Source organism: Tyto alba, unplaced genomic scaffold (genome assembly GCF_018691265.1).
Source record: "Tyto alba isolate M040663 unplaced genomic scaffold, T.alba_DEE_v4.0 Super-Scaffold_40, whole genome shotgun sequence".
Taxonomy (NCBI): domain Eukaryota; kingdom Metazoa; phylum Chordata; class Aves; order Strigiformes; family Tytonidae; genus Tyto; species Tyto alba.
Window position 1 is genome coordinate 15,478,678 of NW_024881316.1, and position 72,089 is coordinate 15,550,766.

Here is a 72,089-nt window from a genome sequence, read left to right on the forward strand (position 1 = left end):
GCCAACAAAAAAACTCCACCACTCACTCAACCCAGGAAAATCCTACAGAGAGATTTCCCTCTTATCTTCTTCCCCTTGGTAGTAGAAGCAAGCAATAGTATTTCTAGCTTTAAGGAGTTGAAAACATTTCACTAGTTTCAACTGTGACTCCCTGAGCTGCAGCTCCAGGATGTCCAGTACCCAGCCTCCAACTTCTGGGTGACTTTGTGAAGCTTTGGAGCGATACCAAAGAGGCTCAGGGATGGTTTTTTAAGGAACAGTGAAATCCTCCTGCATGCAAGCAGCAAGCTAAGAGAATAAAGGTGGGCTTTGAAGGAGGAAGTTCTGTAGATCTACCCCTTCATAAATCATGCTTTCAGCATCTTTTATTCATCATAACTGACAAAGTAAAAAGGAAAGAGAATCATATAATAATCTGTACTTCAGACTGAGAATCTCCAGCAAATTCACCTTGGTAAAATACCTCATTTATGCTGTGGTACAACATGGTACAACACATGAGCAGGCTGGCTGGAAGGTCTGGACTGTATGGCAGAGTAGGCAGTTTGAAACTCAGAACATCAAGTCACCTCTGTTTTGATGGTCTTGAGTACCCTTGTCTTATTTCCCTCACTGATGAACAGTTATGCAGGTCTGACTAAACATCATGGAAACTATTTTCCTGAGGTTTCCCCCAGTGTTCAGAATAGTTTGTTGTACAGCACGCTTTCTCTAATTGCTGGAAAGCAAAATTACTTTGAGCAACAAAAAAACACTAAATCAAATTTGAGAGGGTAATTAAAAGAGTTAGAATACTCAAGAGAAAACCTTCTTTTTTATTTTTGGTGGAGGTAGAAAAAGGGGAGGAGATTCTCCTATCTATTTTAATTATGAAATAATGTAAGAAATGAAACCTTAAAGAATGGTGCTGGGAAAAAAAAAAAAAAAAAAAAAAAAAAGAAAAGAAAAAAAGAAAAGCTAAGCAGATTAAAAAAGTAAAGACTTTTTGTTAGCAGAAATCAAAAGTACAAACCACAAAACTTCCACTATAGAAAATCTGGACTGATGGAGTGATGATACCTGGAGGAAGCAATGGTTTAATTGCTTCCTTTTGATAATGAAGGTAGGTCTTTCATATTTACCTATTCATACTGAGAAAATATTGTCCATCAAAAGCTGCAATTTCATATAGAACAAAACATGGCACAAACATAAGCGGTGTGTAAGGGATCAAGATTTTTTTTGTGAGGAAATGGTGAACGTGAAGATGTTCTGCTTTTCAAGGAGAACACAGGTCACTACCTACACAGAAGAAAGAGAAACAGGACTGGGATGCTAGAAAAAAGCTGGCAGCAGTGATTCTCCCATTTTATTACTTTCCTCTTCCACAGGAGCCTTTCTTTACATTCAATATATGATGTTAAAAGTCTGCTTAGAAGATGTGGCAAACTACTGATGATGTAAACATCTTCCAGTGGAGTCAAGAAACACCAAAGATGGTCACAAGCATTTATTGAACAAGAGGATAGATCAGAAAACAAAAGCATTGCTCTTCACACTCACCCCTCCACTCCCTCAAAATCAGAAGAATTATAGGACCTATGCCTAGGACAGAACACCTTTCTTTTGATGGTTGAGCTTTCTGGCTATTTAAGTAAGTTGCACCAGTAGGTAATGCTCCGCAATTTTACTATCCCTCTGTTCTGTGTGAAGAAAGTTCAGAGGGTAACAAAAGAAAATTCCCCACTCCCCGCCAAGTCTATGACAAGGTCCTTTATGATTCATTTCACTGTACTTCAGCACAGGTCACAGCTGTGAGGTCACAGGATGAGTCTGTACATGCAAAATCCAGGAAGGTTAATTTTACTGCATAAGAAACTCAAGGGCCAATGTGATTCATCATCACTATCAGTTCCTGTTTACACCAGAGCTTTAAAGAAACTTAGCAACAAACAAGATATGATGTAGGATGAGTTCCTGGTTCCTGACAGTGAAATAAAAGATTTTGGGCAAGTTAAAATACTTCAAAGGAGGAGGTTGAGCCTCTGAGAAATCACTTCCAAAGTGACTTATGTAGCTGTCCCCAGTCTGGCTGGAAAAGTGCCTTTGTCAGAAAAGTAGGACATGTTCAGAGAAATAAATTGATCTTAAGAATATGGCAATGACAACTGTGTTTGCTAACCAACAATTTCAAGCATATTTTGATGCCAAAATGGTTGAATGCTGCCTAAGTCAAGGGCTTCTGAGGATCAAAAATGCCCATGGCAAACAGTGTTCATTGTAAGTACTCAATGCCTGTGCAAATTAGGATACTTTTTCAGCAACTGAATACCTAAACATAGATTTAAGTGCACATGCTTAGAAAAGCACACCAGTATACATTTATGTAGAACCTAATTCTGCCACTCTTAGTGATGAGAGCTAGTAGCTGAATACATGAGTGATCTTATTTAATAAATTTTGCTTTCAGTATGAGCTATATTGAGGATCAGATCCAAAGATATTACAAAAGAAATACCAACAAATATTTATTAAAATAGAAGAGCATACAGAGAACCATCCAAAGCTGCTTGTGTATTTGTAAACTGACATGCAAGGCAAGTAAAAATAAATCTAATCCAAGCCCAAAGGCAAAACTGGCTTTTTTATTGATACAACAAAAGCAATGACTAACAAGCTGCTACTCTGGTCTTGCATTTCTAGGACATAAATTTCTGAAAGTTTGACATCACTGAATTGCTCACAAAATACTGAAAAACAGACTTGCCAAGCAAGAGTTTGCTGGAGTAGGTTTGGGTTTGTTTATGTGATTTTTTTTTTTGGTTGGTTGGTTTTGTTTTTCTTTTCTGTATTACTCATGAAATAAGCCTAAATCAATGACTCTGCTATCTTGTAATCCTAGATGTGTTACCAGGCAACCCTTATATGCAGCAGCACCTAGTTTGCCCCCTCTAAAAATAACCCAAACCTCCCAAATCCTTCCAGTCCACACACTAATGAAAGTGGCATCTTTCTACTGCTAAATGCTTGCTCAGGTATTTTCCTTAAAAATTTCAGAGTGACAGAAGGCTGGTTATCCTTTTCTAAACAGGCTGCTCTTCAGTTCACAATATGATCAGTTAACAGGCTCTAGCTGCATATACCTATATTTTCATTCACGTATATACTTCAAATGAAGCTATATTTGGAAACTAAAGTATATTATTTAGAGGTTAGTAACAATGTCAACAGATGTGGCATTAGTCAAAAATATATGAGATCTGGATGACTAATACAAAAAAAATTACCACAAGCCAAATATACTTTTGTATCTTCAATGCTATACATCTCTGAATCAGTAAATTAGAATCACAGAATCATAGAACGGTTTGGGTTTGGGAATCATAGAATGGTTTAGAAGGGACCTTAAAGATCATCCAGTTCCAACTCCCCTGCCACAGGCAGGGACACCTTCCCCCAGCCCAGGGTGCTCCCAGCCCCGTCCAACCTGGCCTTGAACCCTTCCAGGGAGGGGGCAGCCACAGCTGCTCTGGGAAACCTGTGCCAGTGCCTCACCACTGTCAGAGTAAAGCATTTCTTCTTTATATCTAATCTAAATACACCCTCTTTTAGTTTAAACTGTTATCACTTGTCCTATCACTACTGGCCCTGGTAAAAAGTCTGTCCCCATCTTTCTTATAAGCCCTCTCTAAAATTGAAAGGCTGCTATAAGCTGTCTCCAGAGCCTTCTCTTCTCAAGGTTGAACAACCCCAACTCTCTCAACCTTTCTTCACAGAAGAGGTGTTACAGACTTCTGACCATTATTGTGGCTGAAATTTGTATGTAGCTTTTCTGAGGTATCACCAAAAGATGCATATTTAGCATTTAGATAATGAAAAAATGACAAGAGTAATGTTTTCTGTGCATTTTCTTAAGGCAGACATCATGTACTGATGAACTCCTGAATTTGCTGGGATTGAGACCAAGAATAAGCTGTAGAAACTGCAAAAGTGTAAGTAATGATGCTAGAAGAAATAGTGACTAAATGCTAGTCAATATTTTCTTGCCAATGTAGGGGGGTCCTACATAAAAGGAGAACTTTCCAACAAAATCAAAGCCCTGCAGTTAATCACACATCACCCTAAATTTCTACAGATAAGCTCTAAAATGTAATGCAAAGGACACAAAATCCATTCTAACCAGGCTTGACTGCAAGCTGTTAGTCAGGTTGGAAGATGAGCTGTAAGAGACTTCTGTGTATACTATCCATCAAAACCTGACAGCCTGAAACCATGGTGCAATTAGCAGCTACCAGCAGAGTCTTTCTGATGGATTCCTATCTAGGGATAAATGCAGCACAAGCAGAGAAACTGCCACCTATGATGGGCAAAAAAATTCATGAGAGAGCACCATTGCCATACATGATGTCTTTTGCACCCAGAGTTGAGGTTTTTCTGTGGAAGAGTCTCTGGTTTCTGTGCCACTAGGAACTCTTTACCATCTTAGTTTAGGATTAACAACAAGAAGTTTTTAAATTAAGTATGAATATGGATCTTCACACACTTCTGCAAGCCTGAACAGGTTGATTGTCCTATCACACGACAGAATGGTCTTAATGTTTGATCAGTCATTTCTCTTGAGTCTCCCCCTAATTGATGCCTGATAGTGTCAATGACATTTTAGAAAGCCAGAGATACTCAAAGCAACAAACATCCAGCAGCAGTAGCTAAGGCATGATAATGCACTCCGGAGCAAGGAATAGCAATGCAATAAGCAGAGTACTTACACAAGCTTAACAAAAATCTCCTAGAGAGCTAGCAGAGGCAGGTAAATATGTCAGTGGAATGGCAAGAGGGAGATAAATAAATGACACTGTGCACTTGGAAGCCAATCTGCTTTACGGTACGTTTAAACTCCAATGTAGATTAACCAACAAAGAACAACTTTTGTTCTCTGATGAAATTACACAGAAAAAAACCAAGAAGAATCACTCAGCACTCAAACCTGCCATTTTCAAAGCTGTCAGCATAGTTCCATTTTTTTTCCTCATTAGCACATCTGTTAACTGGAAGGACTCCATGCGGGCATAGACATGAGCAAAATGGGACGTTCACAGGCTGGATTCACTTGACGGGTAAAAGAATGCTCTGAGAAGCAGAGATCTGCTGTGACTCTGGGGTACTCTGAAGGGTAGAAGGGAAAAAATAGTTTTGACTGGAACAACCTGGCATCTGAAAAACATTGCATCCACTGTGTAGACCAGAAAGTGAAAAAAATGAACAAGAAAAGATGTACTTCTGTAGAATAAAAACAACACCCACCCACCCCCCAAAACAAAACAAAACAAAAAAAAACATTTAAAATGAGTAATTTTTCAACATCAGTAACTATATTTCCTAAGATGTGATATGTAGTCATTTGACTCAGTGACAGATACTGATTCTGTTTAAATGACTAAATGATCCCATGAAGGACTTTCCTTCTCTGATTTTCTATGAATCAATGATAATATTAGAGATGACTAGCAAGGCCAGTTCTAAGCATTTTGAAATTGGTTAGACTTTCTAGCAGCTTAAAATGTCTTCAGTCAAGCCCTTTTGTCCTGAATTTTGAGATAAGAAGTCATTGAAATTATAGAATCATGAAAACAACATCAGGGAGATATGTTCCTGATGGGTTTTATTCATGGTAATACCTTCCCAAAATCTGAATTAATATATGCCAATTGTTATTAATGCAATCGCTTATAAACCAGAATTATTTAATTGGCTAAATGGAACACATTTCTAAGATCTAATTGAGACAATGGTAGAACAGTTCACAGTGACATTTTAATGTATGATGGAACACAGAAACTTAATTTTAAGTGTATTTGTGGCTGGAGTCATAGAATTATATGAACCTGAGGCATAAAATCTAATATGCAGTTATCAATTAAATTTGTCCATGGTAACACATAGACAAAGCATTTGCAATACTGTCACAGATTATGTTAGACCACACTAACAATTACCGTACTGTAATTTAAATAGTATAGCTGGGAGAAAATCTGGTCAATTGTTGCAATTTAAATAATCAAAGCACTTGGCAAGATCCTAAATCAGGATTCACAATGGCATTGAAGACAGTGTTGCATCAGGTTGAACTAAACTTTCGTAGCCTGTTACATATGTGTTTTACAGTAAACCCAGGAAGCACAATTTTATGTTAGTCCCACATAGATAAATACCAAACTATATTCCAGCTATATTCAAGATCAAGCACTGCCCTGTTTAGCAAAGGTATTACCCAGCCAGTTCTAGAAGCCAGTGCAAAATATATAGTTTCTTCTACCACTGTGTACCACAGTCTGGACTTCTTCCTGAGAGACAGGGAGTATAGATGATTTCTGTAATGGAAAAACTCCTGTATCTTTCACCAGGCAATCTGATATACTGCCTCTGAGAACATTAACTAATTTCCAGTTTGAAGAAACTAAAAGTGCATGGTATGTAATAGTGCATGTGTGTACCCATATATACACACACACAAAACTTTGATGAAAACATCTTTGATGACCTAATGTCTACCCAGTTATTGGATTGAAGATCATAATTAACTGGCTTAGCAAATCCACCATCTAATTGTAGCAGTTTCTCTAATTTGTAAATTTAGAAATGTGATGGTTTTGGCTGGGGTAGGGTTAATTTTCCTCATAGTAGCTAGTATGCGGCTTAGTTTTAGATTTGTGCTAAAAATTTTTGATAATACAGAGATGTTTTAGTTACTGCTGGGCAGTTCTTACACAGAATCGAGGCCTCTTCTTCTGATACCACCCCACCAGCAAGTGGGCTGGGGGTGTACAAGAAGTTGGGAAGGGACACAGCCAGGACAGCTGACCCCAGCTGACCCCCACACCATATGACGTCATGCTCACCATATAAAGCTGGGGAAGAAGGTGGAAGCAGAGGGATGTTCGGAGTGATGGCGTTTGTCTTCCCAAGTCACTGGTTACACATAACAGAGCCCAGCTGTCCTGGAGATGGCTGAGCCCCTGCCTGCCAATGGGAAGTGGTGAAGGGATTCCTTGTTTTGCTTTGCTTGTGTGCACAGCTTTTGCTTTACCTATTAAACTGTCTTTATCTCAACACATGAGTTTTCTCACTTGTACTCTCCCAATTCTCTCCCCCATCCCACCCGGAAGTAAGTAAGCTTAAGGGTGGGGCTTAATTGCCAGCTGGGGTTAAACCACAACATAATATTATTCAGACAAACTCAAATACTATATTGCATATATGACATGACAAAATTGTAATGTTTGGCTTACTGAAATGTAATACTACTTTGTCTCTGTCCAAGGTATTAAAAAAAGAAATGTACTTGAGAATCTGCATGTTTTTTTGAAAAGTCTCATCTCTCCTTGACACTACAGATCTATGGGTGGAATGTTATTTTCAGATATTGAAGGGAAGGAACAATCTGTTTTTATCAGGCTTTGCATTACTTTTTCTTCTGTGATATCTTTTATTTTTTTCTTGTTGGCTCCTTGGGACTTTTTTCTAATGCTAAAATTTTTCAGAGGGCTTTATATTTAACCATTATAAAATGCCTTTCCAGGTGGATGGCAACCTGGATTCTTTCTTTCCTTCTCATGTATTATCTCTAGTGCTGGTCAAATTCCATTTTTAGATAAATCTCAGCCATCCTCTCTTCTTATGCCTCCTCAGTAGCTGCATCTTACACAACTGACTCTTCTGTTCATTGTAAACAATGAAGAGAAGAATTTACCTCTCTACCATTTGAACTGACTCTGAATATTGCTCAAGGAACTGCTATGTATACAGATACTATAAACTCTATTTTCCTTCCTTCTGTCCTTCATTAATGTTGAAACACAGGGCAGATTCTTGTCTCTACAAAACTCTTCCAAAAGCATTAGATACAGTCTGAGTCTCAAGACTTCTGCACAAAACACTCTGATAAAAAGGTGTTAATTGTTTCCAGTCAACTTTCAGTGCTTACAGCAAATAGTGTAAATTGTATAAAGCATATAAACGGAATCCTGTAAATCACTGTGAATGCTATAGAATGTGGATAAATTCTAAATAAAAGCTATTATCCAGTAAACCTACTGATGTTCCTCACACAGAATCTCTACTTTGTTGCTGTGATACATGTTCAAATGCAAAAGTTTTAGCATTTATGACTCTGTATCTAGGACATGTACATAAACACATTCTTCTCTTGTCTTCTTCCAAATAAAATGTCTCAGTATTTATAACCCTATATAATACATAATGTGTGATCATTTTGCATCTTTTTGTCACTGTAAATCCAGTCTTTTTTATGAAGATTTTGCTTTCTAGTGAAATATATAGCTGAAGCTTGTTAAACTAAAGGCATGGTTTAACTATGCCCAGCTACTCTGCAAAGACAGGGCAGATGCTGAAGAGAGACCACACCAGCTCAGAAGCAAAAGCCACACAGAAGTGTCAATACAATGTGTGGTCCTTGCTAACAAGTCTACATAAATTTGGAAACTGAGCTGCTATCTCTACTAAATGTTCTTCTTTGTATTAGGATGTATTTTAGTGTGGACATACTCTAAGAAACTTGTTTGTCCTTAGCTAAAAGACAAAATAGCTCAATTAAGCAGAAGCCCCCATAAAGGATGAAAGAATAAAACTCCTCAGATCCATCACATGTTTTGTACTTTCAGCACATAAGCCATCAACTAGTCCCAACAGACTGATAGTCTGGCACTTGCTAGATGCCCTGTATTTCTCTGAAAGGAAAAATACGAAGACAGGATGCAAAAATGTGCACTTCTGAAATACTACACATACACTAGGTTACATTTTGCCCTGGAGCAATCCCACTGGTTTTGCTAGCAGGGAATTTGGTTCCCCAAATAATTCTCTCAGAGTCTTTCTAGAAGAGACAACACTAAACATACCTGTCTGCTTTCCAGAGATGAGGGAATCTCTGGCACTGACATATAAAGCAGCACTCATAAACAGAAAGCCACATCCTCCTTGCTCCCAGGCCCACACTCCTTCTGTGAGGGCACACAGATTGATGAAATTTAATTTATTAATAATAATTGTCCAAAAATAGATGTATGGCAAACTTCTTAGTCTATAAAAAACACAATGTGCCATGAGCAGGAGAAGAAGAAAGGAAACAAATAATAAAGAAAGCAAGGGCAAGGAACTGGGCATAAGGAGCGGCCAGGTTCAGTGTTTCTAAAAGATCAGACTGTAAATTGAGAAAAAAGAAACAATACAATTAGTGGATCAAATAATAAAAAGTAGCAGTAAATTAAAGAGATGACCAAAAATTTAAAGATTGCAGTGGTGTTAATCATATGCAGCTATGTGAGACTGTAGGAACCTGAGTGAGTGAAAACCAATAGTGAAGTGGAACAAACTAAGAAGTCCTGCAACACCCGTGGGAGGAACCTGGGGCTGGTAAAACATACAAAAGAACAGGTTTTGCTGTTGTTTTAATATCTTCTATTGCACAGGTGCTGGTTACAAATGAATACAGTTGGCTTGTCTGTATCAAATTGATTAGAAGTGCTTTGCTGATATTTTCCTCTCTAACCTCAGACTACTTAACCTTGTACTTAAAAATTATTAACTACTGCTTCATCCTGACTTTCTCCTCCTGGCAAGGTCCAGGTTAGATCAACTTGTGTGCCATGCTTGGCTTTGATGTTGCAGAGTTCAAAAAATTGTAATCAGAAATGGGATAAATACCACAATGCGATAAAAATGGGCATCCTAACAGGGGCAAAATTTCAGAGGCCAGAGATCTGGCACTGGCTTTGGCTTCTATTCTGAGACACAGTTGGATATACAGATGGGACCTATATGATCTCTGCAATGTTAATAGCAGCCATCAATCTTTTGCAGAGCTGTCACACCATTAAAAGCAGGGGGCATTCAACAAAGTAGCATATCAAGAGCCCTTAGAAATGCAGATGAGAAAGTTTGGAACAAACACAGCTATGAAATTGCTTTTCACTTTCAGACTTGAGTAGCTAAATACAATATTTCTAAACAGGCTCAGATTGCCTAACAAACATTTAATTTCAAACCAATGTTTCCAATTTCAAAACATTTCATTAACTGAATGTTGTCTCCATCAGGTTTGTATTTTCCTCATTCCACTGGCCTTATGAAACTACTTATGACTTTCATTAGTCTAAACTAGAATTAAGCCCTAACATCAAATCATGATTTGAGGCACATGGATGGGTCACACAGGGCCTCCTCACCTTGAAATGAAAGCTTTGCAGTGAATGGGTGTCAAATCTAGCTGTTTGCTGTCAGCATGATTTTCAGCTTACCTGCACAGCTAGTTGAGGAATCTGTGGTGACATTCCTGAAGATACCTTGGTGTTCTGCTTTTCTACCTGTATGGGCTAGTTTCTCTCTAGCTGTTCATACAGAAGCCTTGGACCTTGTAAGAATAAAAACCAAACAAAACCAAAACAAACCAAAACAAGCCCCAACAAACAAACAAACTTTTCACTTGCCCATTTCTCCTATTTTTTTCAATTAAATTTGAGCTTTCCGTTGATGTGGAGAAGATGACTATACAATACACCAGCTATAGGCACTAGTAAGGAATAAGACAGTTTTAAAAGGAGACACAGGTCAGGAAAACAGCAGTGAGAAAACTCCATGCAGCTGTTTTAATTCGGTTCATTTCACTTCAGCAAATTTGAGCAGAGGAAATGTTGAAGGTCATTTTTCCAAGGTCTTCAGGATGTTGCTTGTCCTTCACAACATAGATATGTAGCCTTACCCAAGCTGGCATCCACTCCCAAGCAGTACCAGTAAATGTGGATAGACCTTCAGGTCCTCTGAAGGTTCCCTTTAGCTATGGCAAAGCTGCCTTAATTCTTTCCTTCATCTCCTTTCAATGTTTTCACCCAGAGGCAATTCTGTTGGTGGACTTTCTGAGAAATACAGGCAGAGAATGGATACCCAGGAAACATTTCCTAAATAAGGCAATCACTCATGACAGATACTCCCATTTTTGCATTTGTATTCTCACAAAGCTGGGGGAGAAATATCTTGGAACAGGTCAGGGATGGAAACAGTCATAGAATCGTAAGAGATGCCCTTAGACAGACCAGTGGTCTGTCTATTCCTATTTCTGTTCCTGACAGTGGAAACAGGAAAAGTTGTCTAAGAAGAGCATGAGATCCTGACTCCTTTCTGGAGTCCATTCCTGTGTATGCCTGTGTAAATTCAAAATTGCGAGTAAAGCACTGTAGCACAGCCATGGGCACAGGGACGTGGTGGGGTTCCCATTGTCTCTGACCTCAGAGCTGTACCATAAATTCCCACCTGATACCATGACAGTGACACATTCTGCCCTAAACCCAGCCCCTTCTCAGTAAATGTTTCCTCTAAACGAGCATAAGCAATTCTACAGGGTTGGAAAATACGGCATAAAACGTCTGTCGCCTCGTTTCCAACCATACAGCCCGGGCGGGTGCTCTGAGAGATGCACACTGTGGGCAGGCACATGTGTGCCCCCCACACCATTTGGCAGCAGACATGACCCAAGGAGCTGGAGAGGACAACTAGGCATCCACAACTCACCCTTCACCTGTGTACAGCAAGACGTCTGTTTCTGCCTCCATCTGCAGTATTACACAGCATTTGTAAGCCATGGTTAATCAGCCATCAGTGTGGCAAATATAAATAAGGCTGTATAACAGCATAGCCATGTTCCAGTGGCTTCCCAGAGTGGCTGACTGGGAGAGCAGTGAGTGAAGAAGGAAACACATTTCTCCAGACAGACCTATGCAATGCACACTGTCCAAGCTCCTCTCTGCTGTCAAGTCACGTAGGCCACCACTCATGGATGTAGCCAACTAGCTACCCTGGCTGAGATGGAGAGTGCCCAAGGGATGTGAATTTGGTTCAGGCTGCAAAGGGCCATGCATCTCTACTACAACAGTTTTTTTTTTTTTTTTTTCCAGCCAGAAATAAGGCTATTGCTGCCTGCATCCAGAAACTCCTGACACATCTAAGAGGAATCACTGCGGAGGAGCTAGCTGTAGCTTTCCAGTACTTCAGGTTTGCTTTATGCTGACGGGCATCACTGAAGTCCCTCTCACAACCCGCTCAGCCTCCCCATTCCAGGGGACAGGAATACACAGACTGCCATAACCCAGGAGTTTCCTTCTCATCTCCTGCATGGCAGTCACCTCTCTGTTGGCATCGGTTACATTTGGCATACAATGGCTGGGTCTGTTCAGTCCCTTGAAAAGCAGTACCATGTTTCTCATCTCTTGATATGGTCGAACTGGTGTAAAGCAGCAAGGCTGCAGAAGGTGACTTTGGCTGCTGTTTCTTATAAACAACTTTATGCCATGCCCTTGTAAAGCTGACTCCAGCATGTTGACTTGTTAGATTGAAATTGGAACATTTCCTTCCCAAAGGACAACCACAGACCCCAGGATTAATACAGGATTTCTTATCCTTATCCTTCATCTGAAAAAAAGGATCAAAATTTCCTTTATCAGACAACTGCTTTTTAGCATGTCTCTATGCCATAACAAATGTGCAACCTTTAAGACTTATGATAGCTTTGTGTACAACTACCTCTGTTGGTTGAGAGACTGACCTGTGTTCTATTAATATTTATAGATTTAAATTTTTAATAAACAACAATTCTGCATTATTGAATAGGTGACTTCCTGCATTTTAATGGTTATGGAGTAGGAGTGGGCTCTTCGTAGTTAACATTGTGATAAATTTTTCATGATTAAATAAAAAGTTGTTACCTCTAACTTCCTCAAACAAAATCCCCTTGGACTACATGTTGGTGCAATAGTGAAGAATTCTCTCAAGAGATATATGATATTACATTTGTGGCAAGTTTGCTTAGGGGATTTAGATTTGTGGTACATAAGGATTTTCCACAGCTGAAAATATTTAATAAATTTCTTTTTAAAGTTGCTGAATTATTCAAACATCAATTTGGGATTACTTATTCAGTTTTGGATTCTTATTTGCAAAATTGATCTTCACATTTTAGAAGGTGTATATTGACAAAATAAGAGATTCAAAATGTTCACTTTCGTCAGCATCTTGGAATACAACTGGGACATAGATTCAGGCTTCCATTCATTTATTTTGAAATCAAGACATTTGATAGAGGTTTTACTAACAGCTGCATTGTAAAGAACTTGCATTTTGGAGGACAATGTGGGATTTGTAGACCTCTTAGATATTACATAAAAATATGAACCATTTTTTGTAGGATGAAGTCAGGCCATTTCTTAGGAAAAAGCTTGTGCATCTAGTGACTACTGTTACTTTCTTCTTCTCAGTCAACTGAATATTGTCAAGGTCTTGTTCATGTGTTTATGTAGTAATAGCACCTTTAGTGACAGTAGAACACATGAACAGTGATGAAGAGTTTCTTTGGAATAACAAACCTGGTACTGTTTCATCTTCAGGTGGGTCAGGATCTTCACGGTGTCACTCAGCTGGGCTGTTATTGTATTAAGAAGTACTTTTCTCTTCAAATAACAGAGTGAATCCAATGAATTCTCATTTAGGAAGAAAATGATACTCCATGTGAATACAGGAATCACGACCTAGCCTAGTATCACCTAGTATAATTTTCTCAGATTGGCTTTTAAAGTAAAATTTGTACTGCATAAGATTTCATGTCAAGGTCTTTGGACTCAAAAGTATGAATATGATTTGACTTAGGGTTATTTGGATGATTTTAATGGTGCAATCCTCAACTTGAAAAAGCTGTACACAATCCAAAACCCATTTTGAATATCTGCTTTCTTTTACACATATTTTTTATTTGTAACTTTCAAGTAAAAACAAATCCAGTTCATATTATATTATTGTTGGAATATAGTTATACTTCTGAACCAAGGATTCAGCTAATGGATTGGCCACCATAATTCTTTATTTGCAGGATATCATGGCTCTATTTATCCACAATGAATATAAATAAATACATAATTCTTGCAATCTGTGCAGAATAGTTGTTGTTGCTTTGACAGCATCCCACACTAATTGAAGAAAATTGGTCACATGTATGCTTATGAGGTATATTTCAATATTCAGAATGGTCAAGAATGGTCAATAATTCATAACTCCATATTCTGAATTTGGATCATGGTACCATCATAGAAGGTGCATGACAGAAGATTTCTCCAGTTTTAAGAAGAGGTGTTTACTGAGGAATTTGGAAATGGCAACCCAAACAGTTTCATTATCTATCCTGTGGTATATCTACATCCTAGTGACAGTCAGATGAATGAACTTGCACACAGTGTCTGAAACAGTTAATAAACATTTAATGTCACTCAATGAAAGGGATTGTATTATTTTAGATTCCTTCCTGATGCTATTCTCACGTTGACTTCACTGAAAGCAATGTTTGTCAGTAGACAACCGAGAAATTAAATGTGATCCTAAATTAGAACAACAAATACCACCAGCCCATTTACTGCTATACTTAAAGCAATTTTAATTATTAATAAAACATGTAGGATGCAATGCTTCCTTTTGAGCTCTGATTTCACAGCCCCCAAAATCCACCCCATTCTGTGAAGCTCAATTTAATTTCATTTTTTATCTTCACTTGCAAATAAATATTTTGTTTTCCCTTTGAGAGTGAGTCAATTTGATAACCTAATCAAAGATCAGAGCTTTCTGTATGTATGGAGTATAATAAGTGTATGTCATTTTCCTGAAAAAGTGTATCAAAACAAAATAACATTTCAAGACAGGCACTGCTATATTTAATATCTGGACACTATATAAAATACCAAGACACCCACTCTCATTAGACAGTGCTGTAAAACAAATACCAGGCAATAGCATTATTTTCTTGTATCTTCAAAAATGCAAGCTGGCAGGCTCTCCTGGGATGTGATTAACAGCTAGCTTGTCAGTTGGGGGTACTTACAAATGAAATTATTTCTTTAGCTATTAACCTTTGACGACATCAGTAATTCCCACATCTAGGACACAACAGGGTCTGGTAATGGACATGGAGGAAGAACACACACTGACTCACGCTGCAAGCAGCCACACTGAAACACAGACTTTTGGATGGGTTTAGCTTCCATGTCAAGAGCTAAGCAAAAGCCAAGTTTTCAGTAGCAGTCAGTAGCTTGAGGCTCCCGCAGTCATGCTATAGGGAGATTTTCAGAAATATTCAGGCACCAGCTCTTGTGAAAAATCTATTTATTGCTTTAGGTGCTAGAAACAGCTGCAGTCTTCTAATGAGCTGCCCCTTACAGACATTTCTCAGCCTCAGGGAACAGCGGCTCAAAGGCACTGCCTTACTCTGCCATTCCTCTGCCATTATTTTCACTTACCCCTTCCCTTACAAGCCTTTGCTGCCTGTGTTTTACTGCTGTCACAGCTCATTCCTATTTCAATGGTAAGTGTGGACTATTTTATTTTGTGTCTGCCCAGCAGAATGGCATTCCTTTCTTGCTCAAAACCTCTGGGCATGACTCCAATACAAGGACTGTCTGTTTGCAAATTACCCTAGCACTGGGAGACAATGATATATGACCTTTCACAATATTGGGCAAGGTATTGACAAAAGTCATTGATCCCATTTTTGAGTGACTATCTCACCCAGGAAGACAAGTGAAGTAAAAAATCTGACAGTGTCTGCAAAATCCTGTGCCTGTTCGGAGACATCAAAAGCTTTTTTAGTTTTTTTGTTGGCCGGGTTTAAGATCGGGCTTATCAGATAACATAAGATTGTTCATCTGTTTTTTTAAAAGAGACTTCTTTTTTTCTATATGAAAATAGTTTGTTTGTTTGCTTGTTTTGATTTTGGATAGAGAAGAGACAACTGGATATCATGCAACCCTTTACTTGTGTGAGCAGCCCTCAATGACAAGGCCACTTCTCCCCCAGGTACGAAACACATTGCAGATGAGACAACAGGATCTGTGGGTATGCTTTCTAAGGCTACACATTACGTGTATAGTTTTATGTTTTGGAAGAATCTTTTCTAGTTTTTAAATGGGAATGACCTCTAGGAATCAGCTATTATTTTGTGTTATTTTACTTGGACATCATTGGTGGCTTATTTTCTTATCGTTAACAGACAACTAAGACTGGCTCCCAAAGAGCAAGTGATAAAAGCATTTCACCTTGTAAGTCAGCTTTTAATACTTTCAGACTCACAATTGTAACATATGATGTTACCTGAAAATAAATGTTCCATGAAAATGTTTTAATTTCTTTTTGAGCTGTGCTGCATACATATACTGATAGTATTATAGCTGGTCAGGTGAGCTTATGTAACAACAACCTATTTCTGAAGGAACTATGTCATTGAGTGAAGGAACATGAAGGAACAATTACTATCTGTATGTCATTGGCAGAAATTTGCCTACTAATAATGGATTTAGCATGCATGCATGCTAAAGTGGGGTAATTAAGATGTTGTCCTTGGCAGCAGAATTCATGTTAAAATGGAAAAATAACTCATTATTTCATTGTTAGATCTGCAAAGCCAAACAGATCTCTGGTATCACCTGGGCAGGGAGATATGCATCAGAACATGTTGCTGGGAGGATGCAGCAAAGGGTTTGAATAGGTATTTTCAGACAGAGAACACAGCAGTTAAGGAGATGGCTGAGAAATTTAAGTATCAGTTCTGCAAAAAATGTGACATTGAGAAAAAGTTTTCATACCGAAGCCGGACAAACCAACCAACGCCGATTCTGTGCAAGAGGTTTCCCATGCAGGAGATGCTCAGTTGCCCAATACACTCCACATCCCAAAGGATAATTCTGTTTTCCGTCTCATCCATAGTGCTTAGCGCCACTTGCTATACTGCTTATGAGACATGCTGTACAGCATTTCTCCATTAACAAATCAAAAGATACCACATTTCACTTTTATTTTTTTTTTCCTTTAAAATTTAATTTACACATTTAGTATGGTATAAGAAATCATTCTTTGTTAAGGTCAGCAACTCCACAGTCAGCCTTCATAAAACATTTCCCTTATCCTTCATGGATAATGCTGTGCCTCACTGTTCCCCTCGCCGATACTTCAGACTGCAAACCATCACTCAGGTTACCTGAGGCAAACCAGTCCCATCTTTGTGTTCAGTCAGCATTTCCCTTTTAGTCTCCTCCTTCTATTCCCTGCTTATGATTATTCTTGATTAGTTGATAACAGTTGACAAATTAAAACATTCCAAGGGCTGAAGCATGTCTCACTGGAGTCCTACTTTCTTTATAATTCTCCACCTTTAGAACAAAACCAAGAATGTCTCCCACTGCAGTCCCATCATTTGAACATTCACATGTCTGGAAGAAAGTCACAGAGAAGCTCAGCCAGGTCCATATAAAAATGTTATAATCTTTATTTTCTCTCCTCTCCTCCTATTGCCCCCCTAACCCTTGACAAAATAGGCACAACAGATGTGAACAGCAAGTTAAACAAGTTTATCTGGTTTAGTAAATGAAGTCATGTTTTACTGATCACCTAGTTACCAAAGTGTTAAACAGGAGCTTGGGACTCCTCTGTCCCTGAAACCCCTGATTTATAGCCTTGTTGAAAAAAAAAAAAAAAAAAAAAAGAGAAACATGGCACAAGGTAGAGTTCAAGCCAAGCCTCACCAGTCAGGGCACCTCCCAAGTCTCAGAGCTCTGGATCCAGAGCAAATTCTGGGCTCACCCATCCCACCACCTGCTGTGCTTAAGCAGCTCCAGCCCATGCAACCTGTGGACTTTATAAAAACTGAGCACACTGGCAACCCATCCTCCTTGGGAGCAACTGCTGGCTTCCACTCACCTCTGCTTGAAGAAAAAGGAAAGAGATTGATTCCGTGTAGGCATCTCCACGGTCAATGAACTCATCCGGTCACCTCTCACATCACTGTCAGGGAAAAACACTGGCACCAAACACACAGAAATGAAAGCAAAAGCCTTTCCCTGATGGACCAATCAAGCCTGACAATAGTCTTGTGGTGGATGCCAGAGATATTCTGAATGTTTTGGCAGCAACACCAGCTTTTTCTAGGTGAGAATCTGCCTACACAGGATTTATGCAAACATTTCCTCACTTGGATTGTAACCACCCCTTCGCAGCTAAGCAGTTCAGCATTATCACCAATTCTTTACATAGTTCTGAGTTTAAAATACTACCACCGCCTAAAATAAGAGGAATTTCAATTACAGTGCTCTCTGAAATTAAAAAGGTGGAAGCCAGTTTGACAATTTAAGCTGATAGCTGAGATACTGCCTCACCAGCATTTTTGGCACCAGGCCTAAGGAGGAAGTAACAAGAGGAAGGGAAGGGACAAAGAGAAAAAAGGAATAAAGGAGGGTGAGAGTGATCCAGTCCACTTAATATAATGACATGCATTCCCTATAAAGGGAGCTTTGTAGTCAGTGGAAAGAGAGCTGTGCTTTTCAAACACTAGAGAGGGCATTCTCATCCACCAAACAGACAACTCTTCCTCTTCATTGACAGCACAGGGGACTCGGGTGTTTTCAGGGAGTGATGAAGCACTGAAACAAATTGCCTCTCTTCCTTGAAGAGTACAAAGAGATACTGGAAAATATCAGATACTTTTGCTCACTTGGAGTATGGTCCACCTGATGCTCTTCTGAGAACAGGCACCTACTGAAGCAGAGCATACGATTGAGGGATCACAAAACTTGATTGGGGGGGCAGGGAAAGAAATTGGGTCCCCAACCAAAGTTGCAAGAAAGCTCTGGAGGGAACACTGATTTACACCTGCTCAGAACAGGCACTTCAGAGCCAGTATTAATAACAGACTGAATTATTCAGAACAACCAGTCTATTAGGGTGGTTGGCAGGTCAGAAATTGTGGGTCATGACAGTTAGAAATAGGACTGTGAGACCAGAATGATGTTGCTCTGAAAAAAAAAAAAAAACAAAAAAAAACAAAAAACAAACAAACAAAAAAAAAAAAACCAACCATAAACCAAACACAAAACCACAGATCAGAGTTGTGGAGTCCCAGGTTGCAGTCCCAAGCTTCCAGCTGAAGCAACAACATTGCTAGCCACACTGGGAACAGGTACCCAGTTGTACAACTGATACAGCTGCTCAGAGAGAGAACATGATGAAAATTATAAAAACAATTAAGAAATGTAACAAGGGATAGTACCTGCTGTGCCAGAAATTACTACCTTGGCTGGCAGCCAATTACAAAGGGTGGGTCATAAGTCTACCTGCAGGCAAGGTAAAAATCAGGTAGGAAATAGGTATTTCTGCATCCACACCTGTGTGTGAAAATTGATTCGCCATCCAGGTGGGTATACAAACAAGATGCCTAAACAAAGGATTCCTGAGCCCTCTGCAAGAACAGGATCAAGCATACAGGAGAACAACAGTAGCATCAGCAAACCTCCCCTTGTGGGTGCAGGTATAAATTGCTGAATTAGGCACTGGAGAGAACTGTCTTGAAAAACTCCAAACTCATCATCTCAAACTGAAGCAGAAGCTGTGCTCTCAGACTGAAAGTGTTCTGTTGCAGGGAGGGGTGTGCAGGGGTATCAAGAATGCAGAAAGTTACTAAGGTGTGAAACTTGTAGGCATTGCTGGGCTGCCTAAGCATCATGTGAATGTAGCTGAAGCAAGAACATTACAAAAGCTGAGGTACATGGAAGTATATGAAAGTCAGCAAACTTCAAATCAGTATTTAGCTCAGTTACACCAAATCTAGCAGCACATTATGGAAAATCTAGAATGTCAGACAGCTTTAGTGTTCACAAGGAGGTTTGCCTAATCATACTGGATATGTCAAGGTCTCCCCTCAGTGCAAACAGCCCTGTAGAATCAAATGGGAAAGAAGCAAAATATTCCCAGGCAAGACCATATTTGTAAATGCATCAAGCAACGTTTGTCTGAAGCCAAGGGAAACATTTTGCCACAGAACGCAAAATGGCCAATATAAAGAACTATTAATAACTGCAAAACATGTCATTTAGAAAGCTAAATAAGCATCATTTATGGATTATACTGTCAAGACCAACATGTTAAAGGCCAAGACAGCAAAAGGGAATCATTTGCAACTGATCCGCAGGATGATGGGAAGGGACAGAGCCCAGGAGTGGTTCCAGATTTATTATCCTCTGTTGACATAGACTTCTAATTTCCAGTATACAAGAATTAGAGACAGAACAGAAGGCACTGAAGCTCCTTTGGCCAAACTGTAAAGATTGCAAATCAACAGCTGTGGTCTGGTCTTCCAGTTCTTTGAACAAATGGACATAGCTAACTCAGCGAGTTGTCCTGGTATTCAGGGCTTTCTCTTTGATCAAGAGATAATTTTTCCCTTCTGGAATTGAAATGGCCCAAAAGAAACTGGCCTGTGGAAGAAACTCTAAATGTCACATATTCAGACAAGGTATGTGTTACCATAGAGAGAATATCTTTCAAACCATCAGTTTTCTCCAGTAATGCCCGTTTCCCTCTGTGATATCAGACATGCTGCAGTTCCTGTGCAAGTGGTGTAATTGCACTTGATTGATATAAACACGGTGGATAAATGCTTGATTCTCCTGGAACGGCCATGGCAGTCTCTCTCTGTTCTCCCTCACATTTCCTGGGGATTAGAATCCTGAGAAAAGTCTGTTTACCTAGTAGGGGCTGGTCAAAAGAAATCTGTATGCATGTTACATACCATGCACATCAGCCTCGTGAAAAAAAAAAAATCTTCAAAATGTAAACTCAGTGAAGGCAAGTTGTCAACAGAAATGTGCCACACCACTGCAGGCCTTGGTGCCTCTGTGGACTGGAGTAATAGGCAGTTTGCAGTGACTTCCCCTGCTGCCTTTGTCATTACTGTTTCATCTGGTAATTTCTCTCCAACATTTTTTAAGAATTAATTTCCCTGAGCACCTTCCCTTGTTTTTACAAATGTGGATCTTTAGATTCAGTTTAAGCAAGCTGTCTGTGCACCGTGCAGAAGACAGTTGATAAGTTCTGTATCGTTGCTGTAATTTGAATCACTGTAGACTAGTGATTTAATATTTTAATGTAATTCTCTACACACCAGCAAATGCACATTTAGAAATAAAAATTGTTTCAAAGTGCCACCAACTGTTGTTTTTGCAAACTGCAATTCAAAGAATACATTTTTTTTAATGCTTCTACTGCATGTTATAACATTTTCTGGTGTAGCACTCAATTTACAAGAACAAGCCTGCATTATCCTTTTCCCAAGCTACACAAGCATCACATCCCATTATATTATCTCCCCTATGGCTTGGTTTCAAAGGCAACACAATACAGTGTACCAGGCACACCTTTTCTGTTGTTTGTAAAATGATTTCTTTCAGATTTGTGTGTTTTAATGACAATCCGATTTCTACAACTTTCAAGAAACCTCCAAAATTATCTAAGAGAGCCAAGCTCTAAAAGTTTGCTTTGTTTTTTAAATATGTCTCCTATTAATGATATGTGAGTTCCAAGAATTAAGCATGTGCTGAAAACACCATGCTCCAGTGCTCTGCTTTTACCTCCTCCAGACTTTAATTTTCATGCTTCTCAAACTTTGCTTTCCTCAGTTCCCTCACCCCTTGCATTTTGATTTCTCCCGAATCAAGCTGGACTCCCCCCAAGAAGAAACTCTTCTATGATCCACCAACAGTGATCAAAGAAACAGAATCATAAAGTTTACCAGACAGGCTTAGTGGTACTGATCTGTTGGTACCACAAACAGTGTAAATTATCACAGAAGTTTGTCAGTCTGAATTGTGCGTTAGTAATACAGCATGACAGTCTTCCAGGAGACTGAATGGTTACAACGACTGGTGAGCTGATCTCCATAAATAGCAGCTCTAAATCAATTCTGTTTGCTTGCTGTGATCATATGAAATGCATCAACTGTTAAATAAATCAATGTGACCCTAAAGATTCCTTGGCTTAACGTCTTATTATTTTGTGGCTATAGGATGATTAGGCATTTAAATAATTTTCTGTGATAGCATCTGCATTATTTGAGTATGCCAGATTGTGAACACAAACCTTTATATTTCTCCAGTGCTTTATTTGCCAGCAATAACAATAATTAAAATAACAACAGCCCTCACTTGGTTTTGTTGATACCATTTAGTTTTTTCCAGAGAGAACAAAGCAGGCATTTTACTGGTTTGAAATGAAATGTGTTCTGCAAGGTCTGAGTTATTCAGCTATCGACTGGTGGGAGCATTCATTTCGGAGAACAGTAAGTTACTCCAACTTTCTCAGTCCAAATTGATCCAACAGAACGAGACCCTGTTTGAAGTCTGAATTCCTCCACAATTTTTCTTTCAAAACTGCAGCTCTGAACCCCCTGTAGATGTAGTGGGTAATCAGTGCTGATTGATTTCTGAGTATGTGGATGGAAGAACAGGGAAAGAAACGACGCAGTGACAGGAGGGGATGCAAAGTTCAATAACATCGTAGGTATGTGCCAATGAGATCTTTCATAAAAGCAGTAGAGTGACTGCAAAAAAGCGTGTGAGGAAGAAGCTGAAAGGTGAAACAAAAAGATTGCAGCTCAGAGGAAACTGTTGGTGCGATGGCTGGGGGAGGGAGCAGTCTTCAGCAACACCACACATGGTTAAATGGAGGAGATGGAGGGGCAGAGGGTGAAGGTTTGCAGAAGTTCCTAATCACATGGAGAAAAATCTGCTCAGTTTTCTGTTCTGAGAGACAAGGATCCCAAGGCAGCACATACTGGCAAGACACTAAACATCTGAGCTGTATGCCAGTTCCTTTTTCTTAAAAAAAGTTTCAAAAGAAACAAATGAATAGTTTGGTTAACAAAAGCACTGACTTATAATGCTCACAATTTTCCTTATAATAGGAATTCTGATTTTTAAGCTTATCTCCAAGATTTTAAGTATTTTCTGTTTCAAATAGAAATATCCAGATCCTCAAAGTTGCCACTGCCTTATTAGTAGCCAGCTTTATCACTGAACTTTCTGGTATAAGAAAAGCAAAACAAAACACAGTAAGAAATGCCTTTTCTTCCATTTACTCTTTTACAAGTAACCACGCTGTTGTTGGCTAGATAAGCCTCAAGTGCTGTGCAATATGTCTTCTACTTTTGACTGGTTTTACAGGCATAGTTCTGACTACATTACATCACCACATAAAAGTAATACATTAAATAAAAATAAGGCTGGATTTTGCAGCTGGCATTGAAAAAGCAATGGAGAACAGAATGACAATTGGCAAACAATACAAAATCTTGAGAATTTGCAGGGTAAATATCAGGTTTCTATGGCCCACACTAGTGAGGTTCTTCAGTTTTTCACTTTAGATCTAGGAAAACCCAATTATGGTTCATTAAATTACTCTTCTGGTGTCAACTTATGTGACAACAAATAAAGAGTATATCCTTTTCCTTAATGAGGAGTAAATCTGAATTTCATAGAGCTGCAGCCAAAACCTACTGTCCATATTTAACATTGGTTTATAATAAACATATCTTTTCAATTTTCCTTGTTTCCTAATCAGCTGCTTCAGCATCCTCTCCCCACAGTGCTTTCAAGATGGATATGTCTCACCATTTCATTAACACAGTGTTGAATAGCAGCGCTTCTTTTTGTAACAAATTAGCATGACTGTAGTGTACAGTATGGCTTTGATTCTCATTTACATTAGGATTCTCTATACCATTCTGACAAAAGAGATTTTTATAGGGAAAATGTAATGTATGCTGCAAATATTTAGTTGCAGAGGCAGCTATGCTAAGGCAGCCTCCCTGTTTTTTGCTGCAGCAGAGACACATGTAGCACCAAATCCTTCATCCTGCCATGGCACAGGCTGTAATGATTTTAACAGCACTCATCAGCACAGACCAAGCTCTCCTCATACATCGATGGCTGAATGTTGACCCCCAAATTCCTCTTATCAGAGAGAGAGATTGCGAGTCTTTTATTCTCACTAGTGAGGGACCAGACCAGGGTGAATAGGTTTGGGATTTCACTGAGACTCCCATACCACAAAAACACATTTTGCACCATGAAGTCACTTCACCCATCAGAGAGCAGGTTATCAGAGAGAAGCTGAACTCAAATGTGTTACTACAGGCTAATTTCCATGCTTACCAAAGACTTGAATTTCTGACTTGTCTGCAACAAATGAAGTAATTCCCTATTCTTTACTTCATCGCTCTGATTGTTACAAACCCACTTCTGCTGAAGTGGTGAGGTGTCCTTTAAAGCCAATATTAATCCCAAACTACAAACCTCTTCATTTAACATTCCTCATGGCTATCTGGGGAGACAATAATTATCCTTCTGCTTTTCAGAAAAATGTCTCTGCAATTGAACCTCTTATCAAATTCTTAGACTAGTAGGAGCTGTCCTGTCATACAAATACTCTGTTAGCATGGAAAAAAAAAAGTTAGAAAAGAAGCCACTGAGTGCTCCTGCTAAATGAACATTCTCACAAAGATCATAGGATCCACAGGGTTTGCTTAGCACAAAAGTAATCTTTATCGAGCCGTACTGGATAACTAATAAGAATAACAATAATAGTAACAGAATTGCAACACTTTGCTTTCATATGTGCTACGGCAAAACTTTGCCTTGATCAATTATCTAATCAGATTTGCTTCAATCCATTAATTTTGCTTTCTAGAACATCATATCCCCCACTCTAACCACACTTGGACCAGAGAAATACTGCTGTTTCCTGTTCTCTGCTGCGCTCTGCCACATTCCTGGCAATCCATCATATCTCTTACTTCATTAGACCAATCCGTATTTTCTCTAATACCCATGATTTTGCAGCAGTTCATTCTGAAAGCCAAACAGCACGCTGCTAGAATCAGGTCACCCTTACTTTGCTAACACATGGTGCCGGCCGGTGGCATGACAAGGCAGGATCCAAATCCTGCTGGGATTTTAACCCAAATGGTGATTCCCCCCACTCCCACCCATATACAACACTTAAAGTGGCAAGTCTATATCAAGGCTGACAAAATCTCCATCTCCTGGATAGCTCAAGCTACCTTTCCAAAATGCAGTCAGTACTATTTATTAATCCCTTGTGGCTATGTCCAGAGGTCCTGCTGCATTAATGCAAAGGAACATAGAAATGTTGGCTGGACACAGATCCTCTGGAAGACATCCAGCTTGACTTCCTCTGGGGAGCAGACCTGTGCCAGCACTGGGTCAGGTAGGTCAGCCTGTGGCTTTGCCTCGCCAACGCAGCAGAGGTAGATGCATCTTCTCCTTGAAATTGCCCCTTGCTTTGCTTCCACTGATTAGTTTATAAAAAGGTAGAGTGCATCTGCAATTTACTAGTGAACAGCTATGCTATGTATATTTTAAAATGTGCAGCTTTGATTTTATACTAGTTCTGCTTTGTTTTTCTCCTAGAAGTAAGACAGCTTAAGAGCTTCACTAGTCCCAAGGTAAGCTAAAAAGTTATCCAAATGTGTTGTAAGAAATTTTCTGACTGTAGTTTCCCATTACCTCTTATACTAACCACCATGGTCATGAACAATAGATTCGTCCCTTCCTTTTTGTGATTGCCTTCCACATTTATTTATATATATCACACATACACATGTATCTATATAGATGTATACATATTATATATAGAATTCTATTATATATGTATCAATAAATATTAAATCTATGAATAATGATATATATGTATATCATATATATCTGATATCTATCTATATCTTTCAGTCGTCTTACACTAAATTTAAGTATTGTAAAGGAAACAGAAGAATGGTATAGGATGAACTAATGAGACTGAGAAGTCAAATATCACAAAAAGTAGGAATGGGGATACAAAAAGTTGAAGACAGCAAGCCTATTTTACCTGTGGAAAGAGGTTGAGAAGGAAGCTTGATTACAGGCTATTTGACTGCAGGCTATAGAGGACTATATTAGCAGAAGTCATTTGATATAAAGTACTCTTTAATTGAACAGACAAAAGACCAACTGTTGGATAATGAAGGCATCCAAGTTCATGTTAAAAAGAAGAATGAAATTTTTATCAGAGGAAGCAATTTACCAGTGGAGTAGATTAAAATGGGATGTGAGAGAACGAGTTGGGATGGGTCAGCATTTGAATGTGTGACCTGCTGAAGACCTCTCTCTTGTGTCCCTGAGGATTTGTCTGCTTTTCCTCCAGGTATCACAGCTGGATATATATATATATAAAATAAAATATATTGCCTGTCTCCCTCCTCTGTGGCCTGACTCTCACTTCAGTCACAAACTTTTGAGTCATAGTAGGGTTGAAATGGTGAAATTGTATGGCCTGTGGTAATGGCAGAAACCCCTAATACTCCCTGGGTCTTTAAAAATCTGTTACTTGATTATAGGTTGCAAGAAGCCTTAGACAGGTGGATGTATTTCCTCAACTTTTATGTTGTTTCTGTATATAGACAGCTCTTATTTCATAAAACAGGATGTAGATACACTCAGTCTGTCATTCTGTTCTATCATCCAAATACGTTAGCATTATATTGCTTTTCCCAGGACTCTTTGCCACTGTGATTGTTCACTTCTCAACAAACTACATTTAACGCTTACTTTATTAACATTGTCTGCATCGATCTCTGAATATTTTATAATCAAGAGAAGGATTCCCTCCTTGAAGAATTGTGTTTACTCAGCTTTTGATTTCTGCTATATAGTTATGACAACATTTAACTATGGTGACCTTTTTATTATCAGTGTGAGGGAACTTATGTCTCTAGCAGCCCCTCTACTCTCTCATCTTTGATCACGGATAAATAGAGAAGGATGATATCACAGGAGTACCTAACCATTTTCTTTCTCCTGTATACGTGTTATGGATAAATGTTATATGTGTTGGTCAAGGACTTTGACTTTACACAAACCTCTCCAAGCATAATTTCCACTAGCCTAGTTGTGTATGAGCTCCAGTATTAGTTTCTTCTTTTTCGCATTGGTTATATCGGTTCCTAACAATCTCATCCCACGTTGTGCCAAGTTCAGTTTGATTCCAGCCTAAAAAAATTGTTTGTCGAGATATTGCCATTATCTCAAACTTTTTTCTGCTTGCAATATATGGATGCTGAAATGTTTAACTAGCTTCAAATATTCAAAAAATGCTAGCCAGTATATAAGCAGTGTAGGTGGAATTAAACTGCAAATGTACATAGTTATATTACTTAAATGATAGTGGAGTTTGGTCCTTATTTTGTCAAAATCGGGTTTTGGTCCCTGAGATCATTTGTTGTTCATTTTCTATACTTCCACTTTTCTGGCTTTCAGAGTAACTCACACAAACTTTTGCTACAGAGATACATCTGCAAATCACTTCCGTCTGAATTTTGTATAATTTAGTGAAGCTACTGCTTGTATAATCTACTATTGTCAAGATGCAAAGCCTTAAATGATCTAAAGCAGTTGAATAAATATCCTCAAATTCCTCTATCACTTTCCTTCATCTGGTTGTGCCAACCAAGTGCTCTTTAAATTACAGAGAGTAAAATTCTGCCCTTTGGCTTCAAATATATCAAAATGTAGAAATTTCACCAAAAGAGCACTAGAATCATTTAATCCAGTCCTCCCTTTTCACATTAAACATGCTTATGAGTAGACATACAAATAATTAGTTTCTTCATTTCTCTGGTCTTTGGTAAAACTGATAGACAATTCAGTGGAAACTGCTGATATTACAGTGAAAGTCAGAGGGGTTGAAAACAGTTAACGGTTGGACCTGATGACCTTAAGAGTCTTTTCCAGCCTGAATGATTCTATGATCTATGAAAAGCAGCAGTCTGACCCTTTTAAATGAAAGTAGAATTGGGTCCAGAAAAAGGAGTGAAGTATTGAGAAGACAGCAGATGATTTTAAAGTATGCTTAAAATCTCCAAAACAAGCTTAAAGGACACTGTCCATGAAGGAAAGAAGGATATCTAAACATGCTCTGATAATTTTCATGTAACTAATCCAAGCAAGGGAGTGCACACAACCATAAGCTCCCAGGAATCTTTCCTCATATTGTTTCAGCCAGATAATACTAGGCTGTCAACACCTGACTGCCCCATGTTTCACTGCTCCTCAGAGGACGATGTCTTAGAGGACTTTGTGTATTTAATGGCAATCAAAATGTCAAAGACTAAACAATGCTACCAAAAGACTGGTTTTTGAAAAGGGAACTACTGAAATCTTACAGATCTCTTTGAGAACATGCAACTAAAAATTCTTTGTGCAGGAATTTACAAAGTGTCCCTGATGTAACAAAATGAGAGCACTGCTGAAATCTTACCAGATTCATATTGAGTCAAGTAGAAAAGCAACCTACATTATTGGGTTTGTCACCACTATTCTAAAGGCCATTGATAGGCCAGTACAGTGGAAGACAAGATAAAACTGACATTTCATGTTATGTGTAGTACTAAGCCGGTAAGAAAGTCTGCCTCACTGTGACAAGAAACACACCCTTAATGAAAGAGATTTCCTAGAAAAAATGCCAATATTTGATCTATAGCAAAAGGAGAGAAGAAAGTCGCTGAGAAAAGATCCTGTCTGCCATGACCAGGTGCCTAAAATTTTAAGTTTATGCACTTTAGGCAGAGGTTAGGTAGGATCTCTTAAGATAAAACCCCCAGTTCTTATAATCAAAATTTAAGAGAGAAATTCTCATCTAGGGAGACTTTGAAGACCTTGATCTCTTAGGACAGGTAAGAAGCAGATGCAGAAGGGAAAAGGTAATCATGCTCTCTGCTTCCCAAATCCCTAGTCTTTGGGAACATCTTTTCTAGCAGATTTGGGGTTTTTTTCCCCTTTTATCTCTACAGCTCAGATTTCAGAGCTGCAATAGAAGCGAACGACCAGGTGCACATTACATTTTAATAGTATGCTCTTTTACTTTCCTTTATTTCTGGCTAGGTGCATAAGGGAAATAAGGGACAGTTCTTATCTTTTAAAAATAGCAAAATATTCCAGTTTCCCTCAAACAGAAAATGAGGAATTTTTACATTTTTTAGGTTCTGGCTGATCTTATTTTGAACTCTGTTGCACTGATCATGTCAGTTTATGTGGATCAGTCACATGTTGCTAAGGGTATGACTTGTATCATTCTTGGATCACTGACAAAGTGATTTCTGAACCGTACTGATGAAAAACAACACAAGAGAAGATGTTGCTAATAGTTACTATTGATATAAAAGCAGTTTATAGCAAACCACTCAAATCCCAGGATCAGGACCCTCAAAGCTATTTTCAAGGCTTGGCAAGTACTTAGAGCAAATAGGTAGTTACTCTTTAAAAGAACTGCAGGCTAAGATTATCGGTAGCAGAGGCACACAGGTGGGAGAACATTGGCAGACAAAATACTAGCAGGAAGAATAGGTAGCGGTCATAGTTTAATCAACAGCCTGACTCTTGTCAAGTGTGTTTTGTGGGCATCACAGCAAAGGAGGATTTTTAGGTAAGATAATGAGGATATCTGTGCCTGTTACAGGAAGCTACCCTCAAGCCAGGGAAGGCATGAAAATGTCTGATTGAAATCAAATAAGACTCTGGGAGGGGCCAGCATCAGAGGCTAGTGGGAGGCAGTAATTGGCCTGCATATGTGATGAGAAGTGGATAAGCTACCAAAGGCTTTGAAAGTCATGTAAAGAAAATTTGCTTGTTATTGAAGTATTAGTGAAGGAATGAGATAGGGGAAGGGGTGCACAAAGAAGAGATGAGAAGAGGGTCATGGCCACAACAGCAGGCTATGGAAATGTGTGGTAGCATTTAGGTAGGTATAGTGCAGCTTCCAAGGCGAGAAAAAAGTAACTGATAGAAACCAGGCTGATAGCTTTAGCTACTAAAACTCCCTAGCTCCACTCTTCAGCAAAGGCAGATTGGGCAGTGAGAGAACTTCACCAGAGGTTTTTCCAGCATCTTACATGGGGCTTAGGGTTTTGGAGTATAGAAATCTCCCATGATTTAGTGCTCTCTTTTAAACATGAGTGAGGCCATGAGTCTTGAAGAGATATGCAAGGACAGTCTCCTTTCTCTGTCCCAGTGACAGGGCGGGAGAACAAAAGGTTGGGCTCCTGTGCAGAGGTGGGCCCAGTTGCAGGAGCAAGACATGGAAAAGGCAGCTTGGAAGTGAGGGGGAGAAAGTTCATGACTAGGATGAAAAGTCATGAACAGAGGAGATGTGGGGACAGATCTGGGTCAAGTCCAAAGGATGTTTGAGAGTGATGAGAAAGCCAAGGAAACCCAGAGAGACCTGCGGGATTTTTTTGTTTTTTTTTTGTTTTTTTTTTTGTTTGGCATTTCTTGTTTTTAATAATAGATGCATATTTTTCTTGTACTTGGTAAGAAGACTGCTTGGGTTTGGAAGCCTTGGCTTGCTCTTAAAGAGGTGAACTGTACATTCAACATGCCTTTGCAGATCTCCTGAAGTGTAGAGACAGAACTATGAAGAGAGTAAGCATTGGGGAAGGGGCATAACAAGATTCTCCTAATGAAGGAAAGGGAAACCCATGAAATTCACAACTGATATTTAAAAGCTACAAAATAAAATTATCTGATTCTGCTTACACAAACACAGACACAATCTTGCAAATGAGGCCAAGACCACGTCTCAATTTTTTAAAATACATTAACATTTTAAAGGCTACACCCAGAAGCAAGGTATTTTTAAGATCAGCTCAGAACCTCTATCTGGGCACATTCTACCTGAGACCTGAATCCTTTAAGACTGACTTCATCCTATAATGAAAAATAAAATGTACCTTTCTAAACAGAGATCACATCTATGTTTTACAGTGAAGTATTCCCTTCCTCATGAAACACACATATACACTAGACATGAAGAAATGGGGTTTTACAGAGTTCTATGAGACCTGTCAGTTAAAACAATCTTTGGATAATGAAAAGACTGGAAAATTATAACAGGCCACACCCTTTGATGGCATTGGCTACAGACTCCTTAAATCTTTGGGTCGATGCTGATCCGGGCTGCTGATCTGGCCCCGTAGTTTTACTTGGTTACTTTTCACAAAGTCTGGTGAGGTACAGTTCTGCTTCCAGCCAGTGGGACGTACCACTGGCTTGTATCTGGCAGAAGCTTAAAGTGACACAATTTTATTTACCTACCTCTTCTAAGCCTTTTGCTTCTCAGAGTCTTCGTTTTCTTCCTCAAAGAAATAGCTACACGTAGAGCAGTGGTGATGCTGACAGCCTTTGCTGGCTCAATTGTTCTTTGGTAGTGTGGATTTCACACTTTGCAGCATGTAGACCAACAGTTTCATAACAGCCTCACTTCAAGACCAGATTATGTTGGATTTAACTGTTTTACAGAAACTCTCACTTGTCACCAGAATGAGATCTTCAGCTGTGTACCACCTTGCAAAGTGCTGCAAAGTACCTACAAAGTAGCTGCAAGTATCCCGAAACCCTCAAAGGGCCTTCTGACCTTGCAAAGCTCTGGCATTTGGACAATGCCATAGCCACTCGAAACTGCTTTAGTTTTGCAGCCCTACTCTGCTGACAAAAGTAGGCCTACAAGACCCTTGTGGCCTTCAAAATTTCTTCCTTTCCTGAATTCCAGCATCTTGTAAGCATCTCTAAGCCTCTTGCTAAGCAGAACAGACAACTAAATTTTGCAATTAGGTCTCATACTGCAGAAGAAACTGTCAACTTGTAAACACTGACATCCTAAAAGGACTCAAATTAATGGATAATGCCTTTTATTAAATTAGCAGTCCAAATCTGCATGCCAGCAAAATCTCCTAGCTTCTGATTACCTCCGGGAACAAAAAAGACTAGAGCATGCTTATAAACAGTGGCAGCGGGTTTAGCATATGTTACCTCTTTCCCAGATAAGTATTAATTATCCATAGAGAGAACCAGATCTTTAGTAGGAAGAAATCTTTGTAGCAGCCTTAAATCAATGTTGACATGCTGATTTCACAAGGAAAAAAATTGTTTCTTAATTTTCAGCAATTTTACTTTACTGTGATTCACTGCATTGCACAAGTTTCCATCAGGCTTTCTGCATTAGTAGCTTGTTGCTTTAAAATGTGTGCAGGCCTTTTTTTTAAACACAGAATTTAGTGTTTCATTTCTGAAAACTTGCTATTTAGGACCCATTTGAAATCAACACTGGATCCTGAAAGGAAACCCTTACAGATTTTATCCTCTAAAGCAGAAAGAAAGACTTGAACATACTGAGGTGTACCAAAGCTTTAAACTTGATATAGGTCCATATCTGAAAGTGGAGGATTTATCTTCTGCCAGGTCTGAGCACAGAACACTAGACTTTTTTCATTTGAATCCCTACAGAGTCAGAATACAGGGTCCTTTTGCTTCATGCTGTAGAGGTGCTATTCCTTTTTTTTTTTTTTTTTTTTTTTTTCTTATGTGACAGGAAGGATTTAAAGGTTATGCCATCGACTTTCAGTTCTCGTAGACTGCTGTACCTTTATGTCATACTGTCATGGCTATTTTCTACAGTTCATTCCCCAATGGATCTCCATGTATTTCATCGTGGACAGATCCTGGGGGGTTAAAACCCCTTCAGGTGTACAACTGGAGACAGTCTGAACTGTAGGGATGATTGTTCAGCCAGACCCTCTGGCAGCAAAACAGGCACTTGCACTGATTTTGGTGTGAATTAGAGGCTCCAGCAGCCTCAGGTGGAAACCACAATAACAAGGAGGCAACAGCACTTTTCACACAAGCAGTCATTTCTTCTGCTTTGTAAGGAAGGAGAATAATGGGCAGCATGGAAGGAGAGGACATGGGGCAGTATCGAAGTGGTTTCCTGTGGAGCATCTCCAGGAACATCATTAAAGAGCAAACCCCTTGTAGATGAATTCAGAACAGTCACCAACCTCAACTGCTGCCTCCATGAACTGAAATGTGTCAGGATGGGTGCAGTGTCTGGAGATGAAATGGTAGAGACAGTGTAAGGGAGGACTGGATTTTCTTTTTGCTTGCACTTAGTTGCTTACTTAAAGAGTAATTGAATACTCTTTGGAGGGTATCTGAGTGCATTTTTCAGCAACTGTGCCTGACCAGCATGGAGAATAAGGAAATATCTTCATCTGGCTTTATTCTCATGGGTTGAGAAACTCGGTGTAAATGTGTGCCTATTGAACCTATGTGCTTGTTTCATTTTCTGGGTCCTTAGAGTCAAAATCAAAACCAGGCCCAGCTGTTCCTTATAATTAAATTTCAGTAACTCAAGCTGGGTGTTTTTATTTTGACTAGTGACTTAAAAGTGTTGGCATTTAAATGGCCTCAGCTATATTTCAAAGTTAACATTGAGAAACTTCACACATATATTAGCGTTATTTGTCTGTTGGCAAACTCAACAAAATACCACTGTGTTGATTTACATAGTGAAGGTTATCTTTGCTAACAGAAGGACTCAAAATTTCATTATTTAAAATATGAGGATGAATCTCATCACAGTGCAAGAGGCTACAGATGGCACTACACACAACTTGCCACCTGAGTCAAGGGCAGAGGTGAAGTTTATATTGCACGCTGAGCCCTGTGTTCAAATATACATATCCAAAAGCCAAAACCCACACAACATTATCTGTGGCCAGGACAGATCTGACTGTAGGATAAGAACTTCTTCCTTTCCGGTACTTAGGCTTGTTTCCATGTATCTGTCTTCTTTCTCTAATTTATTTGTAAGTCATTGATGACATTTATGCCATATGTGGGCAGTTTGTGATGCAATAAACCAGTAATAGGCTCAGTTTTCATTGCAGTTTCTATATTTGGGTATTTTAGTACATCAAAATCTGGATATAAGAAGTGTTAACAGTCTTACGCCAGCAGAAATTAATTTTATGCCTGCCTCTGCACAGAAGCCAAAAGCTTCAGGAAATAGGATCTCTTCCCATAAGCATCTTTTCAGATTCAGTTAGGAGAGATGAAGGTAAACAAGGAAATGCAAGCTTCAGGGTAACAGCACAGCAGTGAGATATGACCGTTCATGTGGTGATGCATATGATTCACAATATGTTTCTGACTGGCACTCCAAGACTCCAGTACTTATTGATGATCTAGGTAGAACCTGGTTCCTTCTTTCATCAAGCCTTGGCCTGTGGGAGCCCAGCCGTGGCACAGGGCTATGTGCAGCCTGGCTGAGCAGAGAGGAAGAGTAATTTTTTAAAACCCGAACACCTCTTGCTCTGTCACAAATCCTGGGAACCAGCATGCACAGCCTAAAGAGAGCAGCAGTTCCAGTGCCTGTGTGGGGACATGACTTCTGCATGCCCCACCAGCAGCGATAAACAGCACCAGGTCCACGACATGGAGCACTATTAGAAAGCTGGCTTTAGTGTCTTGCTGTGCCTATTCCTAACCCAAGACTGAAGCTCCAGAGCAAAGCATGGGGAATGTTACTCAACCTGCCCAGAAGGATGAGGTGATCCTTGTGGGAAGTCAAGTGAAGCCACCACAGCTAGACCTGGAATGCCCTCGGCGTATGTTTTCCTGACCACTGGCAGCAGTACTACACAGCTGAGTAAGAAACAAGCGAGCACAAACAGGAGGCAACAAACAAGGGAGGAGAAAAGCATCTTCTTGCCAAGACAAAGAGGGAAGCAATGAATGATGATTACTGATGAATAATAACCCAGAATTAATGGAGGAGGGCAACAGCAAAATCTGTGCACAGAACACAAACATTTTATAATAAGGGTAAACAGTGACATTAGTAGGGTGGCCAGAACTCATTGCCCATTCACATAATACTTGTCTGCACTACATGACATGGCTGATGGCGTGGCCAGGGCTAGAACATTGCTCTTGGAAGCTCTATAATTTTATTGGAAGACCTGTTCCACAAGAGGAAAGCTGTTCCAAGACTGAATGCAGGACTAGGTTTTCCTCTTGTTATTATTGGTGTTTTAAAATTAAATCAGTCTCAGATATGTAGCCCTATTTGGGAAGAATGTTGAGCTATGGAGGCTCAAGGGCAGCTGCCAACTTAAGCACAACTAAATTAAGCCAGAAATGTAGAGCAGAAGTGGAAGCAATAGCACACTGTATTAGAAACCAGGATTATAAAATCTCTGTCCATCAAAGAGACGAGAATAATGCAGATAGCTCCATATTACTATTTTTAATACAGTGAAGCCTAGAGGCTCCAACCAATTACCAGGCTCCGCTGAGCAGAAGGAGGCATCACAAAATAAAAACATGGAAACAGACCAAACCCTATCCCAAACTCTTTTGGGAAAACAGAAAGGCTTATTGACATTTTACCTTTCTATCTGTTTGGTGAATGTAGGCAAACGTTGACCACCACACTTTGACTAATCCAAGGCAATCCTGTCCCTACCTCATTTCTTGAGAGAACCTAACTAAAGCATGAATCTGGGACTGATTTTACAAAATCTCAAACACCATCACTGCTTTTTTTTGATCCCAGGGGACCTGTGGGTGATTAGTGCATCCCAACATCAGAGTACCTTGCACAGTACTGATATAGGCAGGGAAAGAGCTGTCCCTGCAGGACTCTGGCTTTCCCACACTGCTGTGCAGCCCCAGCCCTCCCTCGGTTCAGTGCTTCTCTTCCAAGAGTTTCCTCACGCCTCTGGGCCACGATGGATCCTCTCCAGCCTCCTCTTGCTGTCCTTCCTTGACCTGCATCCTCTCAGATGGGCCAGTCCCTCTTGCTCAAGGATAACCAAGAGGGCAGGGGGCTGAGGATTCTCACCCTGCCCATGAGCTCGATGCCCCAGGCAGAACGATGCAGTGCCTACCCCTGCATGGTGCTGAGCGTGGCCCAGGAAGGACAGGGGCACAGGGAGACACTTTGCCTTCCCGCCAAAGAGGAAACCAGGAAGAAAGAGATAACCGAGAGGAGAGGGCTGAGAGATTGCAGGGAGCTTAGGCAGGTAGGAGCATGTGCAGGTGTGCACAAACACGCCTGCGGACCTCCTCTTTACCGGGTTTGTAGTGGCATATTTGGGAGATTTACTCGAGGGATGGAGCACAGACGTTTCACCGAGCTTGGAATTACCCTGACCCAGCGAAAAGCAAGCTCGCACTTCCCCTTGTGTGCAGAACTTTCCTGCGGCTGCCGAGAACAAACGCCGGCAGGAGCTGCGAGACCTGGACAAATGTGTGCTCCCGGCGCCCCTCCTGCCCCCGCCGGCCGAGCGCCGAAGGATCCTGCAGAGCACGACGGGGCTGTTCAATCAGGGGTGTGCGTTTACAAGCACACCAGAAAAAAAAAAATAAAATAAAAAAAAAAATAAAATAACAACAACAACAACAAAAGAGTAAGGAAGCCTGAGCCCAGGAGGCGCTGGATTGCTAGAAGTTTGACTGCAAAGCCGGCGATGCGACCCGTCCCGGCTGCGCCCCCGTCCCGCCCCGTCCTGCTCGCCCCTGCCCTTCCCCGCGCGCTCGGAACCGGCACCGAGCGGCACCCGCCACGCCGGCGTGGGACGCCACCCCCGCGCGGCCAGCGGGCTCCCGTGGGGAGCCGGGCAGAGCCCAGCCCCGCGGCGTAGCGGGCACGGTGCAAGAAGGGAGGGGGCCAGGAGCAGGACCGGGGGGGGGGGGGACCCCGCATCCCCCAGCGCCGTGGCACGGCCCGTCGGGGGTGCGGGGAGGGGGGGGGGTGTGTGTGCGCGCGTGTGGGAGGGGGAGCTGCTCCCCCCTCCACGCTGCGGCGGGGCTGGGGCGCGGGGAGAGCCGGGGCTCCCCCCGGCGCCTGCGGGGGGGACAGGGGCGGGCGGTGGGGCGGTGCGCGGGGCCGGGCCCCCCTCCGTCGGGCGGTGTGGGGGGGGGGGGGTGCGGGAGGGAGGGCCGAGGGAAGGCGGCGGCTCCTCCTCCGCGGGCAGGCGGGCAGCCCGCCCGGGAGCGGCACCGGTTGCTCGGTGCCGGCGGAGCCGCGCCGCGCCGCCCGCTATATAAGGGGCGGCGGCTGCTCGCCGCTCCCACACCCCGGCCCCTGCCTGCGGCTGCCGGCGCTGGGCCGAGCCCGGGCCCCGACAGCATGGCCCGCGGCGGGGCGCGATGGGAGGTGGTCCCCCCCGCTGCCTCCCGCGGACCCTCCTCTTCCTCCTCCTCCTCCTCCTCCTGCTCCTCCCGCACCCGCGGCGGCGAACTTGCTGCGGCGGGCTGCGTGTGAAGGCAGGGCCCGGCGGGGCGGCACCGCTGCCCTCGCAGCCCCCGCGGCCGCGCCGTCGCGCCCGCAGCCCGGGGGTCCCGGCCGCCGCCCGCGGGCATGCAGCGCGGCCGCCGCGCCCGTCGCGACGCGGAGCGGAGCCGCGGGCGGCGGGGCTGCGCCTAAGGGGCGGCCGGGGCGGGAGCTCCATGCCCGGGGCTCGCCGGGCTCCGCGGGGAGGCGGCGGGGCAATGAGCTGGCGGGGCGAGCGGGCACGCCCGGCCCCCGTTTTGCCCGGCTCCCTCGCCGGCGGGGAGTGAGGCTCCGACGAGCCCGCTCGGTGCTCCCGGAAGGGCGGGCGGGAGGTGGTGCCGGCGCGGGGATGCTGCAGCCCTCCCCCGGCGCCGACGGGGCCCTGCCGGGGTAGCGGCCCCGCCGTGCCGCGCCGCGCCGAGCCCCGCCGTCCGCGGGGGCGGCGGCCCGGAGGGATGGAGCCGGCCGGCCCCTGCCAGGCGCCGCTGATCCCCGCCAACGACTCTTACCACGGCCGAAACTGCAGCGCCCAGGAAGGGAACTACCAAGACGCCACCCCCCTCTCCGGGAAGATCGTGCTCGCCGTCGTCCTGGCGCTCGTCACCCTGGCCACGGTGCTCTCCAACGCCTTTGTCATCGCCACGGTCTACCAGACGAGGAAACTCCACACGCCGGCCAACTATCTCATCGCCTCGCTGGCCGTCACCGACCTCCTCGTCTCCATCCTCGTCATGCCCATCAGCACCATGTACACTGTGACCGGCAAGTGGACGCTGGGCCAGATCGTCTGCGATATCTGGCTGTCCTCGGACATCACCTGTTGCACGGCGTCCATCCTACACCTCTGTGTCATCGCCCTGGACCGCTACTGGGCGATCACCGACGCCGTCGAATACTCCACGAAACGGACTCCCAAGCGAGCAGCGGGCATGATCGCTCTGGTGTGGGTCTTCTCCATCTGCATCTCCATGCCCCCTTTGTTTTGGCGGCAGGCGAAGGCCGAGGAAGTCTCTCACTGTGTGGTGAACACGGACCACGTCCTCTACACCGTGTACTCCACGGTGGGAGCCTTCTACTTCCCCACTCTCCTGCTGATAGCCCTCTACGGGAGGATCTACGTGGAAGCCAGATCGCGGATTTTGAAGCAGACGCCAAAGAAAGCAGGTAAAAGACTAACGCGAGCGCAGTTAATCACAGACTCCCCGGGGTCGTCCTCCTCCGTCACGTCCATAAACTCCAAGGCCCCCGAGGGATCCAGCGAAACGGGCTCTCCCGTGTACATGAACCAGGTGAAGGTGAAGGTCTCGGACGCCTTGCTGGAGAAAAAGAAGCTCACAGCCGCTAGAGAGCGGAAAGCTACAAAGACTTTAGGGATTATTTTAGGAGCCTTCATCGTCTGTTGGCTGCCCTTTTTCATCATCAGCCTGGTGTTGCCTATTTGCAAGGACGCTTGCTGGTTCCACATGGCCATCTTTGACTTTTTCACGTGGCTTGGATATCTCAACTCCCTCATCAACCCCATCATCTATACTATGTCTAACGAAGACTTCAAACAAGCTTTCCACAAACTCATACGTTTCCGATGCACAAGCTGAAAATTTTGAATGCGATGTGTTTCTCCGGGGCTGCCCCCATGCACGCCCGTGCCCGATGCCACAGGTAGGTGCGCTCCCCGCGCCCCCCCCCTTCCCCCCCTCCCCCCCCCTGCGGCGAGCAGCGACGCTCGGGGCGAGAAGGTTTGTTTGTTTTTTTTTTTTTTGGGGGGGGGGGGGGGCAGGAATCGGGAATGGGGGGAGGAGGTCTGACCCCACAAATAGCTTTTCCATCCGGTCTCGGGCTGAACCGGCCGCTTTCGAGCCCGCTCGGAGGGGGCGGGGGGGGGGGGGGGGGGTGCGAGCCCCGCGGGAGGGAGGCGGGAGCGCCGTGGAAGGCTCCGTGCGAGCCGAGCCGTGGGTCGGGACGGGACGGCACGGCACGGCACGGCACGGCAGGGCACTCCCCCGGCTGGTGTTCAGCCCCTTTGCAAGTGGCGGCGATGCTGCACGCTCCTGGCGTTTCACCGCGCGTGTGTGTGTGTGTGTGTGTGTGTGTGCGTGTCGTCCGTTCGTCCGTCCCTTCCCCGAGCTCGCAGGGAGTGACTCACGGCAATCCGCTTTTTATTCCACCTATTAAAGCAATCTGCCGCCATTTCGCGTGCTTAACGCCCGTGGTTACACCAATTAGCGCTAAACGGCACTCGCTCTCCAATCCGGCTGCCGAGCTCCCCGGGGAGCGGCGGGGCCGGGCAGGGCAGGTGTGTGTGTGTGTCCCCCGTCCCCCCCCCCCCCCCCCCCCGCCCCCGGCGACGTTCCGGGGTGCCACCTCCCGGCCCCCACCGCCAGCTGGAGGCACCGCTGGGCAGCCGGGGGTGCCACCCCCTTGGGCAGGCGGTGGGATGCAGCCCCCGGTGCCAGCGGCGGGTTGGTTTGGTTTTGGCTTTAAAAGAAGGAAGGTAGGGCAGGCCCCAGGGTGAGGCTGCCTGTAAAGTCCAGCCTACTCGCTGGCCTCCGTTCTGCTCCTGCTGGGAGCGGAGCCGGCACCCTAGGAGGAAAGCTGTCTTTAGCCGCTGTGAAAGACTTGACACCTTCGTGCTGTTTCTTCCCACGCGGAAAAGCTGTACTTCGCGGTGCCTCTGACACGAGTGGCGGCCAGCTGACAGCTCAACTCGGCGCCACGTTCTGCAGAATACGGACTTGCCTTTATTGTGACACTTTAATAATTCTGCCAATCTTTTGCTTTTTGTCTGCAGAATCAAGTTGCTATTGTAAAGACCCACTGCTTGAAACTTCCCCAAGCCCAGTTGCCAGACTCATGATGCTGCAAAAACGTCAATACATACTGCCACCAAACTGCTCAGCTCTGCATTTCAGTGTAATGACTCTGGCAGAGATGCTGTTCCAATAGTCAAGCAGATCAGTTGCAAAAAAAGAGGGCAGCCTCGAATCAAGGTCTATAATTCATCTGGACTGAAGAAAAAGTTTGAGAGTTAAACTCAATTTATTTTGCAGGCTTAACTTCTTAATTTGTTCTCCGGCCGGTTGTAGGGGTGTGCACAAGAGCACAGTTGTCTCTGTCTGTGTTGGTAGCATAGTTGTACTTCTGCACACCTGTAATTTCTTTCTTTCAGTGGAAAGAGTTGCTCCCTTCACTTATGAGGCCAGTAGGAGAAAAAAGCAGCGTTTAAAATAGGAGCATCGCAGCAAAGTCTGTAAATGACTCCTTCAGCTGAACATGTGTGAGAAGTGACAGTGTGCAAAAGTTATATTTGTATTTCAAAACAATAGCAAATGCAAATGCTGTAGTAACAAGAGTTGTAGACCTGTTCAACTGCACTGCATATCTATAGTCTGTTCTCATAGTTGCCTTTATAAAGTAAATACTTCTTGATTCTACTCCATAACTCAAGAGCAGAAATCAAGAAGTCCAATGACCTTTTCCATAAACCAGCTGGGAATAGAAGTAGCAGTTTGATGTTGTAACCATGTTTTCCATTTTGTGTCAGTTGCACACCCTTACCGCATGAACCACTGCGAAATTTAGAATTCTATAATTACATTATTTAGTGTTCTTTGTAAAGAAGTGAAGCAGTCTGCTCTTTCAGAAGAGCTATATCACCTGCAAAATAAATACCCATGAATCATTAATTAACTGATGCTAGTGAAATTACTCTTCTCCCTACTTCCCCCCTATTTTTTTTTTTTTTTCTAATCAGACCTTAAGACTGGTCTACGCATATTCAGCAAAGTTAAGAGTTTCAGGATATGGTCCACCTGCTGTGATAGAACTGCATTGATTGTTCCTCCTATGTGTAAATGAAAATGAGTATAAACAATAAAATGCTTTACTGTGTTCTCAAGAGTGGTAGCAATTGTGTGACTGAAAGGAGTATTTATTGGTTTACCTAGTTCCTCAGTATTGACTTTTTAGGTAACGCTGATTTGATGAGTCACTCAAGAAAGCGACTGATGAAGGCTGAAATTTCAAGCTTTGATCAGTGGTCAGATTTTTAACAGGCAGCTTTGCTTTCATCCTAACTGGTACTGTTAGGTATAATTCTTACTATTTTTCTCTAATCTCAGATTAAATTCTTAGGTGTTTTTTTACAAGTATTTTTCTTACTCCATTAAAAGCAAACAAAACTTATTTTAGCACTTGGTGGATATTGTAATTGGTGTTCCTTTAAATCTCTATGCATGTATTCTGGATGGGGGCTGTTATAAAGACTGGAAAAATTTTGCGTGATTTATCTACCTGTTATTCTTCAGAGAGTCATTCAAGTAATAAGGATTTATATACCTAATTGAATAGTAAAGAAAGAACCTGACCTTATGTGCCTCTGAAACTCCGTTAACTGCAAAGGGGAAAGTGTGGTCATGGGCAGGAAAGAAGTCTGCAAGATACAAATTAAAGTAATGGAAAAGAAACATTTTCAGTAATTTGAAGAAATCCAGAAGATTTGCCTCAAAATTGCATACCTCTGAAAAAGAGAACTACTATACTGTGCTTCTAGAAAGTACCGTCTTAAATTATTAGACAAATGTGATTAGAGGAATTTTTAAAACACTATCTTACTTGAAGTGCTTATAATCCCTTTAAACTTTTTTTTTTTCTTTTTGCATATATGGCATGAAAAAAAGCAAGGAATATGGCATTGAACAATGCTTAACCTATTCTTGTTTGTAATTTTTCAATCTTGTAGAATGAATTTTGTTTACCCCAGATTCTCAGTGAAATTACTCAGCTTCTTATAGGTCTAAAAAAAATGAAAAATGAGACTGTAAAATTAATATTTCCAGCATTTCCACAGAGTTGAGTCTTCTGTCAGTTTTAAAAAGTTATGTGACTTGGCAAGCACAAGGTTCAGGAGTTGGATTTTCCCAGTCCTCACACTGCTGGAGTATACCTTCAACTTCAGCAACTGGCAGCAAATACTCTGGGCTCCCTGTTGTGATGCAAGGATTTTGCTGAGAAGCTAATTAATCAAGAAATTGCTCTTCCAAGTTGATGCCGAGGCTCAGAACTTTCTGCACAAACAAACATTTCAGATAACCACGCTCAATGTTGAGAAGACAGTTGGTGTGAAAGCTGTGCTGAGTGACTTGGGGCCAGAGGAGAGGAAGGTGGCTGGAGCCCTGCTGAGATACCTGCTAGTTAAAGGGCTTGTGCTGCCTGAGCAGCAGCATCTAGTTCAGGAAACCTTTCCTGCGGGGAGATAGGTAGAGTGAGGACACGCATCTGTTTGCAGTGAAAGAGAAGAAATGTAGGGCAAACATCACTCAGTGCCAAAAACATAAATATGTAAAACGTGTTCCAAGATTCATGTAATGTGTTTCAGGGCAGGAAGGGTGGCCCGTGTGAGCTTCACTTCTTAGTGACTGGCAGGGTGTGTCCTGGTTGAACCTAGGTTTTAAAAGATTTTAGGGTTCATGGATGTGGCGATAAAGTTTTGATTCTTGGAGAGATCTGAGGATGTTGCCCGTCTGCCTCTCCACTCCCTTGCTGTGCCTGGTCACTGTGCTCTGCTTCTGGAAGGATGGAACATTTGAAATTTTCAGTAGGGGAGGCTGTCCTTTTTGTCTCCCCTGTGTCTGTACTCCCGTGGAAAGGGCTCAGAGGACCCTGCCTCTTTGTGTTTTGTTGCAGGAACCTCTTAATGACCCTGCCGGTAAACTCCAAAGGTGCTTAAGCCCGTGCTGTTTCAGTCTTTCATTACAGAATCAGCACGCCTTCCTCTTACCCATTTATTTGTTGCATTGGTTTCAAACATTGTCAAGTGATGTTGTTGAGACAAATCTCTGCAGGGCACTGAGGTCTGAAGTTAATTACACATTGCAAACCCTCATGCTTCCCACCTTTCACGGGAAGGGATAGGTGCATGATCCTGTTGCTGACTGCAAGTGCTGTGAGACATAGGACTGTTCAAAGGTAGCTGCAGTTGTGGGAGCAGCTGTTTGCAGCACCATAACTGCAATGTTTTCCTAGTATTTTTCTTAAGAAGCATTTCTCGCTCTTCCAATCAATAAAACACAGGTGCAGAACATAGAAATTGGGAGGGGAAATCCCTTGTGACGAACCTTCATACAGCTGTGCAGCTGCCCACAAAGTCCTACCTCTTCTGCATACATAAGAAAAAGAAAATGACTAATGTGCCATGGGTCCATGGGACAAAAGGGATTTCAACTAATTCTCTGGACATTTATACCATATTTACTGCTTGCCTGGCCTTCAGCCTCCAGCAGGGCCATGTAGGGTAGGGATGACAGTTAAGACTCCGTTTGGAGCCATTGATTTCCACCCTCCTCTGCCTCTGCCTCCAAAAAGCCAATCTGCCTTCCATTAGCAGGGTACTTTCTGATTCACAGTTGCTGCTCCCATGCTCTCTTGGTCAGAAAGGACTGGGTACTGTCAGAAGTAAGCACTTTTACCTGAAAATCCAGATCAGTCTAAAGCTATCCTGTCAGGGCCTAAAGTGAAAAAGCCAAGTAGTAGTAACACTGGAAAACAAGCATTTCCATTTGCAGCAGCGTATAAGGCTGAGCATCGTGGGTGAGGGCAGTTCTGTATTCAAATGATGAAATCTCATTCAAATTGGAATGTAGCGGAGATTGAAGAACAGGTTTCTTTCACCAAAGAGAGCCTATAGCAAAGAAAGGGCAAAGAAGTTGTACAAAATCTCAATACCCTGACCTGTGTTTAAGGAAAAAAACCCTATTACTACTCCTGGGTCTTAGGACCCCAGGAGGCAGGTGAGCAAACAGTTTCAGAGAGAACCACCACCGTGCCCAGAGACATGCAGGAAAATTACAGGTGCATGTTTATTACATAAAGTAGAAGCTAACTTCTTGTGTGTTGGGAACCTTTTGTCTTTAGGGGAACCACGCATTTGAGATATATCTGCAAAAACCTGTCTACATCAGGACAGAAAGGTTTGTGATTCGTATTAAGAGGTTTTTTTATGTATTCCAACAGTTAGTACATAAACCAAAACACAGACTTAGTTTAAGTGAACTCTCCTACAGCAGTGAGTCAGGCTGATAATAATAATGAGCATGAAACATTTAAGCCCAGAATGATGATATAGAAAATCAAGCAGAAAATGAAGCTTTTTAATCAATCACGTATTAAGCTTGAAAGATGTAATATAACAGGCAACTCAGTAGGTGAGGTGAAGAGGAGATCCACAGGATATCAAATTTACAATATAGAGATCAAAATCTCTTACTGAGTCATTGTCAAGAGCTGGAGAAAGAAAATCTTTGCTGTTCTTCTCAGAGATCAAACTCCTTGCAGTCATCTTTATAAAGGAACAAGACTTTTTTTATTGTCTTTATACAAATAATACTTTGAAGGCTACAAAACAGACAGAGTTCATGGCTGCAGGGCTTTCACTGGGTAATCATATGTTCTGTCTTTTATGCTGAATGGTCATAGAAAAATAGAAAAGACAGGAACAGGGGATGATTATGTAAAATAACCCCTTTTTGGCATTTCTTTCCTTATGTGGAACAAAGGCAAAAACTAGAGTAACAGGAAAAAACAAGATCAGGAAAAATTAGGCGTTAATGATGTCACATTAGATTTCAGGAACATGTTTAGGGTGAAAGGGGGCAAAAATTATAAATACATTTCCAGAATTCAGAGAAGTGGAAATTAAATTAGAAATTTCCTTCCATCTACGTACCTCAGGGGTCTCACTATCCTAATACTTGTTTCATAATACCATTTATAAAAATGTTGATATTTCCAGATATGTTCAAATTAACATTTATTAATACCTTCACACATGCTTTTATATTAAGGCACACACTTTTCAAGCTCATTCGCTCTTTTTCCTGTAGATTTAAAATTTCAATTACTTTGTGCTCTTTTCTACCTGGCAGCAGCATTTAGAACATGAATCTCCTTTGGACCTAGACCTCTAAAATCCAGTCCCAGAAATGATGAGAAACATTGTTTTCAAAAGGAATATTAGTATCAGTACATTTAGGAGAATTAGTGCAAAAGCAAGCTAAGTTCCTGTTTCCTGTCGACAGGAGGTAGCTGTCCTTCCGTGAACTGAGTTCCTAGAAAAATCTACTGTAGATTTGAAGACATAAGCTGGACTCATAAACCAGTGCAGACATACAAAACAGCCAGGTGTTTGGGCAGCAGAAGGAAAGCATCCGTACTAAGCTCTTACTGGAATGGGTCTCTCTGAGCCGTAAGTGACATACCAAAACTTTGTATTTAGCTGAATCCAGAAATATTCAATGGATCTGTCAGAGAGTGAAGGGCAAGGAGAGCTTTGGGAGTAGTTTATGGGTAAGAGATGGTGAAGGAGCCCATGTTCCTCTGGAGCCCCATGGGCTCTCTCTCCCATGGGGCTGGGTGGCCCTGGGTCAGGGCATCTCCGACACCGGAGCCACGTGGCCATGGATTGTTAGGAAGGACTGTTAGGGGAGCTGAATCCTGTAGCCTGGTAGAGGTGAGGCTGCACAGCTACGTGCCTCAGGTCCAACCAGTAGTGAGGCTGAGTGTGTATGCCCAGTGCAACATGTATATACACACACGCACGCAGGCACACCCATTAAGGATGCCACAACAGCTCCTACACACACACACACACACACACAGAGCCCTGGTTCCTAGGGCACTTCACCCACTCTCTGCCTACTCTGGCTTCGTCTCTGTGAGTGATTACACACTTGCTCATACTGCTCTCTCCAGACTGTGCAACACAAATACGCAGCCCCTCCTACCCATGATCCCACTGCAGTTACTGTCTATTAGACCTCCAGCCATACACATGCACACAAAATAGAGACCTTCACCCAGGAAAAGAGTTACAAACAGAGTTTAATAAGAAGGCATGACAGGCTGCACTGATCAAGGTATGGCCAGGCAACCATACCAACCAGCCCTTCTTTACACAGGACCAGCCCCTTTTAACCCTTTATCACTCCATCTTGTCATTTTTTCCTAGACTTGTTCCTCCCCAAATGACCTTAAGCTCTCCCTTTCCCCACCCTTGGTTCGTCCACTGAACAACCCATTGTAAGCTTGTGCTATCCCCAAACTCTATTCCCTTGCATTGTATAATGTGTCCCATATCCCTAGGTAGTAATGTCCCCCGAGTCCGAAAGGTATTCTTGTTGAGTCATCATGATGAGTTTCATGCCTGGACAGAGGTGCTAAGGCTCCCCTGGGACAACTCTGGGAAGGACCCAGACAGGCTGTACCTTCCTCTGAGTCCTTAATTGGTGTCCCCCAGAACCACCTGCTGTTGTGCCCCTGTGCTCTTCTGGACTTGTAGAGATGGGTCTTTGATGGTCCTTTGGCCACTCCGTGATACATCTGGGAGGAGCTGAGGGATGGTATTATTTGGCTTCGCCCACCTGCCATTGTCTCTGTGCTCCTTTGTAGGTGTGCAGTTGAGCTTTTTAACATATAAGCTAGCATTTCATCTCTTTCAGGAAAAAATGAGAAGGGAAATAGCTGCCAGCCACTGTTCCAGATGTCAAAAGATTAAATGTCTAATATAGGTTGAACTAATTAGAATGTCAGAAACTACCTACCAAAATATAGCAAAAACATAAAAAAAAAAAATCTGTTGTGAAGTCTTGTTGGGAACACTGAATGAATGTATAGACACCACAGGCGAAATGTGATTATTTAGATGGTCACTAAGCAATCTTCAACAGCTCACAAACAAGTATTTTAGAGCTATTCTTTATTTCTGGACCTTGAAGAATAATGGTCTTTGTGAGTCAGGTCAGAGCTAGAGCTTGCGTATCCCAAGTTTAGATCTTACATATCAGACAGATCTGAAGCGCCTTTGTGAAAGCTTTCTGCACTTCCATGAATTCCACTCTAAAGGAGATGATTGAAAGAGTCATCATGATAAGTTAATCAGTCTCTTTCATTTATATACTTGTGCTTTGGCTAAAATTTTAGCAGGAGCCACCATTAGTTCCTTATGAGATTACCACTAAGGCACTGGACAAGCATTGGTGCTCGGGCAATGCACTCACATACTTAAATATACTTCTGAGCAGTATATTTACATACACTAAATCAAGAAACCAATAACTTCCTTGTTTTCAAATAAGAGGTGATGTCTAAAGTCTGTGATTCAGGGCCTCACACGAACCTTGGGGAGAGGTGCTGTCCTCCTCTTGGACAACAGCTGAGTCCCACAGTTGTGTGTGAGCCATACGCTGTTCAGCATTTTCACTAGATAGGCTGGAAAGTCGGTCAGCAAAGGCAAGTGATGCTGAGAAGGGCAAATTAATGTAAATAATGTAAAAATACCACCTATGAATGTACAATGAAATCACAAAAAGACTTCTTTTAGACACACTGGGGGCACTGTTCTGTGAAGACAGTGGCAGTCAAATGAGCAGACAAAATATTGCATATAGGAAACAAGGCAGAAGACAGCATTGTTTCACCTAGTAGATTTCCTGTGTCCTGTAACCTAAGAAAGTAAAACTAGAAAATATCCAGAAAAACAAAGAGTATCATCAGGTGTGTCTGAAACCTTTTTTGGACACAAGCAACCCTGCACTCCAGCTACTAACATAGCTGAGATGGTGCTTGAGGCTTCCTCTTTGTACTATGCAAGGACAACTCAAAAGCAAGGCAAGGGAAAGCAGGCACATTCAGGGCACAACCATTATTATAGGAAACAACATATTTCTAAATGCAATTCTGGTCAGTCTGATTCCACTGTGCCTGAAAAATCCTCAGGAAGCATTTCTAATGCTTTTCATGTACTTTTCTCTGGTTGTACTGAGGAATGGTGATTCCCCAGCCCATCCTGCCCTGCTTCTGCATTAGGCAAGAAGAATTAAGACCCTTGGCTATTTGGTCAGATTCCTGGCCATGACTTATCTATTGGGTGTTAAGTTGCAGCTAAAAATGGACACTGAACGGTACAATAATGATTGCAATCAAAGGAAGTATCACTTTAGGTCTTTCAGATTGGGCATCTGCTTTGCTGAATGAGGTTTCTGGAGCTGGCAGACTGCTTTGAAAATCCAGGGCCCAGTTCCTGATGCTCTGGATTATTAAGTGGGTCTCTACACACAGTGAAGAACTGAATATTTGAAAATATAATCATCCTGTGATTTCCCAGAACTGGAGACTCCAGGGTATTGCAAGAAAAGAAGGCTCACACATGCTTCTCTACATTCTTCCTCATCTATATACAATTAGAGGGCATTAGCTTTCATTTATGAAGGAAGGTTTTTATCTTTTCTGTCTTTAATTAAATCACAGACCTTCTCACTAGTTCATAAATTGGCACTGCTATAACTCAGCTTCCACAGAAAGCGGTTCGATGTCAACACTCTGTAGGATACTCTTGCTCAACTAGTCTTTTAAACTGCAGTATTTATTTCAATTAAATACGAGTTAGTAGTACTGGGAGTTTTACATTTTGCTATAGGAACAGTGAATTGATTTCTGCCTGAATGACAGGTTTCAGTCACACTTCAGTTACAGTACACAAAATATTCTGAGAGCTTTGTCAGCAGATATAATTGAGTTCCTTTAATCAGGCTTAGGGTAAGATCCTAAGGGGATTCCACCAGGCTTTTTCCCAGCTTCATGGTTACCAGTTCATTTAATAGAAGGAGGTTCTTCACATTCTTTCAACTTCCTTTACATATGGGATTTTTGCTTGAGTAATGTATGTGGATTAAATCCTTGAATTGTCTAGAGACAATACACCTTCTTAAAGGGTAAGAATTCAGACCCGTTGTTAAAAAGACAGTAGAAAGAACAATGTAGTGTTTCCCATTGTATTTAATGAAGCAGTTATTCCTAAGCAGAGGAGAAGCACTGGTGCTTGTATGGCTGCAGATTAATTTTATAAGAAAAAAGTGGAGATTTTTAATGCTTTTAAAGTAATCTTATGTGTCTTCTTCAGATGTTTAAAAAGTTGAAGTTTTCAAACCCACCTTTTTCAAACCCCAGCTTTGTGCTCTTCCCTTTCCAAATGTCATATATATTCCTAAAAAAAATGACTTATGAAACTGAAAACTATAAGAAAAGAATATCAAAAAGGAGTGTTGATACTGGCAGGGAAAAGGATATCTTCTCTAAAAGATTGCCTGAATGTGGCGGTAGCTCTTTATCTGAGGGACCTGCATTTATTAACATGAGTGCTTCTAAGTCCCAAGGAAAATTTTCAAGGCTAAAAGACTCATTTAGCTCAAGACTTCACATTATCTGATCCAGTAGATTAGTTAAAAAGTACAGTTTTTCAGTACTGTTGTGGAATTCATGTTGGCAAGTATCGATTTCCTTTAATATCTGAGATTACTGCAATTTTACTTTCATGTAATGCATAAAAGGCTGCTGGAGGCCGCAGATGGGGTACCACTCCCCTTGACTGAGGGAGCACGTGCTCCATTAGTGACCAAGCATCACTATTTGGCAATGATTTTAACCCCCTGACTGGCAGTAGACGGTGATATTACAGCTGTAAATCAGTCAGCTCTGGTCTTCCAGGAGTAAACCCAGTCGTACACGTCAGTCAGCTGCGCTTGGGCTATGTGTTGCACGCCTCAGAGGGAATGACGGGCCTGCTCGGCCAGCCAGCTCACTTTGCTGAACGGGACTGCTGCAGTTCAGGATCTGGTCCACAGAGCCACGTAGCCCCACACAAGGCTGGGAATGTCCTATGAAATGCTGGCGGGGGCAGGAGTGGGACGAAGGGGGCTGTTCTCCTGCCCCCCACCATGGTAGTCCATCTTGGGTCATCAGGGTTGCTTGAAATGGCTCCCATTGCTGCTGGGGAAGAGGTACAACCAGCTCCTATCTCCTGAGAGAGAGGCACAGGGATTTGGGAAAGGACTTGGCAAGCAGCACAGGAATAAGGAAGGTAGAGAAAAATGCTTTTTCCTTCATTTAGTCAGCATCTGGCAGAGGGAGGGCAGGGTGTCTGCCTGAAGGACAGCTGATGTTTAGTACCAGCCATGTATTTTGAGTGTCTGGAGACTTATTTCATGATGTTTTGATCAAAAGAAACAATAGATAGATGAATACATTTTTATTGCTTGACCTCTGTGAGTGGTTTAACAGCTTGTTTTCGCATCCTTGCTGCATATAAGAAGATGTTTCATGAATTTCATTTTTCCTTGAAATGCTGAAATTCAGCACAAGGCAATCTCTCAACATAGCTGCCGAGACCTCCTGTCCCAGGGAAAATGATTTTTGTTCTGCTCCCCATGTTTTACTACTCTTCACCTTCACAAGGAGACCCACGGTTTCACTAGCCCCAGTGGTTGCCCAAGCTGTATTTTGCAGTGCTCTTCCCCTGCACCAAGTCCACATCACCCACCCACCTCAGCACCCGCCTCATGGGCACTGCCACATGCCTTGGATGCCCTGGGGTGCTGGAGCACTGTGCTGCCCAAGAGGATCTAGCAAGTGGATGTGGGAGCAGAAGAATGACTTTGTTGGTTTTGACCTGCTAAGTGTCCCTGAGTAACTCTGTGCCTTAGATCCCCTCTGTTAAGGAAGACAATTATACCAGTCTTCTTCCTTTGGAGAAATAAGTATTATTATCATCCTATGCTTTTCAGAACATGTTTGTGTCAGTCCTAGGAGAACTGATTTCCAAGGAAGTAGGAATTCATCAGAGTACTTACATGATTTGGCCCTTAGTGTTTCAGAAAGAAAAATGATATCAGTTGCAGTCTCCCATCCCATTCACAGTTGCAGAAAACTTGATGCAGGATGAAAGTCAGGATTTTTAATCCTTTTGGGTTTCAGATAATGTTGTTGTTTTCTGTCCTGTTGCAGACCAGACCTAAAGGTTCTGAACCCACTGTGGCCTTTTCAATTCCTGTCACATCCCTATTCTGTGTAACTCAGAGTGAATTCTCTGCCATGAGCTGCCTTTTCCATGTTTCAGTATAGAGTGCAAAGTGATGCTGAGAGCAGCTGGTGACTTACCTAGAGTCTGACAGAGAAACAGCAAAATACAAGTGATATCAGAATCCAAACCTGTGCAAAAATCTATATCTTTACTACACGGAGTGATGGGAAGTTCAGGCCCACTTCATTACCAGGCAGAGCAGTTCACTAGTCTTCTAGCTTGTAACTCCATAGCACTGCCACTGATCTTCAGGCATGAATGCCATATTCTATCTCAGGACTCCCAGGGTATGTGCATACTCTCCTCTACCTTGATGTAGGCTACAGAGCTTTCTTAACTACATTTTTTTCTCTGATACCAGCTTTCAAATAATTCCTAAAGAGTCCTAGGATGCTGATTTAGAGTAATGTCAAAGCTGGAGGGATAAAATGTGTTGCCATTAAGAAGTTACCTTTAAAACCCTTTAAGTCAAGTTAAAATAAACAGAAGTATTTTTATACACGTTAGCAATAGACAACAGAGTGGAAGAAGCTTTGCAAAAATGCATATGTGTGGAAGTGCAAGGAAATTGCTCCATACTTACAGTCACTTTGAATAACATTAATACCGTTCTTTACCCTGAATGTTTCAGCCAGGAGACTCACAACCATTCTTGCTCAGGGCTGGGATCCACTTGCCTTTTGTCAAACACCAGAAGTGTCAGGTCTCACTTTTTCTTTGTATTCCAGATGTGGATATGAACTTGGCAGTTAGGTCTAACAAGTGCCTGTCATTCTCAGCAGTTGCTTCATCCCCAAGTCAGACAGGAAAGAGTCCTGACTCCCTTGTTACTTCCTGACAAAACTGTTATTTGTTCCCTCTAGCTTTGGAAATGCTATTCTCCTTTGGGTATTGAGCTGATGTAATTCTTCGCTTGGTCTAGACAGTAAGTAAAGACAGCTCACTGGGATTTCTGTGCTTGACTAAACTGCTAGTGAATCATGAATCCGCTTGAGAGTACTCCTATTCAATAGGGTAGTCCAGAGAAGGAAGCCTTTTCATCCATTGATCCTTATTTTTCATCCATTGATCCTTATTTTTCATATGTATACATTAACCATCATACTGTACACAGCAATGCAAATACAACTCGATGTGGTAGAAGAAAATTCATGCAACCAGAAGCATGCAGCTGGATCTGCATTACTCAAATTGTTAACTATTTTTATTCAAGACTAATAGATCTAAAAAGAAATAGCACCTATCATATTTTCTGCATTCGTTTACATATGTGTTTTAAGAAGGTTGTTAAACAAGCAGGCTGAATGTGCTAATTGAGAGATATAGTGGCAACCTTCATCATGGAAGCTTTGAGAGGAGAGATGAGGAGAGAGTAAAGTAATTCCTTGCTCCTCAGTACTGTGTGGCATCACTCACAAGCAAAGAGGAGGAAAGTTCCCTTCCAGAGATGAGACATTCTGCTTTGAGATGAGTCAGAAGGGGGTTCTCAGCCTTTGTCCTGTACTCTTTCATGTCCAACTGGGTGTGAGAGTGGGGAAGTAAGGCCTGTGGCAGATGCAAGATCAGTCATGACAAAATCATTCCATCTTAACTCAATAGTGGCAGATAAGTTTCCAACTAAATCTAGGGGAAAATGAGGTATAACATAGCTGCTGTTGAATTCAGTCAGGGAGAACATATATTGTTAAGTGTAATCTTAATGATGCCATTGTAATTTTATCTGTTGTAACTTTATTCCATGACTGAAAACATATGTTTCTCAAGTAACTTCCTTTTAATCTGTAATCTGGTCTAGCAATAAATCTGGCTAATCATCTGACGTACAGCAAAGCATCCCCTACCCAGCTTGTTACAAATCTCAAAACTGTGTCACTGGACACCTTGAAAAATTGCTGAGTTATCCAGTACAGTAGTTTTTTCTTATCTAAAGAGCAGTAGGATAAATCCCCATAGATGCCTCATGGAAATTTATCATGAGATTAAGGAGAGGAAGAAATGTCTTTTTGGGACCAGGGATGACTAATGAAATTCTCTGGGTGGCAGTAAAAAGCTGGGAGTATGACTGGTGGGCTCCTTACTAGCTTTTAGCTGAGACCAGTTGGAGTTAACTGTGGGTTAACTTGGGGTTAACTGTGCACCTGGTTTCATCTTTGAGGAATACTGTCAGAGTCATAATGTCATCTTTGATCTCTATAAGTCTTCCTTCCCTCCAACACTTTATTTATTAGGACTGCAAAATCTTCTGATGTGTCCAGTCCTCTTCTGTACATTATCACAGAGATTAGCCCAGCTGGAGACTAAAATTCAAGCGGAGATTTTAAGGGCCATAGTAGTGTAAGGTCAAAGGTCCATCCATCAAGACGTTGTTGATCTGGTGTGCCAGGTTTTGCAGTCAGTAGTGACAATGGAGTGCTATGCCAGAATCATATTTAGATCCCTCTGACTGCACAACCCGCATGGTCACGTATCTGTTGTCAGCTGGGTTCACAGTGTGCATTTTTGGGAAGAGCCAAACTCATGATTCTGGAGCCATAGAAAGAAGCCAAAATGGGCTTTTCTTTCTCATTGATAGAAGAGCAGTGTTAATCCGTGCAGAGTATGAGGGTTGAAAGAAATAAAAAAGAAGATATTTTCTAACTTTTGGTAAAGAAAAAAGAATAAATGACAGTTTAAAGAGTCATTAAGGATGTTATCTGAAAATAATTACTTGGACAACAACATATTGCAACCAGACTACAGACACACATCAAAACGAAAAGAGGAAATATTCTATCAGTGAGTAAAACATCTTGTTTTGGAATTCACTGGTAGCACTCAGATTTTGGTAGCTGCTACATCCCCCTCAAAAACTCTGATAAAAGATCTATGGAATATAAAAAATCTGTAGTGAAGAATTCATGTTCTAGAAGAGCATGATACAGACAGAAAAGGATGACAACATTGGCCTGAATGTACCTCCGCCCATGAATCAAACTCCGAGGACGTGCAAGCAATATATAGCTGATACAACTTTGTTACTGTTTTTTAGTATCGATACTTACAGTTTACTTTTTTTTTCTGATCTCTCTTTGATTGCATTTAGCCCTGGCCAGTCATTTCTATCTTTGTACAATCCTTAAATGAAATCTTCTCTTAATTAAATTTTATTTAAAACTATACCTATTAATAAGGAACACTCTTTCAGTTGAGCTCTAGCTTTTCTTATTTTTTTTCCATCTATTGTAAGATTTCTTAATTTTTTGTCTCATGTTTGCATTCACCATTTGGTTTTGTAATTATCAGCTAGAGAAACAGCTACTTCGAGTCAATGGAAGGTTTGATTTGTATCACTGGAAAGACACCATGTGCTTAAACCAGGGAAAATACTGAAAACTGATAGCTGGTAGAGGGGAATGGAGTTCTGATGACTGGAATGAATTTGTTTCAGTGAAGACAAATAGTAAGAGAAGACTCAAAGTGTGAGAAAATCTGATGATTACTGGCTCTGGGTGAGGTCTGGACCTCTACACCTCAAGGAGTTGAATGTGGTGGCTATTATGTGTCATAAAATAGAAAATGTCAGTAAAACTGTGATCAAGAGAAGACTTGTCACTGTTAGGAAGTCCTGATTCTAGCAGAAAGGCTGCCCCTTCATCCACAGTGTTCTAGGATATAGATTTTAGTCCTAAATCAAGTTTTAAATATAAATCCATCATAGTCCTATTGAGGTCAATGGTGAACCTCCCATTCACTTGCGTGGTACAAAGCAAGCTCCTCAGGTAAGAACGTCTGACTCTGGGCAACAAGAAAATATGTACAAGATCTGAAAATGTCAGGAATATGTTGAGGTTTTTTTGAGATTAGATCAGCAATTTTATACTGTGACTGGCCTACTGAAGCATTCATATAATTTGTTAATAATCCTCATCACAGCCTTTGGTTTGGCCAGTCTGATAACACATGACTTATAGTTGAGGTGGAAAAGATGGCTCCACCCTTCAACCTGCAGAAAAATACAAGCAAGCAAGCTGGGTTTTGATGTTCAATTGCTAGCAATGTGGTTGCAGATACTAGTAGATAATTGAAATTGATATATTTAGGTGGGCTGTGGAGAGGGAAACCTGCTTATATGAATGTGGCCTTTAAATTTGAAACTACAGTAAATTAGAGAGGATAGATCAGTCACAAAGCCTTGAAAGCACTCTGAGCAGCTTATGTTTGTTACAGAATACAAGGAGAAGAATGGCATAGTCAAAACAATGAGCTAAGAAAACTAAGGTTGCAGCTGACAGGCTAGAAGCAATGCAAGATGGTGTTTGTCAAAGCCAGAGAAAAGTATATTGTGGGAAGCAAGTAATGAAATAGTGAGTGATGTGGTTATAAGTTTCAGCTGTGAAGAAGAGTTATGCAGAGAGAATTGCAAGGTAGACAAGGATAAGAAGGTCAAATATCAGATGATTCCCGATCATAAGTCTTTGTGGCATTTCCCACAGTGGTAAAGCTAAAGGTAATGGGAAAAAAAGACAGGATTTTGCTTTGGACGTGTTGCACTTAAAGTCTTAAGTCAGAGCACCGACAGGAAATGTCAGTGCGACAGACTATTAGTTTAGTTCAAGTTAAACAATAGACGTCAATGAATGGGTAATAAATCTGTTGGTCACTGACGTGGAGAGGATAGATGCTTTTTTATTTACCAGTATGGCATATTTACAGGTAAAAAGCATAGAGCGAATAAGACAGCAAAGTTTCTGCTGAGTGCTGGGTCGTGGAGAAGATGAATAAGCACCTTCAGAAATCTGCTACAGGGGCAATCGCAGAGGGAGGAGGTTAACTGGGAGAAGATCAAGCTACAGACACCAAGTGAGAATATTCTGCTGCTGCTGAGAAGACAATAATAGGAAGGGTTCAGTACTAGTTTTGCCATTTGACTGACAAAATGATTAGAGGCTGTCTTGAGAGTATTTTGAGGGGAGCACGAAAGGCACAAATTAAGTTGTAGGGAAGAGGAATCTCATCTAGATATTGTACACAGCACTGGAAGAGGGACCACTAGTGATGAAAATGTTGGAGTAAAGTGAGTTTTACTAAGATGAAAGAGACTAAAGCATGGAGGCAACAGCACTTTTATCTGTCTTGTCTTTTGCACATCTGCTTGTTTGGAAAAAGTTTCATTTCTTGTGCATGTATGTCTCTTAAATGGAGATCTTAGATACTGCTCTAATACACCTAATAGTAAGGCTACCAAAAATCTGTTTCAAACTTCAATAAGCTATCTACCTCATATCCATATGTGCTGTCATCCACACAAAGTAGCCTCAAAATTAAAAAAAAATTACAAAGATATTTCACTGTTTTTTCAAAAAAAAATATTTAGTCTTTCAAGTTCTGTTATATCATTTCACCAGTGACATCTTCTAGATGTGACCTGAATGGTGATGGACATACCGTAGCAGCACCATAGTAACAAAGGCATGGAACTTCAAATGATACCGGAGCTGTGAGGCAATAATACTGTAAATATTGGTATCTGCAATGACAGCCTTGTGCCCTGTTCTGCACGGTCAGAACTTTTTCCTATCTTTGCCACTCTCCGACCCTGTCAGAGCTAGATCAGCAGTGTCTGCTCTGCAAGGCCTCTCTGCTGCTGCTCCCTGCAAAGGCTGCGAACTGGCTGCTTCCCTTTGCTCCTTCCTCTCAGATACTGCACCTTCCTCTCCTCTGCAGAGAGCCAGAGGCACTGCAGAGGAGCAGTGTGCAGAACGGGAGCAGCTTATGCTGGGACAGGGAATTCTATGGGGATGGGAAAAGCAGATTAAATCCTTCTGCTCATGACCTTCAGCATAGGGTCAGAGGCCTGTGGGAATAGCAGTTCCTCCTCCTTCCCCAGTGAGGTCAGATTGGTAGGGGAGCTGTCTGAAACCATATTGATCACTTGTTCAGAAAGTTTAATAGTGTCAGGAAAGTGGCAATACCTCTTTATTCTTTTTGCACTGAAGTCATGAAAGAATTAAATGCTTTTCTGCCCTAACAGGAGTCCTAGCTCAGTGATTCTCAGCATTTCTTCTGTAGACACTACAAATTTTCTGGTTTGTGTATTCTGACTTTAAACCTATCAGCAAGGAGCTTGCCTTTCTTAAGTACGTTTTTGTGAAACCCTCAGAAGTAATCATCACAGCTACAGGGATCTACAGTTTGGAGGTTGAACAGCACTAGCCTATACAAAGAGGTGGTGTTCCTCTTGCAGCTCCTGCCTACAGAGGAGGTGAACATATCATTACACTTTCTCTTTGGGGATGACACGCATTGCCTGCCAACTACATCTACTGGGATGGGCAACACAGTCCTACAACATGATCATCTGGACCACAGCATCAAGGGACTCAAGAAAGGTGAAAAGGGCATCACATGGTGCCTATTCCTGTAAGGTCACTGTGGAGGACTGCAACATGGACTGCTGTTTTGTTTGACTGTTCATGGGGGTGAGAGTGGGATTCCTAACACACCCTCTTCACCACTATTTTTAAACACAATCTGGCACCGAGTCTGACACCCAAATGTGCTGTGAGTGCATAAGGAGGAGCAATGAAGTGAATTGGAAACTGGACAACTCCATATGCTACGTTAACTCTGACCTAACCTGAACCCAAGCTGAAAGAGCAGCTGGTATCCTAAATCAATCTGTTCTCCTTTTAGTAACCAATTTTCTGCACATCTCTATAGAATCACATCTATAGATATATAAATGGACCAATCATGTTTCTGATTTAAAGGAACAAGACCTTTTGTCTGCCTATGTCACTGGAACAAACCAAGTTTATAGCTTAAGTTGATAATATTTAAAGCATCATTAACAAAGACAGTAGATCTATAAATCAGATTTAGAGGGATTAAAATACTGTTTTTGAGGAACCCACCTTTCAGGACAAATATAAAGCATAGATTTTGAATTACTACATTGTCTGATCCTGTGTGTTCTTCTGGCCCTCAGGTCCTGTGTTTCTGGATCTAGACACAGGACTTTTCAGTGGGTTTTTTGGTTTGTTTGATTTTTTTTTTTTTTAACTGTGATTTTTCATTTAAATACTGGCTGATTGTGAAAAGGCTATATGACTTGTGTCAGAACACTCAGTGAGGCATTTCTCTCGGGGATCTTTTTGAAGCACTGTAGAAAGTACTGCCCTCAGGTAAAGTTGACTCCTCTAAAGTCAAGATGCCACAACGGATGATGTGAATGCCTATTTCAGCAGAAAGCCATCTGGGTCAGCTTAAATCACCAAGGAAGGTTATTCTTAAACCAATTCTGTAGGAGGACACCTGCCCAGGCCCCAGGAGTATGTGCTTAGGCTCATTTTTAATTTAAATTGTTTTGAAGGAGAGCTAATCAGAATCTGAAAATATTTGATAGTGATTAAATTTAGAATTCATGGATAATTAGCTGGGGGAAAAAAAAAAAAGCTATCTGCAGATGCCTAATTCAGCATGTATCAGTAGAGCTCCAAAGGCACATCCTTCCTATAGTCTTCAGAGCTGCCTTTCTGGGATTGTCCTGCAGTATTTTGGGAAGGTACTGCCTGAGAATACAGTACAGTAAGTAAAGACAAGACGGAACATCAGGGCTCTCCTTAGAGATATCCCTTACTCCTCTGACCTTGTGAAGCCACCTTTACAGAGCTATTCAAATTTTCAGAAATCCATTCCCAGCTAGAAGAGAGCAGTTCCTACTGGGAGTTTTGCTGTGCTCCAATAAATTTTTGTTGAGTTTCTGAATAGTGGGGAAGTTCCTAATTGCTTTTAACCATCTCTGTCCTCCTCCCTGCTTTGTTACCTTTTCTCTGCTTTTGACTCCTGAGATATTCTGAAGAGCCTCTCACCTCTTAGAGGAATCACTGGAGCTGATACAAAGATCTCCACAGACAGCACAATTTGCAGTGTATGCGTTTTATTGATCTTAATCCGAAGAACCAGGCTACATATTCCCAAACTCTACCTCCTGGTATCCTATCTCTTGGCTACTTATATAACTACAAATAAAGAAAATTCCTGTCACAGTTCCTATTTTTGCCCCACTACAAATGGTTGTATTTTTATTTAGATGGAATGCAATTCTGACCACGTTGTAGATGGCAAGCAACACCACAGTGGCTGAACTGCTGTTCTAATGGACTCTGTAACAATCTGTAGCAGGTATAGGTGTTGTGCAGCTAGCCAGTACCACTTAAAAGCTCCTGAGCCTTTATACTGCTTTGGTCTTCCCTCTGCAAACTGCTGCTTTGTCTCTCTGGTGGAAGGGATTGGTAGCATTAGCATCACCAGAAGAACAAAACAAATACAAAAGGCTTTTTAAACAGGATACATCCATATCCCGTATTGAGGTGACACTTAAGAAAGTGATGTATCAGTAAATTACTAAAATAATCATGATTGCCTTATCTGATACTGAAGAAAAAGGGTTTAATCCTTTTGTAAGGTGAAGGCAAAGTCTTTTTGGTTATATGGGCAGAGGAGGGACAGAGAGGCAGTAATGACTCTGTCTGAAGAACTAGTGATGCTGTTATTGGAAGACTGCTTGGATTTCACCAGCACAATGAAGAGCTGAAGAAAATTCAGACAAGAGCTGCATAACTGGTTTGAGATCTGCAAAAGTAGGCTTTCTAATGAGAAAATAGGGATGCTCGCTACATTTTCAGTCACAAGCTCAAGGCTCATTAGTTGAGTAGGCAGACGTTAATTTTGACATCCCAAAGCTGAACGAGTCGAGCCTTGTTTCTTCCACTGTGGAAGTTAGGTGGAGCCTGAGCAGCAACAGCAAGACACCTCTGTGGTTTGGGCATGCTGCTCGTCCTGCTCCTGGGGGACAAGAGGAGTGGGGCTGATGACTGCTGCTTCTGAAGGGGGCTTTTTCTCACCCTAGCAGTATTTGTTATCCCACAATTGATTCATTTTCTCAGGAGAGGCAAAAATCTGGTGGATTTACATGGTCCTAGACATGTAAATGCTAATGTCTGTGATGCTATTGCCTTTTGAATGACCTCTGTGCCACCCTTTGAGTCTAAGGGGACATCTGCACAGCTCTGAAGGGGACCACGGTGGTACCTAGGTCTCCCAACATAGGGCTGGAACATGGCAAGGACATACTCAGCAGAGCCTGCCTGCAGCGTACCCAGAGGAGTGAGTTAGTCCTATGGTGTATACTTACTTTTTCCTCCACTGGGACAAAGTTTTATCTCTTATGAAAGATTTCTCCTTTGAAATATTCTAGGGAGCCAGATAGATCTAATATTTCTCCCTGAAACTTATTCTTTTGCTTCATTATCTAAGAAAGCATCTGATCATTCTTCTCAATTAAAATAAGTGTTTTTACTTCAGCTCCTTGGACATGCAAATGTTTCTTGCTAAAGCAAAGTCCTTGAGTAGCTAATTAATAACTCCTTGCTTCTATGGGTGGTGAAAGCTCTCCCTATTTCTTCTCCTTTTTTGACTCTGACATGGTGAAATGTATCTTAAATTTACTTTATATACTCTAACACCTGTTATACAACAAACATGTCCAACAAATATCTAACCATGATAAACAGGGTCTTGACTGAAAGCAGACACAATGATGATTAATCACTTTAGGGTGATGGGACCCCAGCAAGCTTCTATTAAGCATGTGTAGCAGCGTTCCATTGCACAGTTATATCCAAGGAGGATAGAGAACGGTGATGGACTCAAGAGATTTTGATATTTCAGTGACTCTGTGAAGGCAGACAATTACCTATTGTTTTGGCACCATAAACAGTGGAAAATTCAGAAATAAGGTTATATCATTATATAAACCACAACTGGTCTCAGAAAACAGCATTATAGCATCTTACCAAGTTTTGTTAGCTGAAACAATTCCAGGCAAGTATAGAAGCAGCTACTTCTCTGTAAAAGCTTTAGTGCAAACTGTGTACTTTATGTCATGTCTTTTATTCTTATCTCATATGGAGGTGTTTTTCAGAATTAGCAGGCATGCAATTCAGTAAATGTGTTGCTGGAACTATCACACTGAATAATGCTTATTGTTAATAGACTTGTTGGGGGGTTTTTTGCACTGGGAGTTCAGTGATATTGTCAAGAGCTTTGTACCATCATCTATGTTCTGTTTCTGTCTGTGTGGTATTGTCATAGGGAAGTTCAGATTATTAAAGGAATATTAAGATTCTGTTTTATTTCTCCAGATTTTTTTCTAACATCAATGGACGAACTAGATCTTATCTTAACAAATTGTGTGCCCTAGTGCATCAGTATTCACCTGTGCTGTTTTTGGATAGCAAATTACCACCACCTCAGGTTTCTCTGGATATTTCCTGAGCTGAAGCTTCTTAGTTTGTTTCTTTATAGTCTCACCAACTTCTGCAAAGTAAACAACGCGACAGTAGAAATCTTAAAGAAAGTGAAATATTTGTCTTTGTTCTTCACAAAGCACTGAAGCGATTTCTGCATGAACTAGCAGAACCATGCAGCGAGCTACCTGTAGTCCCTGTTTGGTATCAGGGTCCACCCTGACTGCAGGCAGAGGGGACAGTGCCAGGGTAGCCCAGCAGCCATGGCCCATCGGCCCCTTTCACCTATCCTCAAGCTTTACAAAACCAGCTGGCAGCTGCCACCAGGGAAGGGCTGGTGGTGATTTCATGGGACCTGCTTCCTGCAGCAGCCGTTACTCTCCTGGGACAGCAAGTCTGGCTCCTCGATCCCTGCTTCTTGCAGCAAGGGTGGCCCCGTGCCCCAGCTTCAGAGGGACCAAGTTCTGGGTGCTGAGAAAGTAGAGAAGACACACAGAAAAAATCACCCCACCCCCCCCCACACACACACCCCCACACACAAACACACCAACTTAAACCTATTAATTCATGTCAACATACAAACAGCTTATAAAAGTATGATATAGAAGCCTAATTATTAAGCAAGATGCATATTTTTAAAGGCTGAATATTGTGGAGGTATAAAAGACCCATTGACAATTTTGTCTTTTTTCTGCTTTTAAAGAGCAGCTAAATTCTGTTGACCTTTGTATGTGATTGAATTAAAAAGTTTTAAAGCCCCAGAATTTGTTTTTTAAAGTCAATCAAAATTTTGGCATTTCAGTATATCTGCCATTTCAGTATCCTAAATTTCATCACCATAAAGATCAATACTACAGTCCATCTCTGTTTATGGTATTTTATTTCCTCCAGAAGCTGACTTGAGTGTCAAAGATGATCTCTAGATCTCTGTCAAGCAAGATTTCAATAAGAACCAGTGGAAAATATTTGTTGTGACTGATTATTAGATATCACTGATTTTGGTGTGACATCCTGACTTCATTTCTTTCAGACCTTTCACAGTAATAGGTATGGGAGCTCATGGGCCTAATAGCAAAAATAAATTTTTTAGCAGACAGGTTACCTGAGTTATCAAGCTTTTAGAAGACATAATTCTGAGAGATGGTTTTCTGAAATAAAATGCCATCTGCTTCTACTTAATTTTCCTTGTTTCCTTCTCTAAGAAACTGCCAAGAAAACATGCTTGTTCTGAAAGGTAGTTCCTTTGAGGCCTGTTATTTTCCTCCATCTCTCTAAAAAGACAAGATATGAATTTGTTAGTGAGTTACCAGACAATTCAATACATAGTGCATCCAAGAAGCCAAATAAATGCACTTTCATTTGATACATCTTGACATAGATGAAGGTTTGAATTTTGAAGTCAGATTTACCAGAAAGCTTCTGGGGCCACAGCCAGTAGCAGCTAATAGTTATATTCTCAAATGATCTTCCCTATTTTTCCAAGGGTGATGTATTCACATTTTATTACACTACAGTGTGCACTGCAGCCCCCTTATTAATGTGATAGGGAGTAAGACACATCCTGGACAAAAAGAATCAGAATAAAACAAGGCTTTCAAACTTTTCCACCTACACACCAGAACAAGATAATTTCACAGCATTTCAACAATGTCAGCTGGCAGCCAAAAGATACACACACCAAATTAGCATCAGGGCTTTAATAGCTCATAATATTTTAATGTTTTTAAATATATAAGATTATTATAAGGGTACTATAATATACCAACATTGTTTACAATTAATACGTAAGAAAGATAGTCTGTGCAATTTGCTCTTTCCATAATCAGTAGAATTCTCCAGACTCTACGTTACTCTGAAGGGAAGATTTGATTTTCAGAAGGCCTTTGCTATGTGTGCTTTTGGTTGAAAGAGAGCTGTGGTATCTGCCCAGAGAACAATAGCTGTAGGGCAATATTATTACACAAATACACAGGGCTCTGATTAGACAAATTGAGACTGGTTATTCATCTCAACTATCCTCTTGATTGGTGAAGTATTTAATAATAATAATAATAATAATAATAATAATAATAATAATAATAATAATAATAATAATAATAATAATAATAATAATAATACAAACAACAACAATAACAATAATAATAATAATATAACAATAACGACAACAACAGCAACAACAATAATAATAATTTTTAAATTAAAATGTGGACCTTTTCCCAAGGACTGAAGGGTTTGCCTTATAAAAATTTTATGGTAAAATTGAAATGAGGTCCATTATTTCAGAATTCAGAGCACAATGACAGTAAATTTCTATATTCCATAAAGTTTTTAAGGTACTTTGATATTCTAATTCAAGTTTACTACAATCAAAATTAAGGGGCAGACTATGTGTAAAATGCTAGATAATGTTCTCCTAAGTGTGAGTATTAATTTCATGTCCCTTACAACTGAGATGCATGAAGTACAGGCTTCAAATTATAGGAGAATATGCTTGGAAAGAAAGGTAGAGTAAGATACTCTGCACTTGCTGCAATAAACGTATTTTAGAGAAGGACTATACTCAGTGGGACATTATGAGGCACCCTGTGTAACAACAGACTTTGTAAGTCCTCCGTTGCAAAGAGTTCGTCCCATGTGAGGCATTCCTGTTGCATGAATCCCTCTCACAGTCAGAAGGAGCTGAAACTGGAGACCACACTGGGCATGCCGGGTGAGAAACCCAAGTGTTGCATGATGCCCTGTGGCTACAGAAATTGTCTGGGATTTAGGAACTGGATGCTCAGACTGAGGAAGTTCTGCCCAGTTCAAGGTTGTGAGCGCGTGACCCGCTGCAGCCAAGTGGAGATGCCCAGGGCTGCTGGTGGCTGGGCAGGTGGTGTCTCCAGACCTGGCTTGGTGGAGTCATTCCTTTTCTTAAGAACAACCAGCACCTACTTGTTGGGTCAAAGGACACTTGAAAGTCCTGCCACTCAGGTGGCATGTGAGAGCTCCAGATCCAAGCCCACAGTGCTAAATATTTGATACCCACCATCATATTTTGACACTAATTCAAGCCCTTGTTGCCAGGCTCAGCAGAAAGACTGACAGCTGAATGGATGTGGAAAAGGAAGAGTCCTCTCACGTCTACAGATGGTCTGACTGGTTCAAGGACAAAGAACTTTGATGGGGTTGGAAAGTTTATGCTGTCTCTGTCTCTACACTGGCTGTTTTGCAGATAAATAAAGAGTTCAGAATCCAGCTGCTGTCAACAGATTTTTCAAAGTACTAAATCTACAGTGCTACACTTGGAAAAGTACATTTATCACAGGGAAAACTGAGTTTCTGAAAAACATTTATTAAAAAAGACTGACTACAGCTTTCAGTAGGCTTGACAAGATTTCATATTTCACTTTTCATCTTTACCAAGTGCATTAATAGCTTTTAGGACTAAATGACATGAGTGCTAGATATCTCAGCAGTGCATTAGAGATGGAGAAAACAGAATTTTGTGGCTTTGTGTACATTCCCAATGATCAGGAGAAAAAGCACAGTGAATGGGACTGTTTAAAAAATCAAGAGATTTCCCTCAGATTCATAAAGAAATTTGTGATTAGACAGCTGAAATTAAAATTAAATTTGCGTTGCCCAGCTGAGATTTCTCACTATATTCTAAATATTTGAATAGCTGAGTGTTCCTGAATATATCTTCAAAACCAAAAACCCAAGAATTCAGTTTTTGGGTTGTATTAGTTAGTATGCATTTGTCACTACCACTTTCACCAGTTCACCATTTTTTCTGTTTAGGATTCTTACTTGCCTCATCAGACACCAGAAACATACCATGTGGGCAAATATCCAGTAGTGAGCTGCAAAAGTAAACAATCTGCGAATAACTCAAGCTCTGAAAAGTCATTTATTCTCACTAGTTTATGAACATTTACAAATATCAAAACTGAACTTGAATGACTAGATCCGAACCCCTCAAAAGCTCAGAACAATGACAACACATCAAAGCAGTGAAGCAAATGGCACAAAATACAATCTTTCCTAAATGTTTTCCAAATGCAATTACTATTCAAAACTGATCAGTGTTTTTATTGCTTTAAATTTACCTAAACCTAAGCAGCCACTCATGTCTTTCTGCTGTGGCTGTATGATACGATACAGTTGGTTGCCTAAGACAACTAAGAGAAAAAAAAACAGCTTCAAGTAAAATAACTTTTCCCAGCTGAGCCCCACATGAGTTCTGGCTGATATTTCTTTCACTCAAGTTAAGATAATAATTTTCATACACATTGTATTTTTCATTCCAATGCAAGAGACTTGTTTAATGAGTTACCCAAGGTGCAACATCTTTACTTTGAAGGAAATTAAGCCACTCGTTACCACAAGATGTGGGGGTGGTTTTGTGTGTGTATGTGCATGTGTGTGTTTACTTTATTGCCATCATCACACTATTTTATGTACTTATCCTACTACAGACTACTCTTCCAGGCCCTGCACCAACATAGCTATCGGTACAGGCCAGCAAGGGTGACTCACGTGCTATGGAGGCTGAGAACATGTGAATGTGCCTGTCTTTCCATATCATCCAGATTAGGGCCAAGGAGTAGGAATTCTGGGCTGAGTACTGGGACTGTGTACACAGATGAGGGACATCTGGGAGCCAGGCAGCAGAAATGATCTTCCAAGCTGAGTACAAGTATGTTGTTTCCAGGAGGCTGAGCAAGGTATGAGTGAGATGGCTTCTGGGTGTCGTGGTTCAGGCCTGGTTGGTAGCCAACCTCAATGCAGCAGCTGGTCACCCTCCCTTCCCCCTCCCCACCTGGGAATGGGGGAGGGGATCAGAGGGGTGAAGGGAGACTCGCAGGCTGAGATAGGAACAGTTTAATAATGGCAATAAAACGAGAACAATAACGATGATGGGGGGAAAACAAAAAGAAATATATAAACAGGCAATGTACAGCGTAATTGCTCACCACCCGCTGACCAACACCCAGCCCGTTCCTGGCCAGCGACCCCGAGGTACCAAGATCCCACAGTCGCAATCCCAGAAGCGAGAGCGCTCCTTCCCGACCACCCCTCCTCTGTACAGTGAGCATGACGTTCCATGATATGGAATATTTCACTGGCCAGTTAGGGTCAGGTGCTGTGGCCGTGCTCCCTCCCTGCTCCCTGTGCCCTGGCACACGGGCAGGACATGGGGAGTCGGAGAGTCCTTGAAATCTCAGCAGCAGCTGAAAACATCAGTGTGCTATCAGCATTCTTCTCATATCAAACCCAAAGCTAAATCCAAAACACAGCACTCATCTAGTCCCTGAAAAGGAATATTAACTCTATTTCAGCCCAAACTAAGACACTGGGGAAGGGGGTAGCTGCTTCCTGGAGCAGCATGCACCTGAGGTGAGTTATAACGATTACTTCAGCAGTCTGATTGACTGAACCAGAGCAGATTGCCTCCAGCATGGTCTTTAGGTGCTAACCAACAGCTATTTGGTTTCATGTTCTCCAGACCAAGCACACTGCCCCTGCACAGAGGTAAGACTTCTCATGATTTGGGAAGAAGGTCTCCTTTTGTCCGCTCTCTATGGCAATGAGGAAAATTTGCATCTGATTTTGATAGTGAGCTCTGCCTAAAGGATATGCATAAAGATTAGCATGTTTTCGTCAGTGTATTCAAAGTAGGTAAATTAGCGTGTTCTCTACTGTGGCAGATCTGGTCTCAAACAGGGTTAAAAGGAGTTTGGTGGACATTCCCCATAGGGCACACATTCAACTTTGTGGTGACATAATCCTCAATCTCAGCCCACCAGTCACACCTGGTGAGTTGTTCAGAGAGAGAACACAACAGCATTTACTGAACAGGACTAAATATTATTTATGCTGTAAGAGACTAATGTGACCAGTGAGGTTGTACTTGCAAATTCCAACCACCACTTCCCTGGTAATCAGGTATGATGTATTGTGTGCTTTGATCTCAATAACATTCTGAACGGCAGCTTTTGAGAGGGCAGACACTTCAGGGAAGCTTTGCCGATGTTTTTCCTTCCTTAATTCTTGCTGAGATAGATTAGGAATGCTCTCACATATGAACAACTCCCTAAAATGCAGGCCAAGCCAGTAGAAACTATTATTAAATTAAACCCATTCCTCTCTGTGGAGCCCTTCACTTCGACCAGTTGAGTGTATTTTATTTCTATTATATTAGAATCCAGTGTAAAGAGTTATGTTAGAGTGATTTCATTTTTTCAACAAACCTACTCACCATCTGCATTTGGCAAAACTCGTTGACATCAGTCTTTGTTGCTTAGCAATAAATACTTGTGCTGACTCCAGTCACAAAGAGTGTTCATTACTTTGTCATTCAGACATTTTACACAGCCTTTGTGGCCTCAGAAATTGTTTATTTACACTGGTCTTCTTGGAAGAGAGGGGGAAGAGCTGAAAAACAAATGTGAAGAATGAGAGGAAAGGCACACAGATCTTGAAAGGCATTGGACACAAATAACAAAGAAACTATAGTAGATCCACAAGCTTGATAAACAGAAGAAAAATACCTGAAAGAAATCAATGCAATACTATTACTATAAAATATTAAAGCAGTTATAGAGCTTGCCAGACATCAAAAATCTTGAAGACTATTAAAGTATACATCATGTAATGGCACCAGTGATCACATCCCATCAATATGTGCTAATCGATGTACTAATTAGCAAGAATATCTGATATAAGAATGTGCTTTGTTCTTATATTCTGTGTTTATATGTAATCAGAAGGTGGTCTAATTTGAACAAAATATCTGAAAAATTTACATTCCTATAGAGTTCTATGATAGTTGTCTTGTTACTCATAACTTCTGAATGATTTGAATTTGGGAATAACTTTTATAGTAAGAATTAGCTCATAATTTAATTGTGTTGAAACATTTGAGGAAGGTTTTTTTTTATAGAAAGTTAGAAAAAAATGCTTAAAGCTGCACAATTATAATCACTTTGCTCATTTAGCACTCACTATGGTGCACATTTGTTTAGATGTCTAATTGTAAGATATTAACCTCTGTCACTCAGACTAGAAAAAAATTGGACTTGGAGGATCCAAAAAGGCAAACTTAGAACTGAATATGAAATGGGTCACTTGTTATAGAGCATGTTACATTTAATAGATGAACAAGCTAACAAATGAATATGACAATGAGTCATCTGAAGTCAGAAAACAGCATACTGTTGGAATGTCAGATGATTTACAAAATGCTTAGTTTTTGCTTTTATTTGTGGATGCATTATGCAAAATAAGTTGATCATTTTACATGAGTAGCAGCAAAAATGCAGCATTCCAAACATGTGATAACAAATCAATCATGGACAGAGTGTCCACTGCGAAACATACAAATACCTGGCATATTTTCAGGAAACGGCAAAGAAAACTTCCCAAAGCTGAACTTCATTCAGACATTGAATCTGGAACTCAGAATAATTTTGCTTTAAAGGTGATGACTTTGATTCTGGTCTGCTAATAGAATTTTTCACTTTCAGTCCTAAGCAAAACAATAATAAAAGTAGTCAAGAACTATGAACTGGGCATTTAGAGTTAGGTTGCTGGTGAAATACAGTGACCTTAACAGATATTCTAGTCACATATAAGAGAGATTGTGCCTAAACAGCTGATCAGGCGTGTTTGAAGACCACAGCTGCTGTGCAACCTCCAAGACTGGAATGAGAGATCAGAAAATGAATGTTGTTACAAAAGTCACACTTTTCAAAAAGTGCAGCAAGCTGAGAAGGAAAAGTGCCTCTTTCATGTCAGCCTTAAGACAAGACATAATTCAAATTCCCCACTTGGAAGGGACAATGCCACCATGTCAGTGCAATATTGACCTGCATTGCTTTGGAAGGGGCAAGATCATATTGCTCAGACACTGACACAGAAATCCTGATTTTGAGCCTCAGATGGCGGCTCCTGCTCACCAGGATTTGCTTCAGATATCTGCAAGACACCAATGCATTGTGTTGTGTGGCCATGCCCAGTCTGCTGAAGTGCTGTGAAACAGAGAACCGTTATAGCTGTCTGAATGGATGTTCAGTTCAAACATATGCAGCCGTTAAGTGCTTCAAACTTGAAAGTCTGACCCTCAGCCCTTTTGGAAATGTCTCCTATTAAATACAACACACTGCTGAAATAGAAAGTGAAAGATAAAGGGAGCTGTGCTGAAACAACAAGAGAAAACTTTCTGCTTCATTATGAAGGAGAAAAATGTAGAAGGAACTGGACAGAATGGGAAAAAACCCTAATCAAAAAGCCGCATTCAGACAAAAAATTATTTGAAAGATGACAGATTACACTCTGAGGAGTCAGAGGCTGGAAACAAGAAAGCTAAGACTCCTTTTTTGGCAAGGCGGGTATTCTTCAATACCCAAGAGCATCTGTAAAAGTTTTCTCAAGGAAAATGCTGACTTTTCTGAAAATGCAGTCAATGGAGGAGGATCAGTGTATTCTCAGTGAATGATAGGTTAGGCTCTGCACTCCTGACAAATCCAAGATCAAGTTGAATGACCAATTTCCTTGATACAGTCTTGGAACAGCTTCATCTCTGCAACACTGATTATATTGACATTTCCCTTTCCTCCCCTGCTCCTTCTATTTCTCTCCAGGATTTGTTGGTTTTCTTTGCTTGTTTCTAGTTACTTTTTCACTGTTTTTCTGTGATAAAGGAAGGCTCAAGCAGAAACATTAGAATAAATCTAATGGCCTGGTCTGAATTTCAAGGATGCAAATAAGATTAATTAAATGCTAGTGGGACCCTGGATTGTAGTGATAGAGCTATCACAGCCCCTGGAGGAAGAGGCACCATGCTGGTCCAAGAGGAGATCAGGGAGTCAGTGGTGCAATTTGGTATTCACCTTTCCCTGGTTCTCTGGGAAATACCAGCTGCAGGAACCCTCTCCATCAACAGGGCTCCTTGGTGCAAACTCATGGCTCCAGGGAGCAGCTTGGGTCCTGATGTCCCCTCTTTTGGCCATAAACTTGTTATCAGCAGGCCCACAGTTCAGCTTCTTAAGTAGGAAGCACTACCTTAGGGTAGTAGGGTGCTGTAAGGGATTTAAGTAATGGCAAGAGACATCTTTACATGCAAGTTAAGCCACCAGGGAACTGTGCCTATAGCTTTTTTATGTTTCTAAAAGATAAAGTATTCAGCAAATATTTGTAGCACTGAGTGGAATGAGTCTGTGATATCAGGGGACCATATACTGCCTTTAGTAATAACACCAAATCAGGCACCACAAAGATAAAGTAAAAGGGACTACTGGGAAAAAAGAGTTGATTAGGTGTGATTCCTTGACTATTTATATTCCTTTATGTATTTAAATTTGTAATTTTTACAGTGGTTCACATGGTCAGGTACAATAATAGAGCGGCAGAAAAAAAATTTTGCTCCAGCTGAGGATGAAGCTCCAAATTCAACAGTTTATTTCCTCCTTGAGGAATACTTTTTCCATACTTTTATCAAGAAAATGGATCAATGACTCACTGCTTACCAATACAACTCACACTACATTTGTTCATTTCCCTAGAACCGAGACACTCAGAATAAAAATAAATGTCTGTTCTCACCACTTCCTGTCCTGGTCTCAAGAAGAAGTGTTTCAGGGATTTAATTTCTCATCCCTGGCTTTCCCAGTCTCTCTCTGTTTATTGATAGGAGTGTCCTGAAACAGGAAATGGCCCTGTCATGTAAGCTGCAGTGTGTTAAGGACTTCTTCCAGCTAAAAATAGGTACCAGAGCTATCTTCTAGTTTGTTCTTGTTGTTTTGTATTAAATTCCAAATGTCAAACGTAATACAGAGCTTAGAATAAACTCAACATTTTATGCAGCTTAAATGCAATAAACTGCTTCTAACAGCCTGCTTTGCAAATGTACTTGAAACCCTGTCATGTGGTTCATGATGTGTCCATGCTTCAGAAAGAATAGGTATGTGATGCATCTGCTGAGTTGTTCTACAGAGAAATATTTGCATCATGTAAGCACTTGGGTGACAATCAAGAATGAGGCCACACTAGAATCAGTGTATGTACTCATCATCTTAGGTCTTCAGACGGGAAATACTTTAAGTTAATGGTTCACTGTCCCAAAATCTCAGTGGGTTAATGGAAAACATTGTACATAATTAGTGTTGTTACTAGTGAAGTTCAAATACAAAATGTATAATTGTACATTGAACCACTGCTATTCACCATAACATTCAACACTGTGCATCTGGGTTCAGAAAGCGCATATTCATCCTGTACACAAAAAATATGGTCTTATTATCTTCTTCTAATAGAGATGTAAGATATGCCAACAAAGCACAATGCTTGCATTTATTGTGTAAAATATCTTGTAATTAGATAACCCCTGATAATGAATGGCTTGTGAAAAAGACTCAGAACAAAGAAAGTCATAGATTCTGATTTCAGCAGCATCTAATTTTATTTGGACATAGTTGCTACTTGACCTCTTTTCTCTGTACACTACTCAATATAACTGGAAAATCCATTAAAACCAGGTTCTTCAGAACAGTTTGTTCAACTCAAAGATAAAAAGTTCTGGTTAAACATGTCCATGTATGACACTGTGAAAACAGTCTTTCTTATTTCTGGCAGTTCCTTAGTAATCAGAACTAAAGCTGTGAAAAAAAAAAAATGCATGACACAAATGCCTTTTAAAATATCTATTAAGAATTACAACTTTAATGAATGGCATGCTGAACATTTCAAATCCAAACTCAGTGGCACAGCACTAACAGTTTACTTCTCCCACCACCACCATTAGCAGGTTAAAGCTGCAGAGAGGGAGAAAAGTTTAATTTTTGGAA

General features: G+C 41.4%; 1 protein-coding gene across 1 annotated transcript; it reads left to right on the forward strand.

The window, feature by feature from the left end:
• The first annotated feature begins 36,737 nt into the window (after positions 1-36,737).
• On the forward strand, positions 36,738-40,960 carry HTR1B (5-hydroxytryptamine receptor 1B). The gene is made up of 2 exons (XM_033002839.2): positions 36,738-38,724; positions 39,854-40,960. Exon 1 carries the CDS (start codon positions 37,521-37,523, stop codon positions 38,658-38,660), a length of 1,140 nt encoding a protein of 379 aa, XP_032858730.1. The 5' UTR covers positions 36,738-37,520; the 3' UTR covers positions 38,661-38,724; positions 39,854-40,960.
• Positions 40,961-72,089: the final 31,129 nt, after the last annotated feature.

Coding starts and splice junctions, on each gene's coding strand:
- HTR1B (XM_033002839.2), top strand. CDS start 37,521: ATGGAGCCGGCCGGCCCCTGCCAGGCGCCGCTGATCCCCGCCAACGAC.